General features: G+C 46.1%; 1 protein-coding gene and 2 long non-coding RNA genes across 3 annotated transcripts; 2 read left to right on the plus strand and 1 right to left on the minus strand.

Moving 5' to 3' along the window:
• Positions 1 to 3,331: 3,331 nt before the first annotated feature.
• LOC129385307 (uncharacterized) lies at positions 3,332 to 16,802 on the plus strand. Its single transcript, XR_008612886.1, has 4 exons — positions 3,332 to 3,414; positions 6,964 to 7,149; positions 7,227 to 7,427; positions 7,503 to 16,802. It is a non-coding gene; the product is annotated as an uncharacterized lncRNA (long non-coding RNA).
• Positions 16,803 to 47,635: 30,833 nt separating this feature from the next.
• LOC126533319 (uncharacterized) lies at positions 47,636 to 52,487 on the minus strand. The gene is made up of 4 exons (XR_008612821.2): positions 52,323 to 52,487; positions 48,558 to 48,753; positions 48,280 to 48,480; positions 47,636 to 48,201 (listed from the first exon to the last, which is right to left on the minus strand). It is a non-coding gene; the product is annotated as an uncharacterized lncRNA (long non-coding RNA).
• A 17,320-nt stretch (positions 52,488 to 69,807) lies between these two features.
• LOC126533318 (uncharacterized) lies at positions 69,808 to 70,815 on the plus strand. The gene has a single exon (XM_055071618.2). It carries the CDS (start codon positions 69,808 to 69,810, stop codon positions 70,813 to 70,815), a length of 1,008 nt encoding a protein of 335 aa, XP_054927593.2.
• The last annotated feature ends 1,274 nt before the right edge of the window (positions 70,816 to 72,089 follow it).

Genomic DNA, 72,089 nt, shown 5'->3' on the forward strand with positions numbered 1-72,089 from the left:
CTTCAGAATAGGTAGGCGTTTGGACGATAACTTTTGTTCTTACTCAGTGTATTGAAATATCAAAAGCAGAAAGCAGACCGTTGTATGTGGCCTTTTTAGACATTGCAGGAGCCTACGACAACGTAGACCGCAACATTTTATGGGATATTCTGGAAGGGAAAGGCTTAGGTAACGATTGTATACAGCTTTTGAGAGATTTACCTAGAAAATACCGTTTGCGTTGAATAGGAAGGGATGAGGAGCGCGGAGAAAGTTCATATCAACAAGGGACTGAGGCAAGGGTGCCCTTTATCCCCGCTGCTGTTTATGATGTACATGGCGAGGATGGAGAGGGCGCTGGAAGGAAGTAATAGCGGGTTTAATCTCTCATACAAACAGGCAGGTACAGTAATAGAGCAGCAACTCCCAGGTTTATTTTATGCGGACGACATTGTGTTGCTCGCTAACAAGCAAAGCGATTTGCAACGTCTGGCTGATATCTGTGGACAGGAAGGCAACAATTTAGGTTTGAAATTTAGTGTTAGAAAATCAGGTGTTATGGTATTCAATGAAAACAGTGAACAGACAGTGGAGATACAGGGCCAAGAAATACCTCGGGTAACAGAATATAAATACCTTGGTATATGGATAAACGAAGGCAATGGATATATGGAAACACAGGAAAAAACCATATACAGTCAAGGGGAAGAGAAATGCAGCCATAATGAAGCACAGAGCGCTATGGGGATACAATAGGTACGAGGTCCTCCGAGGTATGTGGAAAGGGGTAATGGTTCCAGTACTTACTTTTGGAAATGCTGTTGTTTGCTTTAAATCAGGGGTACAATCAGGACCCGACGGGAACCAAAGGTCAGTGGGTCGCCTCGCATTGGGCGCTCACGGGAAGACTACAAATGAAGCTGTGCAGGGCGATATGGGCTGGACTAGTTTTGAAGTGAGGGAAGCTCGCAGTAAAATTGAGTATGAAGAACGGCTGAGGAATATGGAGGAAAGTGATTGGGCTGGGAGAGTATTCAGGTATCTGTACAGGCAAAACATTGATTCACAGTGGAGGAAAAGAACTAGGAAGCTTACCAGCAAGTATGCGGCCTGTGGGGTGGGCAACACAGCAACAAAGAAGGTCAAGCGGAAAGTCAGAGAGGCTGAATTAATCTCATGGGTGGCGGCAATGGAAAAGAAACCTGCCATGAGTAACTACTTAAGAGGGAAAAACGAAATCGGGAAAGAAACCATTTATGATAACTCAAAGGGAAGCTCATTACTTTTCGAAGCGAGATCGGGATGCCTTAGAACACGCACCTATAAAGCGAGATATAAGGAAGAAGCATGTACTTGCTGCGGTAAAGCTAGTGAAACGACGGAGCATATTTTATTAGAATGTGAAGACGTCTACCCAGCGGTCGATTTAGGCACCACTGGCCTCCTTGAAGCCCTTGGGTTCAGTGGGAGCAGTGGTAAAGCAAACAGGTCCACAATAGACATTAGTAAGAGGCGATTGGAGAATTGGTGGAAGAAAAGTAGGGAAACGACAAAAGACTGAGACGTACAAAGCACAATTCGCAATAGGGGATCAGAAAGATTGGACGCGGTAGTTCATAGTGTTTTTTTTTTCTTTTTTCATTGGTTAACCTAGGTAGGATATGAGGCAGCATAGTAGCAAGAGCTTGGTGGCGTAACCCACCGCCCCGTTCCAAAGGGGACGCTCATAACATCCATCCATCCGGAGTTGTCTCCTCGCCCTGCACTACTACTGGTAAGTGCCGTTTACACAGGACTCTTATTAAGGCTGTGTCCTCCATTGTTTAACAAATGCGCACTGTGTCGTTACAGGTTCTGCAATCCTGTTTTCAACTGCGGTCCTTAAGCGTGCCCAGCTTGCACCTGCACTACTCTACGACCTGCGCTCCAAAAGATTACTTCGGGCTAGAGCATCACCTGTTCCAGGAGCGACTGCTACTGCTTCTACATTCTCTCGCCAGTGGCGTCCTACTGGTAGACTGGACTTGTCTCCTCGCCCTGCACTACTACCGGTAAGTTTCGTTTACACGGGACTCATATTACGGCTGTGTCCTCCACTGTTTCACAAATACGCACTGTGTCGTTACAGGTTCTGCAATCCTGTTTTCAACTGCGGTCCTCAAGCGTGCCCAGCTTGCACCTGCACTACTCTACGACCTGCGCTCCAAAAGATTACTTCGGGCTAGAGCATCACCTGTTCCAGGAGCGACTGCTACTGCTTCTACATTCTCTCGCCAGTGGCGTCCTACTGGTAGACTGGACTTGTCTCCTCGCCCTGCACTACTACTGGTAAGTGTCGTTTACACGGGACTCGTATTACGGCTGTGTCCTCCACTGTTTCACAAATACGCACTGTGTCGTTACAGGTTCTGCAATCCTGTTTTCAACTGCGGTCCTTAAGCGTGCCCAGCTTGCACCTTCACTACTCTACGACCTGCGCTCCAAAAGATTACTTCGGGCTAGAGCATCACCTGTTCCAGGAGCGACTGCTACTGCTTCTACATTCTCTCGCCAGTGGCGTCCTACTGGTAGACTGGACTTGTCTCCTCGCCCTGCACTACTACTGGTAAGTGTCGTTTACACGGGACTCGTATTACGGCTGTGTCCTCCACTGTTTCACAAATACGCACTGTGTCGTTACAGGTTCTGCAATCCTGTTTTCAACTGCGGTCCTTAAGCGTGCCCAGCTTGCACCTTCACTACTCTACGACCTGCGCTCCAAAAGATTACTTCGGGCTAGAGCATCACCTGTTCCAGGAGCGACTGCTACTGCTTCTACATTCTCTTGCCAGTGGCGTCCTACTGGTAGACTGGACTTGTCTCCTCGCCCTGCACTACTACTGGTAAGTGTCGTTTACACGGGACTCGTATTACGGCTGTGTCCTCCACTGTTTCACAAATACGCACTGTGTCGTTACAGGTTCTGCAATCCTGTTTTCAACTGCGGTCCTTAAGCGTGCCCAGCTTGCACCTTCACTACTCTACGACCTGCGCTCCAAAAGATTACTTCGGGCTAGAGCATCACCTGTTCTAGGAGCGACTGCTACTGCTTCTACATTCTCTCGCCAGTGGCGTCCTACTGGTAGACTGGACTTGTCTCCTCGCCCTGCACTACTACTGGTAAGTGTCGTTTACACGGGACTCGTATTACGGCTGTGTCCTCCACTGTTTCACAAATACGCACTGTGTTGTTACAGGTTCTGCAATCCTGTTTTCAACTGCGGTCCTCAAGCGTGCCCAGCTTGCACCTGCACTACTCTACGGTCCGCACTCCAAAAGATAACTTCGGGCTAGAGCATCACCTGTTCCAGGAGCGACTACTACTGCTTCTACATTCCCTCATTAGAGGCGGCCGTGCTGGAAGACTGGTTGCTTCCTCGCCCTGCACTACTACTGGTAAATGTCGTTTGCTTGGGACTCGTACTACGGCTGTGTCAAGTCGGAATTTATTGCGACAAGTTGGGCTACATTACAAGCATTTATTATGCCGGAGGAGTTCCCATAGTCAGACTTTATCGGGACCTTCTGTACAAGAACACTTACGGTAGTTCAGATCTCAAAGTAACAGTAGCATATAATGTAGTATACGAGCAACAGGAAATGAACATTAGCAGAGCAAACATAGAGAATTGATTACAAATAAAAGGGTTTAGCTTATTTCATGGTGGCAAGAATGGTATCGGAATAAAATACCGGTACTTTATCTACAAAAACAAAAGAAAAAACAGAACGGACAAAGAACGGTTGCAGTAAATTTTCTCATTAGTCTGTCAATAATAGGTGCATCTTTAGTTCCTATTTGAATTAGTGTAAAGATCTTTTGCTTTTCATAATGAGAGGGAGTGTTCCATGCTCATATGGAAGAATTCCACCGTTCGTTTACTGTAGTTAATGTGGATTCTGGGTGAAAGAAAATCGTTCTTCAACGTGAATCTGGTGGTACTATGAATTGTCAGGTTAGGTGGTGAAAATGTGATCGATGGTAGCTCATTATGTAGAAATCTGTAGAAAAAATACCTAGCTTGTATTTAGTGAGCCCATAAATTGTAAGAATGTTATTCTCGTGTAGTAAGGAAGTGGCATTAGAAAAGCGTGAACTACAAGTAATTATAAAGGCTCGGTTCTGAACTCTCTGTAGAGATGGAATACGAGCATTATAGGTGATTCCCCAACATAATATACCATAAGTAATGAGTGGACGAAATAGTGGTAAAGTGAGAGCGATGTGGTACGTGTGAAGTAAGCGCGTGCTTTAATCAAGATGCGCATACCTTAAGCTATTTTTTTGTGAGCAGTATGAGTGATATTTCAGATCACAATCAAGTAGATTGCCAAGGAAAGATGAACTAGGATGAAGGCAGTAGGGACCGAAACTGATAGGTGGAATGGAAGCTATTTCGCTGATGTGAAGAGAATGCAACAAATTTAGTCTGTTGCATTATTAGATAACGTGTTAACATTACACTACCTTAGAATGTTTTCTAAGTCAGCATTTAGCTTATTAACGAGAGATAACATCTTCATGAAGTTAATATTGAGGTATCATCAGCGTACAGAATGCATTATGTCGAAGAAAGACAATTGGGTAAATTATTAATATAAACTATAAGCAGAATTGGCCCTACGATGGAGGCCTGGGGCACACTGATGTTAGTAGTTCGCTGTCGAGAAGCACTGGAAACAACTTGAACCCGGTTATATAAGTAGCTTTTTAGTAGCGAAAGGTCAGGACCGCAAATGCCAATTGTTTCGAGCTTAGAGAATTGGATATTATGATTTATGTAATCAAATGCTTGCGTTAGATCGATGAAAACTGAGGCGGCGGGAAATCCGTGTAGATAAATTTTTTAGTTGGTCCGAAAGATGAACAAGTGCCAGCTCTGTGGAATACCCATAGCGAAAACTGAACTGGCATGCAGGGACAATATTGAATTTAGATATTTCGTTAACCACATTTCAATTGGTTTCTCAATAAATATCCCAAATAATGGCAGAATGCAAATAGGTCTGCAATTGTGCAATAATGAGCTATCGCCTTTTTTTGAAAACTCTGATAACTTTTCCACGCTTCAGTTCAGAATAATCCAATCTTGATTAACAATAAATGAAAGTGTCTGAAATTAGGCGCGCAATTAGTGTTAGCAGGGTGAACCTCAATCCCAGCGCTTGTCACTTTTAGGTAATTTAGAACAGCAGCTATTTCTTCTGACGTAGTAGGAAATAAAAACAATGAAGTAGACGGCTCATGTTGATCTGTGCAGGAGTAGGTGGATTGTTAGGAAAGAAACAAAATACTAAAAGCCTCAGCAGAGGAATCGAGCTCTACTCCATCCTTTAAAATTCTGGGTGCCTGGTTTAGACGTGTCTATTTAAAAAGGTGTTGACAATCGCCAATTTCTATTTAGTGTTATTAGCCGCGTGTAAAATTCTTTGCTCGAAATACAATCGTTTAGCTCATTTTAATTTAGTTGAGTGTTACAGAAGCTTTTATATCGGGCACGTAGGTTCATGTTAAAGGGTTGCCCTTTTAGTTTTCTCATATAAATTATCCCGTTTGCGCATTTCTGCTAATAACTGCTGTGAGAGCCATGGATTGAGAAAATGACGCAGTATTCTTGAATTTCTTTTCGGAGGTAAATTTTCAGACGTATGATGTCATCAGTGAAAAAAATTTGGAAAAGGCTTCCTGTGGGTCATTTAGTGATTTAATTTCAGACCAATTTGTACTTGCAACAGTAGTTATGAAGCCATCGTTGTCGAGAACATCTTTAGTGTGAGAAAGCGGGTAAAGTCGCACATTGGCGTTGAAACGTAAAAGCAGGGGCTAATGATCACTGATCTCGATGTGCAAAACTTTTGCCTCTGGCGAATGAATCAGGTTAGAAAATGCATAATCAATAAGTGTGCCTGTACCATAAGAGACCATAACTTTGACTGTACCATAACGTTAAGCCATCATATTCGTAGCTATGGAATGAACTAGTGTAGTTAATACAATTAGCTGATGTTTCGAGTAATTTAATGTTTATCACACTATTATAACAGTTTTGATTTCTACTGATACAGTATGGAAAATATGATCGAGATTTTGACAGGATTCGTTGACTGACGATGAGGGAGAACGGTAGATGCAGCCAAATTTGAAATTCTTGCTATCTTGAGCAAGAAAGCAGTACTGAACTCATTCCAAACAGATTCGCACTTAGTAACCGTTAAGGGCAGATCATGTCTTCTTCGATAAGCAATATTAGAAGGAACATATTTGGCAGCACCACCGCGATTACTCGCCTGTCTGTTGCAGTATTCGACTTTATAGTTAGGGAAGCAATACAAATTTTTTCATCCTCTGAGGACCAGGTTTCAATAGTGGCAATTAACGAAAACGGACTAGTTCGCGATGCGAGAATTTTATCGATAGCGTCGAAGTGTTGACTCCTAGCAATATAATGAATGATGGAATGAAATCCGTGTAAAAATTCAATCGATTGGATTTCAGTATAGAAGCTACGTTCGTTAATTGGTTAAATAATTATGCCTAGTCTAATTTAATTAGGTCGAATTCGTAACGAATACGCAGAACCTTGCTGTTGGTAGTCTTCCTAGCCTTAATTTGGCAGTTGACCGTCTAAAGGAACATCCAGTTTATTTCTTGAGAGCTAGAGCCTTGGAAAAGAGCCTTGTTAGATGGGGTCAGATGCTCATTTACAAAAATGGAAGTGTTGGAAGACCCGGAAAATCTAATGTCTATAACAGTTTTGCTTTACGCGCTTTACTAACAAACTCGGCTTTCTTCGTTCTAGAATGGAAACGAGCGGTGATATTTTTTTGTCATTAGATCTGGTGGGAACGCGATGAACAATGTCCAGATCACTAGGCCATACGGGACGGCCAATTCTGTCCCCTACCTCCTCCAGTGTTTAACAAATAAGCACTGTCTCGTTACAGGTTCTGCACTCGTTTTCAACTGCGTACCCAGCGTGCCCCTGTACTACTCTACGATCTGCGCTCCAAAAGATTACTTCGGCCACGAGCATCACCTGTTACAGGAGCGGCTAATACTGCTTCTACATTCCCTGCCAGTGGCGTCCAGCTTGTAGACTGGACTTGTCTCCTCGCCCTGCACTACCGCTGGTAAGTGTCGTTTACGCGGGACTCTCATTATGGCTGTGTGCTCCGGTGTTCAACAAATAAGCACTGTGTTGTTACAGGTGCTGCACTCCAGTTTTCGTCTGCGGTGGCTACCTACCACGCTCCTGCACATCGACTCCCCGTTCTGCGTTCCAAAAGAGATTACTTCGGGCACCAGCATCACCTGTTCCATGAGCGACTGCTATTGCTTCTACGTTCTCTCGCGGACGGCGTCCTGCTGACAGACTGGACTTAGCCTGGCGCCCTTGCCCTTAATTCTGGTAAATATCGCGTACACACGACTGTACTCACCTGCGTGTTTTCGAATGACCAACAAACAGGGCTTGTCGTTTCAGGTTCCCAGCGTTTGCCGTCGGTTGTGGTGCAAGAGAAGTGTTCCAGCACGCTCATTTCAAAGAACATCCCTGGTCTTTCCTCACGAGCAACCATCTCACGCACGGTCGTCCTGCCGCGTCCTCTATGCAACAAGCAAGCTTCCTCATACTCGTGAGCGCGTCGCACGTCTCCGCCATGGCGGTGTCCTGCACTGTGTTGACGGCGTGTTCAGGCTCTGAAGGACTGCGTGTCGTCACCATCCCGCGAGAGTCCATCGGATGTGCTCCTACAGTTCGCTGTTGCCTTTTTCCACAGGCATATTCAACAAGTTTAGCGTAGTAAGGGGGGGCTTTTCTGCTTTGGAATAAGGGTACGTTGCTCTGCTAATCGACGGAGCTTCTAGGAATCGGGTTAATATGAAACAGAACAGTAAGAAAAAGTTCTCGTTACGTGGACACCACTGTCCCTAAGGGATGTCAATGTTTTCATGAGCCGATCTGTAAATCTTTGGTGGCGAGAGTAATGGACGCTCGTTGACATTGTGCACTTTTATAGTGGCAACTTGGTGTGTGTGTGTGCGTGTGTGTTGGTCTTCGTACACGTGTCGCCCACTCAGTGCTCCATTTTTTTTTCGATCGAGAACGCATGATACTTGCTCCACTGCTTGCTGGCGCAAATATTTCTTTATGTTGGTATCATTTCCAGCGTCACAGTTCCTTCTTTTCCCGGTTTATTCCTGTTGAGAGGTTCCTGGTTTGATGGTTTACTGTCGTCTATGGACATCCGCTTTTGGATTGGTCAAACCGCTGGTTTCTTTGACTTTGATCCTTAGGTTAACCTCTGTGCTCGTTTCAGCATTCAGCGCATTCACGGTCGTTCCTGGAGGTTCCTGGTTTGATGGTTTACTATCGTCTATGGACATCCACTTTTGGACTGGTCGAACCGCTGGTTTCTTTGGCTTTGATCCTTGCGTTGACCTCTGTGCTCGTTTCAGCATTCAGCGCATGCACGGTCGTTCTTGGAGGTTCCTGGTTTGATGGTTTACTATCGTCTATGGATATCCGCTTTTTGGTTAGTCGAACCGCTGTTTCTTTGGCTTTTATCCTTGAATTGACCTCTGTGCTCGTTTCAGCATTCAGCGCATGCACGGTCGTTCCTGAAGGTTCCTGGTTTGATGGTTTACTATTTTCTAAAGACATCCGCTTTTTGGTTGATCGAACCGCTGGTTTCTTTGGCTGTGGTCCATGGGTTGACCTCTGTGCTCGTTTCAGCATTCAGCGCATGCACGGTTGTTCCTGGAGGTTCCTGGTTTGATTGTTTACTATCGTCTATGGACATCCGCTTTTGGACTGGTCGAGCCGCTGGTTTCTTTGGCTGTGGTCCTTGGGTTGACCTCTGTGCTCGTTTCAGCATTCAGCGCATGCACGGTTGTTCCTGGAGGTTCTTGGTTTTGATGGTTTACTATCGTCTATGGAGATCCGCTTTTTGGTTGGTCGAACCGCTGCTTTCTTTGGCTTTGATCCTTGGGTTGACCTCTGTGCTCGTTTCAGCATTCAGCGCATGCACGGCCGTTCCTGCAGGTTCCTAGTTTCATGGTTTAATGTCTATGGACATCCGCTTTTGGCCTGGTCGAACCGCTGGTTTCTTTGGCTTTGATCCTTGGGTTGACATCTGTGCTCGTTTGAGCATTCAGCGCATGCACGGTCGTTCCTGGAGGTTCCTGGTTTGATGGTCTACTATCGTCTATGGATATCCGCTTTTTGGTTAGTCGAACCGCTGGTTTCTTTGGGTTTTATCCTTGGGTTGACCTCTGTGCTCGTTTCAGCATTTAGCGCATGCACGGGCGTTCCTGGAGGTTCCTGGTTTGGTGGTTTACTATCGTCTATGGACATCCGCGTTTGGATTGGTCGAACCGCTGGCTTCTTTGGCTTTGATCCTTGGATTGACCTCTGTGCTCGTTTCAGCATTCAGCGCATGAACGGTTGTTCCTGGAGGTTCCTGGTTTGATGGTTTACTATCGTCTATGGATATCCGCTTTTTGGTAAGTCGAACCGCTGGTTTCTTTGGCTTTTATCCTTGGGTCTACCTCTGTGCTCGTTTCAACATTCAGCGCATGCACGGTCGTTCTTGGAGGTTCCTGGTTTGATGGTTTACTATCTTCTATGGCTATCCGCTTTTTGGTTTGTCGAACCGCTATTTCTTTGGCTTTGATCCTTGGGTTGACCTCTGTGCTCGTTTCAGCATTCAGCGCACGCACGGTCGTTCCTGGAGGTTCCTTGTTTGATGGTTTACTATTGTCTAAAGACATCCGCTTTTTGGTTGATCGAACCGCTGGTTTCTTTGGCTGTGGTCCTTGGGTTGACCTCAGTGCTCGTTTCAGCATTCAGCGCATGCACGGTTGTTCCTGGAGGTTCCTGGTTTGATGGTTTACTATCGTCTATGGACATCCGCTTTTGGACTGGTCGAGCCGCTGGTTTCTTTGGCTGTGGTCCTTGGGTTGACCTCCGTGCTCGTTTCAGCATTCAGCTCATGCACGGTCGTTCTTGGAGGTTCCTGGTTTGATGGCTTACTATCGTCTATGGATATCCGCTTTTTGGTTAGTCGAACAGCTGTTTCTTTGGCTTTTATCCTTGAGTTGACCGCTGTGCTCGTTTCAGCATTCAGCGCATGCACGGTCGTTCCTGAAGGTTCCTGGTTTGATGGTTTACTATTGTCTAAAGACATCCGCTTTTTGGTTGATCGAACCGCTGGTTTATTTGGCTGTGGTCCTTGGGTTGACCTCTGTGCTCGTTTCAGCATTCAGCTCATGCACGGGTGTTCCTGGAAGTTCCTGGTTTGATGGTTGACTATTGCCTAAAGACATACGCTTTTTCGTTGATCGAACCGCCGGTTTCTTTGGCTGTGGTCCTTGGGTTGACCTCTGTGCTCGTTTCAGCATTCAGCGCATGCACGGTCGTTCCTGGTTTGATGGTTTACTATCGTCTATGGACATCCGCTTTTGGATTGGTCGAACCGCTGGTTTCTTTGGCTTTGATCCTTGGGTTGACCTCTGTGCTCGTTTCAGCATTCAGCGCATGCACGGTCGTTCCTGGAGGTTCCTGGTTTGATGGTTTACTGTCGTCTATGGACATCCGCTTTTGGCCTGGTCGAACCGCTGGTTTCTGTGGCTTTGATCCTTCGGTTGACATCTGTGCTCGTTTCAGCATTCAGCGCATGCACGGTCGTTCCTGGAGGTTCCTGGTTTGATGGTTTACTATCGTCTATGGATATCCGCTTTTGGATTGGTCGAACCGCTGGTTTCTTTGGCTTTGATCCTTGGGTTGACCTCTGTGCTCGTTTCAGCATTCAGCGCATGCACGGTCGCTCCTGGAGGTTCCTGGTTTGATGGTTTACTATCGTCTATGGACATCAGCTTTTGGAGTGGTCGAACCGCTGGTTTCTTTGGCTTCGATCCTTGGGTTGACCTCTGTGCTCGTTTCAGCGTTCAGCGCATGCACGGTCGTTCCTGGAGGTTCCTGGTTTGATGGTTTACTATCGTCTATAGATATCCGCTTTTTGGTTAGTGGAACCGCTGGTTTCTTTGGGTTTTATCCTTGGGTTGACCTCTGTGCTCGTTTCAGCATTCAGCGCATGCACGGTCGCTCCTGGAGGTTCCTGGTTTGATGGTTTACTATTGTCTAAAGTTATCCGCTTTTTGGTTGATCGAACCACTGGTTTCTTTGGCTTTGATCCTTGGGTGTACCTCTGTGCTCGTTTCAGCATTCAGCGCATGCACAGTCGTTCCTGGAGGTTCCTGGTTTGATGGTTTACTATCGTCTATGGACATCCGCTTTTGGACTGGTCGAGCCGCTGGTTTATTTGGCTTTCATCCGTGGGTTGACTTTTGTGCTCGTTTCAGTATTCAGCGCATGCACGGTCGCCCCTGGAGTTTCCTGGTTTGATGGTTTACTATCGTCTAGACATCCGTTTTTGGTTGGTCGAACCGCTGGTTTCTTTGGCTGTGGTCCTTGGGTTGACCTCTGTGCTCGTTTCAGCATTCAGCGCATGCACGGTCGCTCCTGGAGGTTCCTGGTTTGATGGTTTACTATCGTCTATGGACATCAGCTTTTGGAGTGGTCGAACCGCTGGTTTCTTTCGCTTTGATCCTTGGGTTGACCGCTGTGCTAGTTTCAGCATTCAGCGCACGAACGGTCATTCCTAAGGTTCCTGGTTTGATTGTTTACTATCGTCTATGGAGATCCGCTGTTTGGTTGATCGAACCGCTGGTTTCCTTGGCTGTGGTCCTTGGGTTGACCTCTGTGCTCGTTTCAGCATTCAGCGCATGCACGGTTGTTCCTGAAGGTTCCTGGTTTGATGGTTTACTATCCTCTCTGGACATCCACTTTCGGACTGGTCGAACCGCTGGTTTCTTTGGCTTTGATCCTTGGGTTGACCTCTGTGCTCGTTTCAGCATTCAGCGCATGCACGGTCGTTCTTGGAGGTTCCTGGTTTGATGGCTTACTATCGTCTATGGATATCCGCTTTTTGGTTAGTCGAACAGCTGTTTCTTTGGCTTTTATCCTTGAGTTGACCTCTGTGCTCGTTTCAGCATTCAGCGCATGCACGGTCGTTCCTGAAGGTTGCTGGTTTGATGGTTTACTATTGTCTAAAGACATCCGCTTTTTGGTTGATCGAACCGCTGGTTTCTTTGGCTGTGGTCCTTGGGTTGACCTCTGTGCTCGTTTCAGCATTCAGCGCATGCATGGTTGCTCCTGGAGGTTCCTGGTTTGATGGTTTACTATCGTCTATGGACATCCGCTTTTGGACTGGTCGAGCCGCTGGTTTCTTTGGCTGTGGTCCTTGGGTTGACCTCTCTGCTCGTTTCAGCATTCAGCGCATGCGCGGTTGTTCCTGGAGGTTCTTGGTTTGATGGTTTACTATCGTCTATGGAAATCTGCTTTTTGGTTGGTCGAACCGCTGCTTTCTTTGGCTTTGATCCTTGGGTTGACCTCTGTGCTCGTTTCAGCATTCAGCGCATGCACGGCCGTTCCTGCAGGTTCGTAGTTTTATTGTTTACTGTCTATGGACATCCGCTTTTGGCCTGGCCGAACCGCTGGTTTCTTTGGCTTTGACCCTTGGGTTGACCTCTGTGCTCGTTTCAGCATTCAGCGCATGCACGGTCGTTCTTGGAGGTTCCTGGTTTGATGGCTTACTATCGTCTATGGATATCCGCTTTTTGGTTAGTCGAACAGCTGTTTCTTTGGCTTTTATCCTTGAGTTGACCGCTGTGCTCGTTTCAGCATTCAGCGCATGCACGGTCGTTCCTGAAGGTTCCTGGTTTGATGGTTTACTATTGTCTAAAGACATCCGCTTTTTGGTTGATCGAACCGCTGGTTTATTTGGCTGTGGTCCTTGGGTTGACCTCTGTGCTCGTTTCAGCATTCAGCGCATGCACGGTCGTTCTTGGAGGTTCCTGGTTTGATGGCTTACTATCGTTTATGGATATCCGCTTTTTGGTTAGTCGAACAGCTGTTTCTTTGGCTTTGATCCTTGGGTTGACATCTGTGCTCGTTTGAGCATACAGCGCATGCACGGTCGTTCCTGGAGGTTCCTGGTTTGATGGTCTACTATCGTCTATGGACATCCGCTGTTGGATTGGTCGAACCGCTGGTTTCTTTGGCTTTGATCCTTAGGTTGACCTGTGTGCTCGTCTTAGCATTCAGCGCATGCACGGTCGTTCCTGGAGGTTCCTGGTTTGATGGTTTACTATCGTCTATGGACATCCGCTTTTGGACTAGTCGAACCGCTGGTTTCTTTGGCTTTGATCCTTGGGTTGACGTCTGTGCTCGTTTCAGCATTCAGCGCATGCACGGTCGTTCCTAGAGGTTCCTGGTTTGATGGTTTACTCTCATCTATGGACATCCGCTTTTGGACTGGTCGAACCGCTGGTTTCTTTGGCTTTGATCCTTGGTTTGACCTCTGCTCGATTCAGCATTCTGCGCGTGCACGGTCGTTCTTGGAAGTTCCTGGTTTGATGGTTTACTATAGTCTATGGATATCCGCTTTTTGGTTAGTCGAAACGCTGTTTCTTGGGCTTTTATCCTTGGGTTGACATCTGTGCTCGTTTCAGCATTCAGCGCATGCGCGGTCGTTCCTGGAGGTTCCTGGTTTGATGGTTTACTATAATCTATGGACATTCGCTTTTGGATTGGTCGAACCGCTGGTTTCTTTGGCTTTGTTCCTTGGGTTGACCTTTGTGCTCGTTTCAGCATTCAGCGCATGCACGGTCGTTTCTGGAGGTTCCTGGTTTGATGGTTTACTATCGTCTATGGACATCCGCTTTTTGGTTGGTCGAACCGCTGGTTTCTTTGGCATTGGTCCTTGGGTTGATCTGTGCTCGTTTCAGCATTCAACGGATTTGTTCAGGCGTCTTTCTCGTGCCAGGAACGGTCTTCACACATACTCGGTTCTTCCACGTCGCTCATCACTGACTCGAAAAGAATAACACACCACTACAAAAGGACACAATGTCAATGAACGGGAAAGGGGAGGGTATTCTCGCCAACTGAAATTTCCTTATTTGCTCATGGTGATAATGACGTCCATCTTTAAGACTGGTTGGTGGTAAGTGCCACCAGGCTCGCTGTTTAGTTTTTTTGGTGTCCTTGACTCACCAAACGCTTTTGTGGATCTACATGGTCGAAGTTATGTAGTACCTGTCGTTTGTTTATCGGACAGTGCTACCCGCTGTCGTCGCTTGTTCAACACATATACTGCGCCGTAGTTTGATATGTGTCCACAACTATCGCGTACTCTGCAAGATCGGTAGGAATGAAGGACCATGGCGCCCTTCACGCGGCTGTGACGTCATTGCCTGCCGACTGTATTTCAGATTACGAATACCTATGCAATTTCATGATTAAAGTGCACCGCGTGAGCCATTGTCAAACAGCTCTTTCGAAGGGGCTAAACGCCCTCCCATTTTGCGTGTCGTGTGTAAACACACCTAGACAAGTGACGTGCATGAGCACGCTCAAAGAAATCTTCATTCGAAAATGTCCGCTTTACTTGTACATTTTGTGTTGAAGTGAGTTAAGCTTACCAGAGTTTCCCCCCGTAATTTTTCTGTACGCTGTGTTGGTCTCCATTGCTCTTCGAATGCATCTCAATGCGTTTGCTGTGAATGTTTGAATTTGCACATGCTACAGCTATTATGCTAATCTCAATATAAGGAGGCACACTTGATTTATTACGGATTACTTTCATTGTTCTCAACCTGTAATAGCCTTACCTCTGCGTTGCTTCATAACGAAAATATGAGCACTGTCCTTGGTAAATGGTTACGTGTGCCGCATTACTCTGCCCATTTTTTTTTCGCTGCTTTCATCCATTGTGATTAAAAACTCGGGCAAGCACGCATGCGCGATTGTGGTCACTCAAATCCCTTTTTCTTAAAGGGACACTAAAGGCAGATCACTCGACGTGGACTGTTTAAACATTTTATATAAGCCTCGCAATGTGTGTTTCGTGCCAAGAAAAGACTTGGCTTACGAGAAAATTGCATCTGAAGGGCCTGGATACCTGTTTCGAAATTGAAGTTTCCCGCCACCGAGCCCGGGGAGTGCTGACGTTGCATACGCCATCGCCACCCTTTCCTGCCGTCGAGGAGTAAATTGGAGCCCGACAGACGGCGGATTCGCCGCTGCAGCTGCTTCTTGGTCAAATGGCGTGGACCGTTCGGGCATCGCGCGACATCACATGGAAGCTGAACTCTATGCTGCTAGCAGTTTGTGCGAGTATCGCGTTCCAGCAAAACCAGCGTAGCACTACGCGATAACTAATGAAACGCGAAGCCATGGGCGGCACGGAGTCGAGAGAAAACGAAACCTTTCGACCGACCGCGTCGGTGTCAGGGTTATGTGAATGAGCTTTCTTTTGTTTTGGGAAAGTGAAATAGAACCGGACAAGCAGGATTTTATTTCGTCTTGTAATACAATGCAAGGACATTTTGTGCAACGAGTGGTTTAGTACTAGTGACAGAATTTAACTGACGAGTGCGTTCGTCATCGGGCAACTATACTTGAGTCTTTAATCATGTCCGGCATTTACCTCAATTTCTCAAATAAGGCTCTGTTCGCGATAATATTGACGCCTTAGATAGTCCCGAACCCTAGCCTATCACTTTAGCTCGACTTGATATTTGCCTTTAGTGTCCCTTTAACCTCGAACATACACACAGCGCAATGTAGCCTTATTGTAGGAATTGTCTTTTCATTTGCCATCTTCAGTTGCATGAGTCCTGCAATTGCACCACGCGATGCTCGCAATCAGCTTACGATAGGACCAGTGTGGAGATTTGGACTTCTTGCTTTGCGTCCGCCGTGGTTGCTTAGTGGCTATGCTGTTGGGCTGCTAAGCACGAGGTCGCGCTATCGAATCCCGGCCACGGCGGCCGCATTTCAATGGGGCCGAAATGCGAAAACACCCGTGTACTGCGATTTAGGTGCACATTAAAGCAGCCCATGTCGTCCAAATTTCCGGAGTCTCCCACTGTGGCGTGCATCATCAGATCGTGGTTTTCGCTCGTAAAACCTCGCAATTTTTTGTTGGTATGTGTCATCTTGGAGGCTTTTCGTTTTTGTATTATGCAACTGGTACGTGGAAGCAAAGACACACCCACACAGCACTCAATAGTTCGCAATACGTCAGCGATGCACGAAATAACTGCACATTGAGGTCATAATATTGGAGAATGTGACGTGGTATATATAGATCGTCGTCTAGAAATGTGTTGTAGGCCCTTCTGTGCGTTTCGCATCTAAGTGGGAAAGTTCGCACACTTACGCTCTTTCTTCTTTACTCAAAACAAATGCCGGAAGCGTTTTTTTTTCACATCTCCCAGCGAAGGCGCTCTAAAACGCTTCCCCATTTCAGACAAATTTTACAGCTTGAAGCTATGTGACCATTAATGTATGCAAAGAAATCTGTAACTGCGCCTTGACTTGTGCTGTTATGTTCGGTTTATTGATGTAAGAAAACTGTTGTCCGTTTTACATTTATATATGTCGAAGTATATCGTGAAGCTGAGAAATTATCTGTGCTATGTAAATTTCGGTATGTATTTGACGTGTATTCCTGTACAAATGCATAAATTTATGTTAGTGCACTGTATATATGCGGCTGTTTGAAAAATCTGATTAAGTGCAGTTATGTAGCATTGATTCGCTTTTAATTCGCTTTACTCGACAGTCTTGTTTTGCGGTGGTTGTACTCAGCATGCATTGCATTAAACTGCACCTTGCAAATCATGTCAAAATAAAACTTTATTTTTGTTGCCCGTCTCACTGACTCCACCTAGTGCAGACTGTGCTGTGCCCGCCAACTGTAATGGCACATCCGCTGTCTGCAACTGCTCGAGCAACACCGATTGAGTGGGATCATCGCTGGGAGCCATTCAGAGTACAGGAAGGCTGGCTTTCTATGAACTCTTCGTTCTCCACCTTTCCATTGCGTTGCTACCAAAGACAGGACGCTGGCGTTTCAGGGAACTAACATCCGGAATTTAAACGAATGTAATGTGGCGCAAGTGATAGAGATCGAAACGTTGGTAATGCGTATGCCTTTAATGGACGGCAAAACCCGTGTCACTATAGCAATCCGAAGCAGTTAACCCGTCGCAGTAGAGGCTGTGGGCTTCCGCTGCTCAGCTCCAGGTCAAGGGTTCGGCCGCGGCGGTAACATGTCGATAACGGCCAAATTAAAAAAAAAACGCTCGTGTACTTGGTTTCAGCAGGTCCCTGTGAGCTGTATCTGAAATTAAGGCTTTCTGGTGGCTTTGTGTAGGCTTTTTTTACATGCCCGGGAACTGCAGTAAGTCCTGCTGTACTTGTACATCTAATACGATTAGAGCAGTATTCATATCTAAACCGAAATGCAGCTGGTAATTGGCCCTGTACAAAGTTTATGGCCCGGGGGCAGCCAGGTAGCGTGTTTCACGTATAGCAAATATAAATGCGTAATCTGCCAACATGCATCCCACCATAGCCTTGTTAATTTACACCCATAAGATTAGGGTGTAAAATAGGACTGGGGTGTTCCAAGGGTGTTCCCTTGTGGAACACGCTTTTCAGGAAGAAAAAGGGCGTTTCATGGGTGTTTACAACGGGGAAAAACCGAAGCACCCCTATTGCACTCATAAGGGTGTGAAACTTTTAAGATAATATAGTATCTTCGCATTTACTCGGGTTGGGGTGATAAGAACATGATCTACAAGAGAACTTTCCCGCCAAGAGACTTGCCATAATTTCAAGAACTTCGTGATGCCTTGTGTCTCAGAATTAGTTAATTTCCTCGCTATATTATGTCATAATACAGCCTATCTAATGTCACCACTCTAATAACAGCCTCTCAAATATTGCCGCTGTGACTTTCTAGTACGCAGCTCGCACAGGTAATATCTGTCACATGTATGTAAACATGTCTAAATACATGTAAAAGGAGAATTCGTTTTTCGCGGCAACCACTGCCCCAAATTTGACGGGGTTTGTTGCATTTAAAAGAAAACTTAACATCTAGTGACTTTTGTTTCGAATTTTTGATTTCGGTCGTCAATCTTCTATTAAAAATTGGCAAAAACGCAAATTTTCAGAAAACAGAACTATCAAGTTTACAACTCCGTAACTCAGGAAGAAAAAATCGCAATTCTGTGAAATGTATCTGATAGCACATCTAACGCTGACAAATTTAACATCTTACACATGAATACACATGAATCTCAAAATTTATTAATCTGTAATTACAACTTTCGCAGAACCCTCGTATACAACGTAAGAAATTCACGTAAGATGTAAAATGACATATGAAATTTGTCCACTTTATCTATTGGATGCCGTTTTCAGAACCGCGATATCTGTTATTGATGCAGAGCTAATAGTTTGTAAACTTCGCGCTTCTATTTTTTTCAACCTTCTGTATTTTTGAACACCTTTTTAACAAAATTCAAGCCCTAAATCGAAATTACGCTTCCAACAGTCACTAGAACTTAACTTCCTCTTTCGAATGCAAGAAATTTCATTAAAATCGATGCAGGGGTTATCTCAGAAAAACGTTTTTGCGTTTTTACATGTATTTGAATAGGCCGCGTCAAAGTTGGGCCCGAGCTAAAGCTTCCTCTTAAGACCAAGAACTGTATAACGCCTTGCAAACACGCAGAGATGCGCAGTCTCCTGGCGTGCCTATTTACCCCCGAAGTATTTTTCACTGTCAACGTGCCGTGGCTTTGCGCATGCAAAGTCATGTCTTGTGCGTCTGACGTCATTTGTCTGGCGCCTACAATGCACATGCGCCGAGCTCCTTTCAAGACACCCACTAATATTTCTAAGCAATTGAAGAACTTCTCCCGACGCATCGCCACGCTTACGCAGACGACGCAGGCTATGTTATAGCGTCGTCCGTCAGGCGTCTTCCCACAGGCTGTCCTCCCACTATTTTGCATATCACTATCGCGATACGCGCGAGGTGACCCGGGACGGATATTTCAGCAACGCACTCTCGCAGCCGCTTCTTATTCGCTTGCCCACGACACCCGCGAAGGAGAGCAAATGGCAAGAGAGCCGAAACGTCCACTTCATCAATGTGAGCCACAGCGCGAGCTAATGCGCGCGTGGGCTTGTTCACGCGTGGTGCGGTTAAGGAAATTGAGATGCCACCATAGAGTAGGCGAGATTAAGACAATCGCGAAGGAGTTAATATTCAGACCGCCCTGGTACGATATTTTGAAATTACTTGTTCGCATCAATCCAGTCCTCAGAAACTGCTGTAGCCGTACACAATGAGCTGAGCTACTCTAGCTAACACTTCGTGTATTTCTTTCTTTCTTTCTTTATTCTGCCAGAAATGCCCCTTTCTTTGAGTATTACTTGATGGGTGGGCTTTTAGAAACAGTGGATGATTTCTTCGATGTATTTCTTGAAATCATCGGGGCTGGAGTGGTGCACAGCGTCGGCGGGTAAGTGCTTCCAGTCGATTGCTGTTATGACAAGGACTTTGCGAGCGCTGCAGTGCGCGCAGGTGGGAGATGCACTGCTTCGAGTTGAATTTCATACAACTTGGGAGATAATGCGGCTGGCGAAATTTACGAACGGTGACTGGCATGTCGCTCGAAGTGCCATTTCGTGGTCTACGGGGGAATTTAGAGAGGAGTAATTATTTGGGATACGTTCTCAACCCCCCGTCAGCAGCGAGACTGACTGGACAGCCTGGCTCAGTTCCGGGGACGTCGACCAACAGCTTGAACTGGTGGACTGGGCGGAGAAGGCCAAGCAGGCCCAGGGCCTTACTTGCGCCCGATCCCTCAGCCACGTCCCCCTTTACCCTTCCCCCTTTCAATAAAGTTTACCACCACCACCATCGGCAAACGACACTTCCGTGCTACTAGAAAGGTCAGTATGCCTCTCGTGTCTACGTTAGGTGACGTTTCTAAGTTAGTGCATGTGAAAGTGCGTTATAGACTCACGTTTTCTCTCTCTCTCATTCACTCCCCATTCCCCTCGAGCTTCTCCTAAACCGCCCCACAGTCCCTGAACGCCCCCCACGGGGCTCCACGAATAAACGCCAATATACGAGGAAATCAAACTCCATCTGTGGGATGGCAGACCCATACCCGTGGTCCCTAGCATCCGCGTTCTTGGTATGACCATAGAACCCAACGGAGCTAACTCAACGGCTATCTAAGATCCTTCGACAGACCGCTAATACATCCAGACTGCTGAAACGGGTAACCAACCGACGAGGGGGTATGAAGGAAGAAAGCCTCATCCGCCTTGTCCAATCTTTTATCATCTGTCACGTTACTTACGTTGCGCCCTTTCTCAACTGGTACTAAGCTGAAAAACCAAACTGGACATCATCATCAGAGGAGCCTCTAAGCAGGCCTTAGGACTACCCAACCACACGAGCAAGGAACTTCTACTACAATTAGGTATCCACAACACGCTAGACGATTTAATCGAAGCGCAACGTCGATCCCATCTAGAGCGGCTTACCCTCACGGAAACGGGCCGCAGCATTCTAACCAACCTTGATATCACCTACCACCATCAACGTGGAGACAAACACCCAATACCACGCGACATTCAGCAATAGATACACGCCGATCCTATTCCCAAGAACATGCACCCAGACCACAACAAAGAACGCAGGAAGGCACGAGCTACCTCCCTCATCAAAGCTTATGCCAACACCGCGGGCGTCATATTCGTCGACGCAGCTGAGTACCAAGATGGACGGCGCTTTGCGGCGGTTACCACAGCACGCGGCTTGCTTCGAGATTCTGCCAGCATCGTTACCCAAAATGCCGAGACGGCCGAGGAAGTGCCAATCGCCCTGGCCACTCTTGACCCAGCCTGTCACACCATACTGAGCGATTCTCGCGCAGCAACCAACAATTACTTCAAGGGTCGTATTTCTCAGCAATCACTCCGTATCTTACAAGCCCCGCATTAGTCCGAAAATCAAATCACCTTCGTCTGGATCCCAACACACGCCGGCGTTGTCCACTGGCACCTCACCAGCCTCAGCGAGGTTACACACTCCGTAGCACGAGGACTAGTCAACCGTGCCGGAGACGGTGCAGGTGCACCCGCCAGGACGCCAACGCCTCACAAGATGCAACGACCTGGTGAAGTCATTTTACCTCGCAAGAAGAACCTTCCCCACCCCTCACCGCAAGTTAAACAGAGCACAGGCAACTACCCTTCGCCTGTTACAGACCAATACATACCCCTCCCTCACACGCTATCACATCATATACCCCGACATCTACCCGAGCCAGACGTGTAAAATCTGTAAAACTCAATCAGCAACACTCCCCCCACATGCTATGGGAGTGCAAACATCAATACCCAGACCTTAATCACGTGACCCTCTCGTCGAGATGGCACGCCGCCCTGCGCAGTTCCCATCTCGACGACCTACTCTGGGCGACCCAGCAGGCCTACGAAGCGGCGAAGAGGCAAGACCTCGACGTCCCATCGTGGGAGGCCTAGGCCCAGCCGACTAAACTGCTGGTGCTTATTGAAGTTCTCTCTCTCTCTCTCTTTCTCTCTCTTAAATTTATTCTTGGAAAATCTGTACACCTGCATCCCTGCCTTATCTAAACGTGAACAATTTGTCAGGCTCCCAAGCACAATACTGAGTGTTTGAAACGCTGTCTGAAGATATGAAGCGGTATGTTTTACATCTTATATTAGGTAGTGTACAGTATATATAGGATGATTTTTGTCACTAGGCGCCCGTTTCTTTTCATAAGTCCCGAACTGCTACAGTGCGCCAGGAATTGACGTAAAGGGGCTTTCCGACATTTTGGAACATTCCGAGTTCACAAACTCGTCGGGCGCCTGCCTGCATCGGCCACAAGAAACACGCAATATGCATGTGTCAATATTTCCAGCTGCAAAATGTTCCGATCATCATGTATTAAGTGAGCAGTCACTCTATGTAACAGCACAGGGATTCGAGATGCCACATTTCTCCAAGCCCCTCAATGATCCAAGTAATCTCGGGTCATGTGGCGACACTTTGAGCGGCGCCGTACACGACCCCGGAGCATTAAAAAAAACATGTAGCACGGTTAGATGGTGATGATGCACGCTTGAGATAAGTTAACAAGGTAATTGAACGGACAGGCGCCGTCCCAAAGTTCAGCCTGCAAACGTTTCCCACGCCGCGCAACAGTCACCGCGCGGAGTGTCTCAATCGTTCGATGCCCCACCCCGAAGATGCGACGCAAATGACACTAATCGTCGTCGTGTAGTCTCTCGCTGGAGAGCTGGAGAGCTCGTGTCGTTAGCAATTAACGTGCCAGCCCTGTGTTGGAAGACGCTGGAATAACGCTGCTGTCTCACGTTCACGCAGAAGTGGCTTTATCGGCCGCGTGCCAAAGCGGCAGGTCCGGAGAGGCAGGCGCGAAATGCTTGATAGAGTTTCTAATGGCGTCTGTATGCATTCGTCGTTCTCGCGTCGTGTGGAGCCGAGGAACCTGCTGGTTCCTCTGTGGTTGGTGTCCTTTCACGAGAGGCCGAACGCGTGGTGCTTAGGCCCTGTCTTACGCCTCGTTCCTAACCGTAATACTCTGCTAGAAGACGGAAAACGCAGATTGAATATGCACTGTGAAATGTATACGCTTGCTTTTGCTTCGAATATGAATATCTGATGTCTAGCGGCACCCAACATTCCACAGTAAAAATACGGTTGTGGTAGTCACCGTAGTTGAGGATTATTGAAATTGCTGCATTATTTGAAAAAAAGAACAAGCTTCCCATTAAAATTTTGATGAGCGCTCCACGTTTGCGATCGGACTAGCTGGTGCTGCTGTTGGTATGCAGTGCTAAAAAATTGAAACGGGAAAAGCAACAAACAGCAACGAACGCCTTCTACGCGTAATTACATGGAAGTACAATTCGCACTCGTTCTGTGACCGGTTACTGAGCATGGAGTATGAAGGGAGCGTTTTGGAGTCGGAATGAAGCACCTGCTAGAGTTTCAGATGAGCCTAGACACTAAGCAACGCATTGAAGCAGTTTTATTGTTGTTCACATTTGAATTTCTTTTTTTTTTTTAGTAATGTGCCTCATGGTTCCGCTAAAATAAGACACGTCGATGATAACCCCGGCCGTAATTAGGGCGCACTTGTCACCATTTATTGCTCAAAAACACGTGTCTCGATCTCGTGGGTGAACAGAATTGACATTTCAAAAGAAAATAATTATGGGCCTTCACGTGCCGAAACCACTTTCTGATTATGAGGCACGTCGTAGTGGGGGACTCCGGAAACTTCAACCACCCGGGGTTCTTTAACGTGCACCTATAAATCTAAGTACACGGGCGTTTTCGCCCCCATCGAAATGCGGTCGCCGTGGCCGGGATTCGATCCCGCGACCTCGTGCTCATCAGCCTAACACCATCGCCACTGAGCAACCACGGCGGGTTTGACATTTCAGATATCAAGTTTCCGTAACTGTCAAGGTCAGTGACGCCTGTGTTCAGCTGTCAGAAGCTAACAACCTTTTACGAAGTTGCGCTGTTTGTAGGATTCTATGCAAGCGAACCATCCAAAGCACTCTGAGGGCAGCAAAATAAGGTATCCCCGATTCAAGGGGCCTTCATCCGAAGGTATCTGCCATATACGGCGAAGTAGAGATAATATCATATATTTTCTGTTTTTATAATGTGTACTATTAAGTAGAGAAAAATTTTATATTTCACGAAATCACGGTTAACTGCCACTGAACGCCACTCCGTATCAGAAATGCCGTATTATTTTATATTGTACTTCCCCTCCCTTCCCTTTTGCGCGCGCTTGAGCACGTGACCTACAACTATTGGACTTCAGGGCACCATCCTCTGCTCCGCCTCTCATGCTCTCCCTCGCACCCGCAGTATATACAGCGCGCGGGGCGCGATAGGTTCTCATCGCGCATGAACTTACACGGCACATCATGGTGAGGACGACGGTGGCGGCCAAAATTCGCCTGGAGTGCCCCTATATCGCAACGAAATTACGAGAACCGAGGGGCTCGTGTTATTGTATAGTGACAACCACTTCAAACCAACAGACAGCGAAGTTAAGCAAAACAATGAAAATGAAGCGTGCTTTCAATTGAAACCTAGGATGCTAATGAAGAGCGAAATTCAAGTAAATGGAAGGATAACTTTTCCCTCGTAAGTCCTGCTGTCCGTACACAAGCGCTCAAAATGAAATGCTCCCACAGTATCCTTGTGCCTACAATTGATCATCAACCCTTGTTGGCGGGAGCGGCTGTCCGCGGAGAAAGGCGAGCCGTCTTGAAGCAGACCGACCTCATTTGCAAGCTGTTCGCCGGTCAAGCGCTCACCCACACGCTGTCTTCTCCGGTTCCCGTGTCCACTCAATCGCTTTAGCGTAAAACGAATCCGACCTAAATTAGAAAGGCGAAGTGCCGGCGTCTTGGCACCGGTTATGACAAATTTGCTGACCCGCCGGACGCCCTGCGATCTGCACCATGATACACGGCTCCGTCGCTGTTCTGACAGCCTAACATCTTACCCCCTGCACGAACGTCCTTTCCCGTGGCGTGCTCTTATCCGCTGCCCAGCGCGCCAGCCTTTGTTTTCCCGAACGAAGCGCTTTTAAGTAACCCCGTTTTCCTCCCTGCTGTGGTTCATGCGCTGTAAAAGCCCGCATATATAGTCTGAAAGCTGCGGGGGGTCAAGACACGAACGAACGCCCTTTCTTTTTTTTCTTTCTGCTCGTGTTTTTACTGTTACTTCTTAGCTAGGAGGCGATGACAGATGGCGCCGCAGGTGCCGGGCAAGCATCATGCCTCTTCCGCTAAGTAGCGGCCCACTCGAAAACACTGCCGTCGTAATAGAAAGAAATGGAAGAGAAACAAACGATGGCCGCCGAAAATAACTAGGACAACACTGCGGCGGCACCGATGTTGGATCCTGGTGTCATCTAGAACTAGGCAGTGGTGCTAAAACAGCCGTGTTGCCGGAGCTCTAGTGGAAGGTCGGGTCAAGGCAGCAAACCCACATAAAAAAAAAAGAAAGAACAGGTGAGAGCGCAACTCGGAGTGGTTCAGTGCTTGTTTTCGTTTGCACAGTGGGTATTTTCCAGTGCTTATCCTTTTCGCGTTTTGTATTGTTAACAGTCTAGAGGGAGACCCATGGACTGTCTTTATGTTCTTGTGTCTCAACGGCGTTTCGCCGGCCAGTCAGTCTGCGCTAAACGCCTCTGATTCAATTACATGGGCAAACGCTTCGTTTGGCTCCTTTGAAGCGAGGTCTTGCCGTCATGAACATTGAAAAAAAGAAAAGTAGTGCTCCCACACCTCCATGGCGCCAGCGCGAGCAATGGAGCCGGAAGATGTGCGCGCTCCACTGCCGCGTTTCTTTTTCGTGGCGCCACATCCGGTATACAGAAGAGCAGCGGTCAACCGCACGTGAATCCCTAATCACGCTCCCGCGGCGCTGACGCAGCTTTGGCGCTTCGACTGTCCGGTTTCGACTGCGCTTCGGTGAGGGCGCCGCCGACCGCCATTACGGGCCACGGGGGTTAAGCGAAACCGCGGGGCTTCTTTTCGAGTCGTCTTCTAGATGCGCCCGTCTCCCTCACTCTTGCTCGGTCATTCTGGCGTGATACATTTCTTTCTTTCCTTCTTTCTTTCTTTCTTTCTTTCGTTCTTTCTTTCTTTCTTTCCTTTACAAGTTCCGTGATACAAAACGTGAAATACACCCCGCTGGTCATGCGTATCCAGAGAGTACGTTATAACGGGGATGGAGTTAAAACGTCTATAAGTATAGTCAATAAGCTCATGTTCGAATCCACATTAACATAGGAAACCAATATTCACCACACAGTTCTACACCTAGACATAATTACCGCAAATGCAACAAAGTTTGAATCAGTGAAGTAATGCAGAAACGTGAAGCTATAAACAATAACGCGAGAGTACCGTGCAAATGTGAGTCAATCGACGGATTCATAAGTGTTTACTTTCGACTTATACGTGCAATACAACCTAGGACTATCCTAGAAAGCCGCACCGCGCAGCTTCAATCGAGAGAGAAGAGAAAGAAGGCATGGAGGGTAACCAGACGCACGTCCAGTTTGCTACCCTGCACTGGGGGAAGGGGGTATGGGCATGAAGAGAGAGAGAGGTTTACAGAGAGTGCAGCGCCGTTGTCTGCGACTGTCCGTGTCGCAAGTAACGGTTGCTGACAAACACAACCCGTCGCAAGCGCCCCGGCACATTGCTCGCGGTACGTACTAGCGGGTCTGTCCACACAACTATCGGCACGAAGGGCAATAGAGCGCTACATCACGCCGCACATAACACGCGTGCATTGAATTAAGGTAGACTAAAGCGCTGTTGTGTGTTACGCATCAGGATTTCGTTTCTGTTTCAACGTCGCCTGTGTACCACAGTCGTGCCAGTCCATCTGGTTGTATACGCTGTTTCTGGCTGCTCACACAAGAAAACTGCGAATACTGCGCCATCGTTAAACAAAAGTGCGAACGCCTCCGAACACTCATACTTTAAGAGATAAGCCACATAGGCTGCGTTTATACATGGAAGGCTGGAAGCTCAAGAGAGAGATACGCAAGCGGCAGCCTAGCAGATAGTAGCTACTGTGTCTTGACTGTTTGCACGCGCAGGTTCTCTACGTCATATCGCCCCCACGCTCGGTTTTATATGCCAATGATAAACTCCCTATATGATGGTAGTGCAATGTGGTTTAGACAGCAAAATGTACATTAAAGGCATGGATATAGCAAAGATACAGTAAAAAAGCTGTGAGCTAGCCATTTTTATGACGAGAATTTTCATCGCAAAGGTCTGTTTTTCTCCGCTTTCTTCTGGCGAAGTACTCATTAACAGTGTGTTGACCGCACACGTGCAATGTCATGTGTATTGTGCAAGCGCTTGATTGGCGTAATTTGCCTTTTTATTGTTTATATATATATATATATATATATATATATATATATATATATATATATATATATATACATATATATATATATATATATTATGCACGACATGGCTCTGCCACTCGGGCGGTGATCCGTGTGATGCCTCCATACATCGCAAAATGAAAACACGTATATAGAGCTGCGCTCAAATTTAGCATTAGGGGTATCGTAATCGTCGGTGAATCACTTCGCTTAAGAAAGTTATGTTCTAGCTAAATATGGCACATTCGTTAGTACAGAAGCCTAATCGTAATAGCAGAGACGCGGCGGCTTCTGCAACAGAGGTGGAGGAAGAAAAACAGATAAAAGATTTAAGCGGATCTTCATAGAAATAGTCCACTGAATTCCTTTAACGTGCAACTAATTATCAGTAAACAACCAATGTTTCTTGTACAGGGCCCCCATGACGTTGTGTAGAAGCCACTAGCCACTGTGCTGCCTCGGGCGATGATGATGAAGATCGTGGTGGCGATGATGACGAAGGTTATATGAGCGTGCCGCTGTTCCGTTTGAAACGGTGCCTCAGTTTAAATTTATTTGCTTACTTATATACTTATTTATTTACTTCTTATTAATTTATTTATTTATTTATTTATTTATTTATTTATTTACTTATTTATTTATTTATTTATTTATTCATTTATTTATTTATTTATTTATTTATTTATTTATTTATAAAGTACAGCTAGCCTCCAGATGAGACTGTAAGCAGGAATGGGTGACAAAAAAACAGAACAAAGTTTTCATGCATAAAAGAGATCAAGACACAACAAGCATGTTACACAATCCAACAGGAAGTTGGTTTGTGTAACAAACCAAACACTCATGAAAGAAAAGAAAGAACTACTGCTACAACGCTTTGTCAAGAAAGAAAAAAAAAGAATAAGAACAAGTAAAGTAGACGGGCAGCGTTTGAAGCACTGGAGTGCCTTACGCTTAGCACAGTTTTGCCAGCAAGTAGTATGTATCTCCATCGTCCTGAAGCCTCCCCACCCCCTTCTTCCTTCATTTCCTTGCGCAGTCACTATATAGCGTGTTCGTAAAGTCGATTGACCTCTACTACACCGCGCCCATCGCAGAAACAAAAACAATATCAATAAATTTAACCAGAGACTCTGAGAGAGAGAGAGAGAGAGAGAGAGAGAGAGAAGGAAACCGAATGTTACGCTTCCCACAGGGAACCCAAAATCAATCGGGCCGACTATGGTGTTCGGTGCAAGACGTAGTTTTACTACCCGTTCGGCTAAATTAACAAGGTTCACGTGTGTAAACCTTGCCCACCTTCGTCGACGTAAAAGAGAGCCGCACACATTCGAGGTAGCTGTCGCTTTCCAGTTTGCCCTTGCAATTAACCTTCAATAAGAGACGCACAAGTTAGGTGGAATGTTTCGGAATCGATGCACGTGTTTTCTCGCTGCATCCCATGGATTGGTTAAGCTGGGAACCTTCATCACCTGCCTTCTCTGTGTGGTTAAGTAGTAAGGTGACGAAATGGGATCTTCACAACACGGCGAAAACAGCCCGCCGAGAGGGTTCGAAAATTTGTCGGAGGTTGTTAACAGTTCGCCACTGTAACAGATGCTGCTGCGTAAGGTTTATCGACTCGTTGTTCTGCTAACAACTGCCCCCCTTGGAGCTGCCTCCATCTTGTTTCTTATTCTTTCTTTCTTTATGTGCGCGAAATACCACGGGATTTGCATCACCCTCGTGTGCGTGCGTTTATTTATGAAAAACCTTGTAGGTTCTTCTTGCTTTCAGTTGTGGTAATGAATTGACTCTATTTCGCTCAAACGAAACCCTCCGGAGCATGTGTACTTGGGCTCTGGCAACATGTTATCGGGGTGGCAGTTTGTAGTTCGGTAATCAGAACACGTGTTCCTTGGTGAATTGGCTGTTCACAATTTGATCCTAAGACTGAGTTAGCCCAAACATAACAAATTCTACCTTTCTTTCTTCTTTTTCTATGCCGTATTCGCCCGTGTTTAAAACTCCGATTGTATTTTGCGTGTGTGTACGTACAGACCAATTTCGTATTTACATGAATTGCGTTAGGTAAATACTTGTGGATATTTGAATGTTACTGGCAAGTCATTTCTGCGGAATCCTGCCAAGTGAAGGAAGCTTCGCGAAAGGAACAAAATTTTCATCCGCCCGATTGTGGCACGAAGCTACAATCCAGGACCAGGACAAATTTTTTCCCGAACTGCAAAGCTTTTTTTCCGAGAAATCCCTATGGGCTTCATTTGCAGCGTCGTGCTACAGTCGGGTGGATCACAGTTGTTACGTTCTTGAATGTTACTGTTACTGTTCATAGTGATATTTTACAGCATTCAATGTGATCTGTTCTAATGTATTTTGCATGTGTGTATGTAGACTGTTTTACTGTTCACACGAATTGCGCTGCGTAAATAGCTGCAGGGTACTGCCATGTAAGATCTTTTGAGGCCACAATCAAGCTATTTGGGTAGCTCTCTAGCCCGAAATGACCATTCACTGCTATTACTGAAATACCAAATGTTTTATTTTATTTAGAATATTTACCATGTCCGTTGTAACCCTAGCTTTCGAGAGTCTCCGAAGAGGTTCTTACAAATTTAAAGCAGATGCTGAGAGTACAAAGAGAAAGGGAAAGGATAATTAAACATGAAATGAAGAGGGTTTAAACAGAACGAGTGTTCGGTATCTGCACTGAAGGAAGGGGAGAGGGCATACAAAATATGAGCAACAAAGCATATGAAATAAGAACTCACAAGGTCTCTTCTGTTACCCCTAAGACGAAGGCGAAGCCCAAGTGCCGATCCTATAAAGACGGACACGTGACGCACACATCCCCCTTAATTCGCTTAGTCTACTTCGCTTAGTCATCCCTCTCAATTCCACAGGCCGAAGGTTTGATTCCGACCAAGGGTCGGGGGTTCCAGTGCCTTAACCCTATCTTAATTAACTGTGCCTGAATTAACGTCGCCTTTTCTTAACATCAAAGGTCGTGGGTTCGAGTCCCACCGAACTTTGTTGGTTCGAGTACATTAATTAACCATATCTTAATTAACTTCGCCTTCATTAACAGCAATGGTCGTGGGTTCGACTCTCACGAAAGATGGAGGGTTCGTAGCCTTTGTGTACTTTTCATGTCGTCTACGCGTTTTCGCTCAAGGTCGACTGACTAATGAGATATAATAATGCTTTCGCCTTAAAAGAAGAATACCTGCACACAAGCTCGAGCAAGGCACCCGACAACGAGTGCAGACCTTCATACAGTCCCTGTGCCTTTTAAGCAATACAACAGCACTTTTAAAGCAACTTGGGCTAACGTCGGCTGGTAAGAAGGCCCAAGCATTCTACCTTCCGCAAAGGAACCCTTGTCAAATCTGTCGAGTGCTCCACAGAGTGCCACTATTCTTACTACGCTGAACCAAGGACAGCCATAAAGAAAACGTGCAATTGTCTCTTTGCGCCGGCAAACTTCACATTCGTGACTTCTGGTCATACTTTGGTCAAGGAGCCGACAATGTAAATACTACTCCAAGTCATAGACGGCCCATGAGACGGCGTAAGCCCCACCGCAGTAAGCCATATGCCGAAATGGCAGCTTTGTAGCCAGTTAAAGAAGGTGCTGGTATTTCCCTTACCCATTGTGATCAATTTCAATGCAGCAGCTTTGACAGCACATCTCTGCTATCTCAAACGCATTCTACATCGGCGACGGCCATGCACCCAAAGTCCACTCAAATCATGATCCATGAAACTTTATACAATTTGCTACTACCGGAATTCAGCCTCCGCGGCTTTGGATCGAATCCCAGTCATCGTGCCTGGGTAAGAGAACGTCACAGTAGTGGGAGTTAGTGTTGACTGTAGCCTAAATATTCCATGAACTCCGAGCTTCAAGAGAGCATAAGGGGCCCAGCTTTCTCAGCATGACCCACGAGCACGTCCACTGGTGCATTCCAGAAGCTCCGACGAAAGGACAAAAATAAGAAAAACAATGAAATTGGAACGAACAACCATACACACAAGGAAAAAAGTACCTCGGATGTTGGCAGGCGTAATGCGTTACTATGTTTAGCTTCTTAACAGGGCGTCTTCTATTTGTTCACGAGAAAGCTTACGTCAGTTAGTTGCGGCTTGCTCGAGCACACGTTCAATTAGATCAACATCGAGGTTGTAGAAAACCGACACACCGTCGTCACCTGTACTTCCGAAAAGAAAGACCCATCGACGCGGCCACTTTTACGTTGCCTGTCCAATAGCGCGCATCAGCCGGTTTTCTTCTAGCAATGAAACTAAGACTTCACGCACCATGATTTTGTAGAAACGCAAACCACCACGAACTTTAAACATCCTCGCGCAAGAGAGTGCGAAGGCGTAAGCTGTACACAGAATGGTTTTCTCTGAGAAAATCGATCCCTAGGATACAGTAAATCAAAAGCGACAAGCCAATAGCGCAATTTAAATGGCAGTACAACGCTTAAACCCGTTTTCCTTCGACACAGCTTCGCGGACACTGTGTGTGTTCCAAGGGACGAATCGATGGCCGCCGTCTTTCGACGTTTAACAAACGCTCCACCTTTGACCGAACCTAGAATTGCCTCATCACAGCAATCTATACTCGTATGCGCCTATAGGCTTCTCGAGGCCCACACAGTGATCTCGAAAACCAGTGCGTCTATATACTTACGTAACTTGCAATAGGACCCCCGTGTTTGCTGTCATTTAATTTAAAGACATATAGGGCTTCGAGGAACCGAAATTACAGCCACCCAGCGAGAGCCACCTCTCTCAAGGAGGAGATGAGAAGAAAGTATCGATACGATGAGAATTCCTTCTCTTGAAGCTTAAGCCTAAGTATACGCTAGTAAACAGCGAAACGAAATAAAGAAGACGACCATGGGGTGCCGCTCGGATAAGTTAGCACCGCGAAGGGTGCTACAAGTTTACGCAACACTTGACCGCCCCCCCCCCCCTTCTCCGGTTACAATAAATGAAAGCATGTAGACGTCGTCTATTGAGTACTGCTTAAGTTCCTGGTTCTCATTAAATCCAAGAGAACGACCAACAAAAGAAGCAACTAAGAGGTGAGTCAGGGTCGTGGAAGGTGTTCGACCGTTACGGCTAAGGCAGGCGTGCATAAGAAAAGCGGGAGGAACAGCTACCCGACAGGGTATCGGTTACAGCGGGGAAATCATCCCCGTTGGCAACACATTGCTCGCGTTTGTTTCACCCGTAAATGTTCGCGCCGCGGGGTTCTACTCAACTTGACGCACAAGGCCACACCCCATGTGACGTTTAGAAATTTAACAAACGCTGGCGCCATCATTCTCCAAGTGAAGAAAGAACCAGACGAAACAAGAAAACATAAATAAAAGCGCGGTCCTTCTTTTACCGTCTAGTATCCCGCGCAAGCCTGCGAAGCGGCCAAGTTCTCACGAAAGGTTAATTGGGAGGGCAAGTTGAGTGGTGGCCGGTGAATTAGGCACAGCAGGTGGATAGGGGGCAAACAAGCACTTGAAGGCACGTAAAGCGACAAGCAGGCGAAAAATAATAAAGACTAAGATGGCGGATACGAGCGCGGAAAGAAATGTGGGGATATTAGGACTGTGACTTACGTATTAGTACTATGAAATGAGTGCCAAGGGAAAGAAATCGCAGTGGAGGACGGCAGAACATTATGCGGGGCGGTTGAAATTAGAAAATTTTCAAAGCGCGAGTTTGAGTTGGCTAGCGCAGTACAGGGATAAAATTGGAGATCGTTTGGAAAGAACAGGCCTTCGTTCTGCAGTGGACATATATATAGAATGATGATGATGATGATGATGATGATGATGATGATGATGATGATGATTATGTAAATTGTAAAGAGCGAGAACACTGAGCCTATGTGCAGATGTGATTGACGTGTAGCTGGTAATTCATCCGCACTGCTTAAGAAATGCTTTATGGGAACGTGACAGGCAGAAATCTTAAACTAGAGCTTCAAACTAGAGCTATTATTTTATTAACTAACGGAAGTTATCCGTGTCACGGGAACGCCCATGGCCGTTTTATTATAATTCACCATCACAGTGGGAAAATTGTGATCGTGCGATAATATATCGCTAGGATAGAACTGGGCACAATGCATTTCAATCCTCATTTCATCCTATTGTTGAGCTGTGGCTTCTGAGAAACAAATATCACATGGCGCTGACACCTCTATAGGAGTTTAGATTTAACTAGTAGGCATGCGGTGTTTGAACCGGCGTACGCGTGAGGAGCGTTACAGTGCGCGTATACACAGTGCGGATGATGTGGGTTCGGTTCCCACCTGCGGCAAGTTATCTTTTATGGCCATAGCAATTATATGGACATTCCAAACGCATTTTCGCCGTCTCCGTCGGCCTCGCCGTGACGTTCCGTATATATAAAATCCGAAGGCGATAACACCGTCGCCGCGCGTCTTATGCTGTATGTGCGAGCGAAAGCACGCGAGGGAAGCCGACGAACGCGGCTCAATCTGGCGCTCGCCAAGGATGAAAGCGGAGAGCAAACGCGCCGTCTTGCGTCGCGCGAAAGGGCGGGGGGGAGGTTATGTCTACAGCGAGGACGCCCTTCCTTACGGACATTAATCCTCGCATCTTCGATTTGACTCAACACGAGAGACTCAGGTGGCACAGACGCACCTTGGCGGCTGGGCCTGTTTAGGTTACCAGGCACAGCCAAAGACACAAGCAAGATTGTGTGATACTGAATACGAATAGGTCGCGCTGGGTAAGGGCTTCGGAATCGAAATCACAGTTGTTTTGGTTAGGTTAGGTTATGTTGACTAAGAGGGAGGCCGTGAAGAGTCTTTTTGATTGTTTAGGCTTCGTCGAGCGCACAATGTCGCTGTCCTCTGAGCTTTCACAGTTCGTATATTCGTCACTCGGAGGACAAGAGCGGAAACGGGAGTGCGCGCTTGTGAAGGAGAGAGCGTGAACACGGGCAGTGTTATGCGCAGATAACTAGCAGAACCCGGATTCAGAAGCAAGTTCTCACGCCAAAAGTGTTCGCAGGAGCAGCCACTGCCAGATCAAGATGTTGGGCATAATATATAAGCGAGGGTGGGCGGCCCATTGCAAGCAGCTATTAGTGACAAATCGCTTGTGAATTCGGCCGTAGTGTTACGAAAAGAAGCAACTTGTGCCTCTCTTCTTCCACCCTATGCTTCGAAATGCCTGTGTAAAGAAAAAACACAACGTCTTCGTTATAAGCCGCATAACTATATACACTCCTTCGGCGCCACGGAATACATTTAGGCCATATTGCATGCAGTCTTGACACATAGAGGTCTATCGAGGGGAAACGCCACGGATGGTGAGTATGTATTTTAAATACTGGAAAGCCCTTTAAGGAGCATGTTTTCATATTCTAAATTCGGGAAATAACGAACATATTTTATATTAACTTCGGCCGCTAAAGCAGGGAGGAGGAGAAAAGCACAAGGCAGGAAGGTTAGCCAGAATAACGTCCGATTGGCTACCCTACACCGGGGAATGGGAAAGGGGAAAGCAATTATGACAGAGAGAGAGGAGGGAAGGAAAGAAGGAAAGAAATTCGCGGTGAGTTCGCTGACTCGTGTGGGCTAATAGTAATTGCACTAATGTTCACAGACGTTCACGCAAGCCCGTCGTCCTCAAGAAGCACAAAAGCGCCTTCACCAGTTTATGGGCCGACGAGCGATGAGGGCGGTGTTCTAGCAGCACCTGCACGGAAAGCGGCCGATTGTCCAGCTTTTGGAGAAAGTTGGCAAGTTCTTGTCTTTCTGGGGCATATCGTGGACAGAGGCACAGCAGGGGGTCAATATTCTCTTCGGTGCCGCAGACCTCACATGCTGCACTGTCGGTCACTCCAATTAATACCTTTGTGAAGGCAACTCCTGAAGCAGGGGCTCGTGTTGTTCTGATGAGCGCTTAATGATGCATGCAGCGGATTGGTGTAAGCCCGTTAGAGCGTTTTCTTGGCGAACGTAGTAAGTCACGTCAGCCATACTATGATGCAGCGATTGTCCGCAACAATGTAATAATGATTGTTTTTAATGGGTGTCCGCAGTAAGAATACGATACCGTACTTGTACAGTTGCTATGGGCTTCTGTCACAGAGCACCAGCGCAAGGTTTCTATCCCCAATCGTAAAATCGGCATGGAAAACGTTTGATTAACAAGCGTTATCTGCACCTAAAGAACCCCATGAGGCGAAAATAAATCGACGACCCCCCCCCCCCCCCCACCTCCGCCTCCAGCGAATAGCAAGTCCGACTACCCCCCCTCCCTTTTTTTTCTGTTTATCTCTCGACAAGGGCATCTATACGAGATTTTCAGGGCTGTGGCTCGCAAAACGTAGTTATACCTGTAATTGAACTATTTAACTAAAAGTATACTTATGGTTAATGGGTAAATGTACCAACAAGGACGAGGCTGAACTTGACTGTATGAACTTGTAATGCGTTCATAATTAATTACCGATGGTAGCGACATTGTGCAAAGTTGGGTGCTGCCGGTTTTGCAGAGGTTCTCTCTTTAGGTCGAGGTGCGTGGTTGAAGTGAAGGGAAGCAAGAAAGCATGTTTGGCCATAATCCAAAGGACCCCACAAAACATTTACATCGAGTGAAATGATGTAACTATACAATTTGACTTGACGGAGAATTAGGCGTGTCTAATTACTGCCAATTAGACACCCCACTGCAAACACCACTAGTCTTCGGAGGAGAGGGGCGTTTGACGGCCATGCACGTTTGATGAATGAATGCCATAGGCTTGGATGGACCACCTACGGCGCTGACTTGTTTGTTCTACCTGTGACCCGAAAATACATGCAGCGAACGGTGGTTATGCATTGAACGGTGAGCGTCCACGCGCAAACATGCGCGCGCACACACACAAACACACACGCACACAAATTGATAATATTAACACAGTTAACGAGGAAGGGTAGTGGAAGATCCCTTGCGCCTCAGTATTTCCGGGCTTGAACCGCTCTCTCACAAAGAGTGCAAAGTGCAGCGCCCGCCGCGCGCATCACGGTTCTCCTCCGAATCGTGAAATGCGTCCTCCCGTGAACAAGCCTGACCTTTCTGGCGCAGGACACAAACGGCAGTGAAAGCCAGCAAATAAATACATCACGTCTATACGGCACCCCGCGTCTGCACAATGCAAGCAAAGCAACAGCAACGTCCCGCCGGACTTGGGACGAGTTACGACCAGTGCGCGAGCCATAACTCGATCGAGCTCGCAGGAACGGTCGCACCATTCCTTTCTAGGTCGAGTCAGGCAGCCAGTCAGCCAGCCACGCGCCAGGTGCTTGCGCTCCTCGAAACAAGTGTGCACCTGCCGACGCAGCACTGCTTTCGACTATACCTTCGATTACTTTGTCCGCAGTGCGCCCGCTTCGGCACGAGCGAAGTGCCTTGTGACGTCACGCACGTGCATGCATGTTTTCTCGACTTGTGCTTGTGGATAACTTGGTGCATGGGGGCGGCGAGGGCGAATCTACCAGGGAGGTCTTCAGGCAGGTGCCGCGGCGAACGAGTTCATCTTCGAAGAGTGAGTCACCTTTACGCGTTCGTTTGCATCGCTTTCTCGTGCCGGAGAGGTGATATATCGATTGAGCTGAGCAAATGATGTTTGGCAGCGGCCTGCTGTGTACAGCGCATGCAGTGCATATTTCAGTTCTCTTTTGGTTAAGTCATCAGCCGTGCAAAGAACGGTTCAGTCAGCCGTACTTGCAAGCGTCCCGCCACTATATCTATGGGGCCCATGGTTGCGTACATCAGGCAGGCCTTTATAGATGACCCGTTGGCGTGCGCCCGCTGAGGGCCTGCAATGGTTGAATTCTCGTCAAATATACTTTAAACTTGTGAAATCCAACCTTTCGCTGTGACCAAGCCAGAGTCGCTGGACCCAGTTTGTGTTTATTTCGTTATTTTGCCGCCGCTGCGTGGTTCCCCAAAGCGTTAATGATACCCACTAAGGATTTGCATCTACATTTACCAACAGAAGCGTTTCGGGCTTACACCTTGTTACAGTTACGGGAAAGATAGGCAATAGGGATATGCTTGTGTCACGGTGTTTTCGGGACGATTCAGGGACGCGCATAGTGTATTTAGCCCAGTTGCACAGTAATAAAGAAGGAAAGACGCAGCATACAGAGACATACACTTACGTCAACTCGCTCGACTACAAGATGGGGCCCAGCTTGCATATGAACATTTCAGATAAAGTTTACAGCGCCAAACCTAATGTGCCAGCAGTTATCGGTTGACAGCTCTCAGTATTTGTGCCAGTAGGCCCTCAGTCTAAAGACATTATGAAGTAACGGAGAGAAGAAAAGCTGCCTATCGTGGAGTCCCGGACCCCCTATTTTCCCAACATGGAAGCAAGGAGAAGCAGATGCTTTCGTTAGTCGCGTTTTTTTTTTCCTTTTTGTTGATAAAAGTTTAATTCTTCTCCTCCTCTACAAAAATCCATGTATTTGTCAAGACAGGCAAGTCTCGAACTTCCCAAAAATGTTTACGGCTTGGAGCTGAGGCTCGAAATGGTTTGAAGCTGAGAATTTTCAGCTTTAGCCTCTCCATTTTGCTATATAGTCTTTCTACTGTCACGTGTCTGAGGACGTTGTACGAAAATACTTGCTGCAATGGTGAATTTATATACGCAGACTAGGTAATAAAGTAGACTGCGACGTAGAATTTATAGCAGAAGATAAGTAGATCACGAACGAGTGTGATGCCGACAAAGTTTGACATCGATCAGTTTCATCATCACCATCACCATGGGTAACCCACATCATGCTTTGCATGTCGGCCTGCTTGGGTTTCCAGAAAATAAACATGGACAACGATGACGGCATAGTGTGCGGCTGGCGGTGCGTGTGCGGCGGCCAACATGACGCTGCAGTGACGATGATAACGACGGCCAACGGAGGACGTGCACCCTTAGAGAGGTTAAAAAAATAATGAAGCCAACTGGTGATGACACGAGCCTGCGTTAATGATACCCACTAAGGATTTGCATCTACATCTACCCAAAGAAGCGTTTCGGGCTTACACCTTGTTACAGTTGCGGGAAAGATAGGCAAAATATTTCTTCCGCCACTACCAGCAGGGATAGCGATGTCATTTTTGTTACAAGCGTTATAAAATAGATACAAACAAACGAAATCAAACAGGAAAGGTATCACTGACTTCTTTTTTGTGAGTGCTTTGAGTGTGCATGGGTGAGAGAGAGAGAGAGAGAGAGAGAACACAAGATGTGCAGTAGTACGAATGTTCCTGTGAATAAGGCCTTAGATTTGTGAGGCACAGTAAGTAACGACTCCTCTTTTGAAAGATAACGCTGTGCGTCGTAACCACTGTACAAACTATCCCGGTCTGTACTAGCTGGCTACAGAAATGGCATTTTCTTGCTCATTAGAACAGCAGTGTTGCCGCAATGCGAAGGAATGAAAGTTAAGACAATGTGCGATAATTTTCGCCTCACGAAAAGCTGAAACAAGGTAGGATGCCAAAGTGCTCAGCGGCAAACAAGTCCAGTCTAGGTCGGGCACAGCACACGTACGACTGGGAAAAGGACGAAGACAAGGGACATGGAGCAGTGGTCTCATAACTGCACTGCGAAGGAAAACAGCACACACAAGTAGCGTGTGCTGATATCTATGCGAAGTACGACTGTTACATATCTTGTTGATCAGCTGAATGCTTTCAAATCTGTCGATGATTCCGTATGCACAAGACATTCCCGCGCCAGTTGTCTGGCTCCGGAGAACGCAATCATTTGCGTGAATGTGGAACTCTTTGATATTCACGGCAACATATCTTCGCCACTTCTTATGTTTTATTGCAGAAAATTGGTTCAGTTGGCGCTTAACTCTGACACCTGCACATTGACGGTCGTCATTCTTAACTGAGGCAGGCTTCAGCGGTGATACATGAAGAAGCCTTTCCTTAAGAGGCGGAGACTCCTGAACGCCAGTAAACAAGTTTTTCCGTTTTGTAAAGTTAATTTTACGGTATTCAGTAAAGCAGCACGACATGGCACCTAAGACGTGCCTCTTACTTGCGCGTAGGTGAAAACACCACCACCCGGTTGACCTTTGGTACGAGCCGGGCAGCTGAGTCAAGAAGTAGAATTCTAAGCGTCCACTTTATGGGCAACCAATCTTTAGTCTTTATCGAAATACAGAGATCGACGAACGGACGAAACAAATAATCAATATCAAAATGTTTTTTTTTTTAATTTGGGCAGGAATGGTGCGAAAATTAATCCAATGTTACAAAGGAAAGAATGCCCTAAAGGAAGAAAACTTTGTTCCAGTGGGTCCAGCGTCTTCCGGAAGGCCCTAAAGATGCCAAGGGCGATCGAAGATCAAAGCATCACTTGACCTCGTGCGAAGTTGAAAACATCGATCCGGTGCAATTTCTTTTGTGCTCAATGACAGCCGAATGGCTGTAGGAATGTTATCAGAAGCACTTGGTTTGGAAAATGCGTCCGTTCACCGGATTTTCGCGAAGATTTGGATCCGAAAATGGTTTGTTCCATTATCGTGCCGAAACTGCTGATTCCTGAGCAGAAGTTGTGACGACAAAAAATGTTGCATTGATTGTAAAACTTTGCACGACAGATCCCTTTTTGGTGTTCCTTTAAAACCGGTTCCTAAAAAACGCAGAACTACCGTAAAAAGCGAGAGAAAGAAAGACAGAGGGAGAGAAACGTTTAGTAATAATTAAGTATCCTGTAACAAGCGAGAGTATATATAATTGGCGACAAAGTTTTTTTATTTACCACATTTGCAAGCAGCCGTTCACTCTGAAGTGGTGCAGACACCAATTCATCGACACGCCATTACGCCTCTAGCGAAAGAATTCCCGCCCCTACGGAACAGCCGCTGTCTCTATCGGCGCCGACTTACGTTAAAAGCAAGAACAAACACTACTAGAAGCGATTAGAATGTCTCTGTGCATTTCGATTTGCCTTTTAGACCTGGCGACGCCGCACTCTGACATTCGGTTACTACAAGTGTATTGCTGCTTGCGCGCCAGCCAAGAGCATTTCCGCCGGTCTGTTCGGTCAGCGTACAAGCACGCTGATTGCGAGCGACACGAGCTTTCTCTACCCGGTGATAGAAACGCGTTGAGGCAATTCGACAAAACACCTATTAAACACGACTACGACGATTAGTGTCATTTGCGTCGAATCTCAGGGGCGTGTTTATACGCCACGATTAAGACATCAAAAGCGCCGGCATGCAGCATGCATCGGGTAGGAACGCTCGCCAGGTTAAATGGAAAGCAAGTCGTCTTTAATTCACGGGCGATTACGTTGCTATTTTATCTACTCCTTGGATCTTCGTCCACTGTCCTCGCCGTGTCCGCGTGCTCTTGCACCGTTGCGGAGAACGCCGTCTGCTCAAAGTGTCGCGAGATGACCTCGAGCGTTACCAGGAGTTGCCGAGAAGGGATTGACAAAACGTGGGTCTGGAATAACTGTGTCTTTATGAGCGGTAGCTGTCAAGAGTACTTCAGGCTTGCAATGTTTCAGTGCGTATGCGCTGCGCCAAAGAAAAAGCAACAAAATAAAAGGAGATAGAAAAACCATCACGACCCTGTCGTCATGGCAATAATGATCATCATCATCATTTATTTTCCTTAAGGACCCCTGTCGGGGTATCACATAAGGGGGGGTTACAGAAGATAAGGATAGAAACAAAGATATGGTTACAATTTCTTACAAGACTCAGCCTGTGGATTCGCATTAAAACAAACAAACAACAACAGCAAAAAAGCCAAGAGGCACACTGAATAGAATGCAAGAGCAAATCAGCAAAACAGTCACAATGCGAGACGGCAATCGCAAAAGAATGAAGGCACAGTACGGTCATTATAAGGTTAGGGTTTAAGGTGATCAGTAAGCAGCTGCTTGAAGATAATGGGGTTGCGCTCATTGACAACTCTATCTGGTTGTCACGCACAAATGTCTATATGAGAGAGACAAGGAGGAATCACATCTACCGGGCTTCCTTTACACTCTAACATTCTCTCTCCCTTAGGGTGCAGTCTTCATAGCAGCACGATTAGTATATATACCTACGCTCCGCCCCCCTGCTTAAGCAAACAAAGCTGTCCCATTTCGTCGTCCTGGCTACTCTTGCCGTTTCCGACTTGTCGCGTGCTTCTTACAAGAATCGCAAAGGGTGCTGTTACCTCATCAGTTCCCACAGGCTGACCAACGCACGTACGCGGGTTGTCCGATGGCACCCCGCCGCAGTGCTCCATGCTTATGCATACAGTGACACCCACCGTGTTATGAGACTCGGTTCTCGTGACAGGACATGCACGACAGGTTGTCGGCTGCGGAAAGCCCTGTAATTTCGGGGCCGCTTTGTTTGCTTAAGCAGGGGGCAGGGCGTAGTGCTGACCCTCAACACAGGAGAATGTGTGTTTGTATGAAAACAGAGACGGACGATGACAGGACACTCTATTTCTTTGCCCGCAGCCGAATAGATGGAGGTTCCAGTATGGAGTGGTCGAATGGACGCCGCTAGATAAGGTTTAAAAAAAGGGGAAAGGGGGATGAATCGCATTGCCCTCACATAGTCAATGACGTTATTAGGTCATTGCCAGATAGATTATTTGTAGTTCTTAATTGGAAGTCAAGAAGTGATCCCACCTCAGGTCAGTTGTTTTTTCAACCACTTTCATTTTCATTTATTCATCATTTTTTTACTAAATTCAATTAGGAACCACAAATAATTTCCCCTGTGCTGTCCTTCGTGTCATTGTTTGTTGGCTTCTTATGATCGGATTTTTAAAAATCTGGCCTCTCAGATTCCTTTCTTCTCGTTCATTACGTAGCGAAGCTCCGATGCCTTCAGAAGCTTTGATGCCTTCAGGTAGCATGCGTGGGTTTATTGACCAGTTGCCCTCACCCAAAAATCTATTTCACGTACTAGGTGATGTCTGCGATAGATACGATGTTCTACATCTACTGACATGGCCATCAGTAGTGGTGCTGGCTAACATTCCAAGGGTTAATTCTAGCAAGCGAACCTAAATACCTCAGAAAGTTGATGGGAAAACGGCGCCGCAGTAGCTTAATTACAGCATCGCACGCGTAATGCGAAGAGGTAGGCTCGTATCCCACCTGTGGCCAGTTGTTTTATTAACCCCCTTCAATTTTCATTATTTTCTCATTTCTTTACTTCAATTGAGAACTACAAACAGTCAAGGGTAAAACGGACGCCAACCAAAAACATGAGCACTCCCGACTAGAATTATTCGTCGAACTCTTGGTTTCAGGAACGACAAGTAGTTTCCCTGTGCTCTCCTTCGTGTCATTGTTAAATATTTATGACTGGACTAATAAAAATCGCGCACCTCGGTTTCCTTTCTTCTGAAGAACACTTTGGAATGAGGTGAACGCGCGTTGAACCACGAATCCGGCACCTCAAAAAGGTGCAACATCATGCTGACGCATTTGCCGCGAACTCTCCAATTATTTTCTGATTGTGCCGGCTGCCGGTACGACCGGTACGCCACTTTCCGTTTTCCTAAATGGGCACGTTATATGCTGCGTTGCAAACGCTCTGTCAGACATTCAAGCACAGCAGGCAACTGAATTTCCTCAAGCGGATTCATTCCTAAAGCCTTGAAGGCTTTCTGAGACGCCGCTCGGGCTTGGTGAAGAAGAACATAAACCGCGGATAGCACGCTGCTGTGACCATCTCAGCCAATTCTCTATCGTCTTCCCTTCCTTAATTTTTCGCACTGTTAGATAAAAACCAAAATTAACTTCCTGCGAACGAGAAGAGCGTTTGATTTGGCTTTGCAGTCAAGGCTGCGGGTCACCACATAATACTTGCGTCTGCGGTTAAGTAAATTTGACGTTAGGAGATTGGACTAAAATCAGAATGGAATATATGTTATATAGCGCACTCTGAACACAGACCACTAACTACCGAAGTTAGATGTTCGTTGCTTCATGATATTATTAATCATGCAAAGGAAGCTGTTATTGGAATGGTGACATTAGAGAGGTTGTTTTATGACACAGAATAAGTTCCATTTCCTCGCTATATTACGAGACAAGGCATCACGAGGTCATGACAAGTCTCTTGGCGGAAAAGTTATCTTGTATATTATGTTCTTATCACGCTAACACGAGTAAATGCGAAGATACTGTCTGCACTCTTAAAATATTCACACCCTTATGACTAATAGGGGTGTTCGGTTTTTTCCCCTCTGTAAACACCCATGAAGCGCCCTTTTTCTTCCAGAAAAGCATGTTCCACAAGGGAACACCCTTGGAACACCCCAGTCGTACTTCACGCCCTAATTTTATGGGTGTAAGTTAACAAGGCTATGGTGTGATAAATGAATGCTAGCAGGTTACGCATTTAGGTTTGAAGGTTTGAAGGTTTATTTCCGCAACTGGTGTTGCGAGGACAGCCAGGGAAAAAGCTGTATAGACAGCTTGAGAGGTCCTGGCTTCCTCTTACAGTGCAGCATCGACGGCGGCGGAGTACAACAACAGACAAAACGTTATTTATATTGGCTATACGCGATATGCACGCTACCTGGCTGCCCCCGGGCCATAAACTTTGTACGGCGCCAATTACCAGCTGCAATTGCTTTTTGGGATGAATACTACTCTAATCGTATTAGGTATAAAAGTTTCAGTAGGACTTACCGCAGTTCCCGGGCATCAAAAAAAAAAAAAACCTGCATAAAGCCATCAGAAAGCCTTAGTTTCAGCAGGTACCCGAGCTGCATCTGAAACTAAGTACACGAGCACCATTTTCTTTCATTTCGGCCGTTATCGAGATGCTAACGCCGCGGCCGAGGTCCAACTTTTGACCTTGAGCTAAGCAGCGGAAGCCCACAGCCACTCGGCTACTGCGACGGGTTAACTGCTTCGGATTGCTATAGTAACACGGGTTTCGCCGTCCAGTAAAGGCATACGCATTACCAACGTTTCGATCGCTATCACTTGCGCCACAATACATTTTTTTTTTAAACTTCCGGATGTTAGTGCCCTGAAACACCAGCATCCCGTCTTTGGTAGCAACGCAACGGAAAGGTGGAGAACGAAGAGAGTTCATAGAAAGCCAGTCTTCCTATACTCTGAATGGCTCCCAGTGATGCTCCCATCCAGACGGTGTCGCTCGAGCAGTTGCAGACAGCGGATGTGCCATTACAGTTGGCGGGCACAGCACAGTATTTGCACTAGATGGAGTCAGTGAGACGGGCAACAAGAATACAGTTTTATTTTGACAGATGATTTGCAAGGTGCAGTTTAATGCAATGCATGCTGAGTACAACCAGCGCAAAGCAAGACTTAAGTAAACCGAAATAAAAGCGATTCAATGCTGCTTGACTGCAGTTAATCCCAGATGCTGCAAACAGCAGCATATATACAACACATTAACATACATTCATGCATTTGTACAGGAATAAATGTCTAATACATACCGAAATTTACGCAGAACAGAATTTCTCAGCTTCACGATACTTCGACGTATAGAAATGTGAAACGGACGACAGTTTTCTTACATCAATAAACCGAAGAAAGCACAAGTCAAGGTGCAGTAACAGACTTCTTTGCATACATTCAAGTTCACATAGCTTCAAGCTGTAAAATTTGTCTGAGATGGGTAAGCGATGTAGAGAGCCTTCGCTGGGAGATGTAAAAACGCTTCCGGTATTTGTTTTCAGTAAACAAGACAGCGCGCAAGTATGCGAACTTTCCCAGTTAGATGGGAAACGTACAGAAGGGACTACAACACATTTCTAGAAATGTATATATATCACGTCACATTCTCCAATATCATGACCTCAATGTGCAGTTATTTCGTGCATCGCTGTCATATTGAGAACTATTGAGTGCTGTGTGGGTGTGTTTTTTCTCTGCTTCCAAGTACCAGTTGCATTATACAAAAACAACGAAAAGCCTCCAGTATGACTCATACCAACAAAAATTACGAGGTTTTACGTGCGAAAACCACGATCTGATGATGCACGCCACAGTGGGAGACTCCGGAAATTTGGACCACCTGGGCTGCTTTAATGTGCACCTAAATCGCAGTACACGGGTGTTTTCGCATTTCGGCCCCATCGAAATGCGGCCGCCGTGGCCGCGATTCGATAGCGCGACCTCGTGCTTAGCAGCTTAACACCATAGCCACTAAGCAACCCCGACGGACGCATATCAAGAAGTCAAAATCTCCACACTGGTCCTATCGTAAACTGATTGCGATTATCATGTGGCGCAATTGCAGGACGGTCGTGTGACTGAAGATGGAAAATGAAAAGACAATTCCTACAGTAAGGCTCCATTGCGCTGTGTGTATGTTCGAGGTTAAAGGGACACTAAAGGCAAATATGAAGTCGAGCTAAAGGGATAGATTAGGGTTCGGGAATGTCCAAGGCGTCAATATTATCGCGAATAGAGCCTTAGTTGAGAAATTGAGGTAAATGCCGGACATGATTAGAGACAAGTATAGTTGCCCGATGACGAAAGCACTCCTCAGTTAAATTCGGTCACTAGTACTCAACTACTCGTTGCACAATATGTCCTTGCGTCGTATTACAAGACTAAATATCCTGTTTGTCCAGTTCTATTTCACTTAAAAAAAAACTCCTCATTGACATAACCCTGACACTGACGCGGTCGGTCCAAAGACTTGGTTTTCGCTCGACTCCGTGCCGCCCATGGCTTCGCGTTTCATTAGTTATCGCGTAGTGCTGCGCTGGTTTTGCTGGAACGCGATACTCGCACAAACTGCAGGTAGCTTAGAATTCAGCTTCCATGTGATGTCGCGGGATGCCCGAATGGTCTACGCCACTTGAAGCAGCTGCAGCGGCGAATCCGCCGATCTGTCTTGGCTCGGTACCGCCGTCTGTCGGGCGCCGTTTTACTCCCCGACGGCAGGAAAGGGTGGCGATGGCGTATGCAACGTCACCACTTCGCGGGTTCGGTGGTGGGAGACTCGAGTTTCGAAACAGGCATTCAGGCCCTTCAGATGCAATTTTCTCGTAAACTAAGTCTTTTCTTGGCACGAAACAAGCGTTGTGAGGCTTATATAATGATGTTTAAACAGTTCACGCCGACTTATCTGCCTTTAGTGTCCCTTTAAGAAAAATGCATTCGAGTGAGCACAATCGCGCATGCATGGTTTCCCGATTTCTTTTTAATCCCAGCGGATGAAAGCAGCGAAAAAAAAAGTCAGTAATGCGGCACACGTAACCATTTACCAAGGACAGTGCTCATTTTTGTTATGAAGCAATGCAGAAGTAAGGTTATTACAGGTTGAGAACAATGAAATTCGTAATAAATCAAGTGTGCTTCCTTATATCGAGATTAGGAAAAGAGCTGTAGCATGTGCAAATTCAAATACTATTCACAGCAAACTCATTGAGATGCATTCGAAGAGCAATGGAGACTAACAGCGTACAGAAGTGAATTACGTGGCAAAACTCGGGTAAACTTAATTCACTTCAACACTAAAATATCAAGTAAAGCGGACATATTATGCAGATTTCTTTGAGCGTGCTCATGCACGTCTGTTTAGACGTGTTCACACACGACTTGGCGTAAGGGGAGTACATGTAGCTCCTTCGAAGCAGCTGTGACAATGGCTCACGCGGTGTAATCTCGGGATTAAAGTACACAAGTGTGCGTAATCTGAACTACAGTCAGCAGGCAACGACGGCACAGCCGCCCGAAGGGTGTCATGGCACTTCAGTATGCCTACCGATCTTGCAGAGTATGCGATTGTTGTGGACACAAAATATCGTACTACGGCGCAGTATATATGGTGAACAAGCGGTGACAGCGGGTAGCACTGTCCGATAAACAAACGACAGGTAATACACAAGTTGGACCATGTAGATCCATAACAGCATTTGATGAGTCAAGGACAAAACGAAAACTAGAAACAGCGAGCCCGGTGACATTTACCACCAATCAGTCTTAAAGATGGACGTCATTATCATGAACAAATCAGGAAATTTTTGTTGGCGAGAGTAACCCCTCCCCTTTCCCATTCATTGACATTGCGTCCTTTTGCAGTGGCATGTTGACCTTTTCGAGCCAGTGATGAGCGACGTGGAAGAACCGAGAATGTGTGAAGACCTCGTTTCTGACACGAGAAAGACGCCTGAACAAATCCGCTGAATGCTGAAACGAGCACAGAGGTCAACCCAAGGACCAAAGCCAAAGAAACCAGCGGTTCGACCAATCCAAAAGCGGATGTCAATAGACGACAGTAAACCATCAAACCAGGAACCTTTCAACAGGAATGAACCAATAAATGTGAAGCAACTGTGACGCTGGAAATTCTACCACCAAAAACATGAAAAATTCGAAATGCGCCAGGTAGCAGTGGAGCTCATGTCATACGTTCTCGACTGAAACAAAAATGAAGCACAGAGTAGTTACACGTGCACGCAGACCAGCACGCGCAAACACACACACACACACGCGCGCAAACACACACACGCACACACGCGCAAACACACACACACACACACGCGCGCGCAAACACACACACACACACACACACACACACACACACACACACACACACACACACACGCGCGCGCGCAAACACACACACACACGCGCAAACACACGCGCAAACACACGCGCAAACACACACACACACACACACACACACACACCAACGTGCTACTACAATAGTGCACAATGTCAATGAATGTCCATTACTCTCGCCACCAAAAATTTACAGATCGGCTCATGAAAACATTGAGTCCTTATTAAGGACCGAGTGGTGTCCACGTACCCAGACCTTTATGTTCTGCTTCGTATTAAACAGATTCCTAGAATCGGCATCCATTCGTCGAGCAACGTACCACTCTTCCAAAGCATAAACGCTTGCTACAATGACCTTATTAAATATGCTTGCGGAAAAAGGCAACAGCGAACTGTAGGAGCACATCCGATGGACGGTCGCGGGATGGTGACGACACGAAGTCCTTCAGAGAATGAACACGCCGTCAACACAGTGCAGGACACCGCCAAGACAGAGGCGTGCGACGCGTTCACGAGTTCATTAGGAAGCTTGTTGTATAGAGCACGCGGTAGGACGATCGGGCTGAAGATGGTTGCTCGTGAGGCAAAGCCAGGAATATTCTTGTAAATGAGCGTGCTGGAATATTTCTCTTGCGCCACAAGCGACAGCAGAAACTGGGAACCTGAAATGAACAAGCCCTGTTTGTTGGTCATTCGCAAAACACGCAGGCGCAGTACAGTCGTGTGTACGCGATACTTACCACAATTAGGTGCAAGGGCGCCAGGCTAAGTCCAGTCTGCCAGCAGGAGGCCGTCGGCGAGAGAACGTAGAAGCAATAGCAGTCGCTCATGGAACGGGTGATGCTGGTGCCCGAAGTAATCTCTTTCTGAGTGCAGAACGGAGAGTCGATGTGCAGGAGCGTGCTAGGCACCCACCGGAGTCGAAAACAGGAGTGCAGAACCTGTAACGACACAGTGCTTTTTTGTTAAACACTAGATGACACAGTCGTAATACGAGTCCCGTGTAAAGGACACTTACCAGTAGTAGTGCAGGGCGATGAGAAGTCCAGTCTGCCAGCAGGACGCCATTGGCGAAAATGTAGAAGCCTTAGTAGTCACTCCTGGAACAGGTGATGCTCGTGGCCGAAGTAATCCTTTGCAGCGCAGGCCGTAGAGTCGTGCAAGAGCACGCTGGGCCCGCTTGTGGACAGCAGTTGAATACATGAGTGCAGAACCTGTAATGACGGTGCTTATTTGTTAAACACTGGAGGAGATAGGGGTCAGAATTGGCTGTCCCGTATCGCCTAGCAATCTGGACATTGTTCATCGCGTTCCCACCAGATCTAATGACACGAATAAGAACATCGCTCGTTTCCATCCCAGAAAGAAGAAAGGCGACTTTGTTAAAAAGCGCGTAAAGCCATTCGTTGTCTTAAGGACATTGGATTTTCCGGCTCTTCCAACGCTCCCGTTTTTGTGAATGAGCAGTTGACCCCATCTAACAAGGCTCTCTTTTTCAAGGCTATAATCTTGAAGAAATAAAGAAACTGGATGTTCCTTTGGACGGGCAACTGCCAAATTAAGGCTAGGAAGACAACTAAAAGCAAAGTTCTGCGTATTCGTGACGAATACGACCTAACCAAACTAGACTAGGCATAATTGTTTAACCAACTGACACAACAAAAATTGCTTCTATACTGAAATGAAATCAATTCTTAGACTGATTTCATTCCATCATTCATTTTAATGCTAAGAGTCTTCATAAACACTTTGACGCTATCGATAATTTGCTGGCATCACTAACTAGTCCGTTTTCACTAATTGCCATTGCTGAAACCTGGTTATTTGACGACAAATTTATATTGCTTCCCTAACTATAAAGTGGAATACTGCAACTGATTGGCGACTAATCACGGTGGTGCTGCCATATATGTTTCTTCTAATATTGCTTATTGAAAACATGATCCATCCTTAACCGTTAGTAAGTGCAAATCTGTTTGGATTGAATTCAGTAACTGCTTTCTTGCTCAATATAGCAAGAATTTCATATTTGGGTGCATTTACCGTTCTCCCTCATCGTCAGTCAATGAATTCTGTAACAATCTCGATCATATTTTACACATTGTATCACTAGAAAATAAATAATGTTAGAATAGGTGATATAAACATTAATACAAATTGGTGTTGTTTCGAGTAAATTGAATACAGTAGTGTATTCCGTAGTTACGAATACGATTGCTTAACGTACCCACACGCGAAGTCTCTTATGGTACAAGCGCACTTATTGATCATGCATTTTCTAACCTGATTCATTCACCAGAGGCAAAAGTATTGCACATCGACATCAGTGATCATTACCCCCTGCTTTTACGTTTCAATTCTAATGTGCGAACTTACCCACTTTCACACACTAAAGATGTTCTTGACAAAGATGGCTTCATAACTGCTTTTGCTAGTACAAATCGGTCTGAAATTAAATCACTAAACGACCCAAAGAAAGCATTTTCGAAAATTTTTTTCACTACTTACATCATACTTCCGAAAGTTCCCATCCAAAAAGAAATGAAAAAATAATGTCATTTTCTCACAATCCATGGCTCTCACAGCAATTCTTAGCAGAAATACGCAAACGGGATAATTTATATAGGAAAACTAATAGGCAACCATTTAACACGAACCTACGTGCCCGACATAAAATCTCCTGTAACACTCTTAATTGTAAAATAAGATCAGCTAAACGATTGTATTTCAACCAAGGGATTTTACAGGCGGCTAATAACATTAAATATAATTGGGGGTTGTCAAGTCCTTTTTAAATAGACACAGGACGGACTAAACCAGGTGTCCAGTATCGAGTAGAGCTCGATTCCCCTGTTGAGGCTTTTACTAGTTTCTTATCATTCCACCTACTCCTGCACGGATCAACATGAACCGTCTACCTCATTCATTTTTATTTCCTACAACGCCAGAAGAAATAGCTGCTGTTATAAATCACCTAAAAGTGACAAGCGCTGGAATTTATGAGGTCCACCCTGCTAACATTAATTGCGCACCTAATTTCAGACATACTTTCATTTATTGATAATTTGTTATTCAAGACTGGTATATTTGCTTCTGAACTGAATCGTGGCAATGTTATCCACGTTTTTTTTTTAAAGGCGATAGCTCATTATTGCACAACTACAGACCTATTTGCATTTTGCCGTTCTTTGGGATAGTTATTGAGAAACTAATTGAAATGCAGCTAACGAAATATCTAAATTTAATATCCTCCGCATGCCAGTTCGGCTTTCACCATGGGTATTCCACAGAGCTGGCACTTTTCATCTTACGGACAACTAAAAAATTATCGACGAGGAATTTCACGCCGCCTCAGTTTTCATCGATCTAACGCAAGCATTTGATAGCATGAATCAAAATTTCCTATTCTCTAAGCTCGAAACTACTGGCATTTACGGTCCTGCCCTTTCACTACTAAAATGCTACTTATATAACCTGGTTCAAGTTGTTCCTGTTTCCAGCGCTTATTCTCGACAGCGATCTATTAACATCGGTGTGCCCCAGGGCTCCATCCTGGGGCCACTTCTGTTTTTAGTGTATTAATGATTTACCCAATTGTCTTTCTTCGACAAAATGCATTCTGTACGCTGATGATACCACCAGAGTCACTTCATAAAGGTATATCTCGTTAATAAGCTAAATGCTGACTTAGAAAACATTCTAAGGTGGTGTAATGCTAACATGTTATCTACTAATACAACTAAGACTAAATTTGTTGCATTCCCATCACATCAGGAAAACAGCTTCCATTGCACCTATTAGTTTTGGTCCCCACTGCCTTCATTCAAGTTCATCTTCATCTTTCCTTGGCATTCTACTTTATTGTAATCTGAAATATTACAATCGTACTGCTCACAAAAAAGAAAATAGCCTACGGTATACGCATCTTGATTAAAGCACGCGCTTACTTCACACGCACCACATTGCTCTCACTTTACCACTCTTTCGTCCACTCTCATATTACTTATGGTGTAATATGTAGGGGAACCACCTATATTACTCATATTACGTCTCTAAAGACAGTTGAGATCCGAGCCATCATAATTACTTGTAGTTCACGCTTTTCTAATGCCACTTCCTTACTACACGAGAACAACATCCTATTTCTGGGCTCACTAAATACAACCTAGGCATCTTTTCTAGAGATTTCTACATAATGAGCTACCATCGATCACATTTTCGCCACCTAACCTGACATTTCATAGTACCAGCAGATTCGCGTTAAACAACCTTTCTTTCACGAAGAATCCGCACTAACTACGGCAAACAAACCGTGGAATTCTTCCATATGGGTATGGAACACTTACTATTATTATGAAAAGCACAAGATCGTTACACTAATTCAAAAAGGAACTAAAAATGCATTTATTATTATAGACAGACTAATGAGAAAACTTACTGTAACCGTTCTTGTCCGTTCTTTCTTCTTTTGTTTTTGTAGATAAACTACCGGTATTTTATTCCCATACCATTCTTGCTACCATCAGATAAGCTAAACCTTGTTATTTGTAATTCTGTATTTTTCCTCTGTTAATGTTCATTTCCTGTTGCTTCTTATTACATTATATGCTACTGTTGCTTTGAGATCTCAACTATCGTAATTGTTCTTGTACAGAAGGTCCAGATACAGTTTGACTATGGGACCTCCTCCTGCATACTAAATACTTGTTATGTATGCCCAACTTGTAACAATAAATTCTGATTGACACAGCTATAGTACGAGTCCCGAGCAAACGACATTTACCAGTAGTAGTGCTGGGCTAAGAGACAAGTCCAGTCTACCAGCAGGACGCCACTGGCAAGAGAATGTACAAGCAGTAGCAGTCGCTCCTGGAACAGGTGATGCTCGTGGCCGAAGTAATCTTTTGAAGTGCAGACCGTAGAGTGGTGCAGGTACACACTGGGCACGCTTGAGCACCAAAGTTGAAAACAGGAATGCGCAACCTGTAACGACACAGTGCGTATTTGTTAAACAGTGGAGGACACAGCCGTAATACGAGTCCCGAGTAACCGACACTTACCAGTAGTAGTGCAGGGCGAGGAGACAAGTCCAGTCTACCAGCAGGACGCCACTGGCAAGAGAATGTAGAAGCAGTAGCAGTCGCTCCTGGAACAGGTGATGCTCGTGGCCGAAGTAATATTTTGGAGCGCAGACCGTAGAGTGGTGCAGGTGCACGCTAGGCACGCTTGAGGATCGAAGTTTAAAACAGGAATGCACAACCTGTAACGACACAGTGCGCATTTGTTAAACAGTGGAGGACTAAGCCGTAATACGAGTCCCGAGTAAACGACACTTACCAGTAGTAGTGCAGGGCGAGGAGACAAGTCCAGTCTACCAGCAGGACGCCACTGGCAAGAGAATGTAGAAGCAGTAGCAGTCGCTCCTAGAACAGGTGATGCTCGTCGCCGAAGTAATCTTTTCGAGCGCAGACCGTAGAGTGGTGCAGGTGCACGCTGGGCACGCTTGAGGATCGAAGTTGAAAACAGGAATGCACAACCTGTAACGACACAGTGCATATTTGTTAAACAGTGGAGGACACAGCCGTAATACGAGTCCCGAGTAAACGACACTTACCAGTAGTAGTGCAGGGCGAGGAGACAAGTCCAGTCTACCAGCAGGACGCCACTGGCAAGAGAATGTAGAAGCAGTAGCAGTCGCTCCTAGAACAGGTGATGCTCGTCGCCGAAGTAATCTTTTGGAGCGCAGACCGTAGAGTGGTGCAGGTGCACGCTGGGCACGCTTGAGGATCGAAGTTGAAAACAGGAATGCACAACCTGTAACGACACAGTGCATATTTGTTAAACAGTGGAGGACACAGCCGTAATACGAGTCCCGAGTAAACGACACTTACCAGTAGTAGTGCAGGGCGAGGAGACAAGTCCAGTCTACCAGCAGGACGCCACTGGCAAGAGAATGTAGAAGCAGTAGCAGTCGCTCCTGGAACAGGTGATGCTCGTGGCCGAAGTAATATTTTGGAGCGCAGACCGTAGAGTGGTGCAGGTGCACGCTAGGCACGCTTGAGGATCGAAGTTGAAAACAGGAATGCACAACCTGTAACGACACAGTGCATATTTGTTAAACAGTGGAGGACACAGCCGTAATACGAGTCCCGAGTAAACGACACTTACCAGTAGTAGTGCAGGGCGAGGAGACAAGTCCAGTCTACCAGCAGGACGCCACTGGCAAGAGAATGTAGAAGCAGTAGCAGTCGCTCCTAGAACAGGTGATGCTCGTCGCCGAAGTAATCTTTTGGAGCGCAGACCGTAGAGTGGTGCAGGTGCACGCTGGGCACGCTTGAGGATCGAAGTTTAAAACAGGAATGCACAACCTGTAACGACACAGTGCGTATTTGTTAAACAGTGGATGAAACAGCTGTAATACGAGTCCCGTGTAAACGACACTTACCAGTAGTAGTGCAGGGCGAGGGGACAAGTCCAGTCTACCAGCAGGACGCCACTGGCAAGAGAATGTAGAAGCAGTAGCAGTCGCTCCTAGAACAGGTGATGCTCGTCGCCGAAGTAATCTTTTGGAGCGCAAACCGTAGAGTGGTGCAGGTGCACGCTGGGCACGCTTGAGGACCGAAGTTGAAAACAGGAATGCGCAACCTGTAACGACACAGGGCGTATTTGTTAAACAGTGGAGGACACAGCCGTAATACGAGTCCCGAGCAAACGACATTTACCAGTAGCAGTGCTGGGCTAAGAGACAAGTCCAGTCTACCAGCAGGACGCCACTGGCAAGAGAATGTACAAGCAGTAGCAGTCGCTCCTGGAACAGGTGATGCTCGTGGCCGAAGTAATCTTTTGAAGCGCAGACCGTAGAGTGGTGCAGGTGCACGCTAGGCACGCTTGAGGATCGAAGTTGAAAACAGGAATGCACAACCTGTAACGACACAGTGCATATTTGTTAAACAGTGGAGGACACAGCCGTAATACGAGTCCCGAGTAAACGACACTTACCAGTAGTAGTGCAGGGCGAGGAGACAAGTCCAGTCTACCAGCAGGACGCCACTGGCAAGAGAATGTAGAAGCAGTAGCAGTCGCTCCTAGAACAGGTGATGCTCGTCGCCGAAGTAATCTTTTCGAGCGCAGACCGTAGAGTGGTGCAGGTGCACGCTAGGCACGCTTGAGGATCGAAGTTGAAAACAGGAATGCACAACCTGTGACGACACAGTGCATATTTGTTAAACAGTGGATGAAACAGCTGTAATACGAGTCCCGTGTAAACGACACTTACCAGTAGTAGTGCAGGGCGAGGGGAGAAGTCCAGTGGAAAGATGAAACGAAGATACAATGGAAAATAGAAAATTCCCGACTGGATTCTGCCTGACCCATGTTGTGTAGAAGAAAACTGCGAAACGCGAAACTTGCCACGATTCTTGACGCTGCAGACACTGACGACTTCCATTTTGAACTTTTTGATGGCGGAATATACTGGATTAGCTCCTCAGAAAGAAACGGTGCATGAAGTGGGCTATGTAGTCACACTGACTGTTCAGAAGGATGGAGGGAGCAAGTTAACGTGGAAATCAACGAAGTAGCAATCGGAAGACGATCTCGAAGACGCCAGAGAAATTCAGTACAGAGATAAAACTGACTGTTCAATGCGAGATATTTCACGCTTGGAATAGAAGAACGAGCGTGCTCCGAAGAATCTGAACAATAACTACCATATCGCGCCATCAAGCAATTCGAAAAGACCAACTTGCATGGAAATTAAGCGTAGTACTTGACGCCTCATGGTTAAGATGGGAATGTTCTGAATGATCTTCAGAAAGGAGGAAATTTGAATGCAGATGTACCAACAGTGTTAATGAATTTTCGAAGAAATTCTTGTAATGACAGCAAACATAAATGAGTTTGCGTTGATGAAGTTACGCTTGGAAATCATAAGAAACCAGGCTAACGACGTGTACATAGAAGCAAAAATATTTGCAAGCAATGAATCTTTGGAAAGGGACATCAAACAGTTAAGAAATGAGAATTTAAAAGCGCTTCAAGGTGCCGTTCTTACTTGATCAAGCCAAACCCGTATTTTAGGAATGAACTGTGACATGGCCGACGGTATTCTATCATATCGATGTGAAGACGCGAGTGAAGTGCTCAGGAATCGAAGAGTACTTCAAGCCAGGGTAAAAATATTACGTCGGCTGGAATTTCTAACGTCCTACACTGTAACAGCTAATATCGGTATTCAATGACGGGAAAGAAACCGGAATCTTGGGACAACCGTCTCCCAGACGAAGTGAAGTGACCTATGGAGAAATATACCGAGGAAGATGAAAGACTAAATGACTCAAGCGGGGTATTCAAATGCAGCATTCATGGTACTGTTGTATCAGAGCGGAGACAGTGCTGGTCCTGGCAATGAACACCGTAGCTCTAATGAACACCGTCGTCAGTCTCGCAAATTAGAACTTGGAGGCAACAGTAAAGTATAGGACCACTTGTACAATCGTGCTGCATTGGAGAAATAAAATGCATGAAGCACCAGTTGAACACAGACTACAAGAAAAAAAGAATTACTCAGTAGGAGAACAATGGGGATACGTCAATAGCAGTGAAAAGTTGAGCAGATATAACCAGGAGTGACCGTAGAAAAGATGTAGTGAACAATTTCGTGGAAGGGATCCCAGTTGCTACAGACTAAATAACCGTTACAAAATTCCGTATAATAATGAACGGAAAGGAGATTATTCTCGTGTCAGATATACGTCGCAGATGATCTCAAGAAGATGCATTGAAGTTGACAAGTTCGGCAGTTACTTGAATATTTGGAGAGCAACAACGTGAATGTTTCGTTCCGTGAATAATATTAGAAGACAACTTCTACGGTCCACTAAAAATAGAAGAAATAAATACCGCCGAAACCTGCCTCATTTGGCTAGAACAAAGTGTGTATATTGAAAAATTGCAGAAATTCAGCAAGCAAGCGAATGTGCAGACAGGAGGTGAATGCCAGATATATTAAGATAAAGACCCAATGAGACTTCAAGGGCGCTTTCAGTAGGGCCCGTATCACAAGACGAGCAGCACCCGATCACATGTGAATGGAAGAAATCCGTTGACTATTAGTGCGACACGTATATGGACAAACTTCACGGTGGGGTACGCAGTACACTGGCGCGTATACGTGTAAGAAATAATACGACAGTGCGTTGTGTGGCGAAGATACAATTCCAGATCCTTGTAAGAAGTACCTCCTCTTGAGGATAGAGTAACGAAGACCACATTGTCTGAAATAGCTGGTCTACGTTTCAACGGTGCGCTGGGACGAACTACAAGAAAAGTACGGAGGCATAGCCAAAGTTGGTGTAGCAACTTTCACAAGTGCCGTTACAAGAGGTGTACACTGCGGAACTGTTGGAGGCGCTTCACATCGGTTTTCTACACTATTTTCGGCGTTTCTCAGCTCGAACATAAATGTGCTCAGCAACAATGCAAGACTTTCAGGAGAACGAATAAGGAATTGAATGCGGTCACAGCAACATTATGTGCAGAAACAACTGAACAATTTATGACCTGTCACCAAGTGGAAATTTCCTCCACAAAACACCGTGTGGGGGCGGTTTCTATGAAAGGCTCATTCGTAGTTTTCAAGTCTACCGCGGAAAGCGATCGGTGGATGTGTACTGCATAATGGAGAACTATACACCCGAGTATACGAAGTAGGTTGTATCATTGGGAAACAATCGTTCACACAAGTTCACGATGGACCTGGAGAACCTATTCTGCGAACCCAGTTTTCCTCCCAGTTTTTGCGGAGAAAACTGGGAGGGGCGGGGGGGGGGGGGGGGGCTATTGAAGAATAGGGTGGCAACCTTCGACAAAAGACTACGTAGAGTTACCAAAGCATTGTGAAAAATGTGGCACTCCGAATAGGCGAAATAAATTACGGGTGAGGAAATGAAATCAGCTAAGAAATATAACCAGGAACAGAAGAAATTCAACGTCGTCTTACTGGGAGAGCGGCATAGAAAAGCCTTTCAGAAATTCTGTGGCAAAGTTTTCCGAAGCATAAACCTAACCTCGAAGGTCTGCATAGTAAATACATTCGACAGCAAATTTCATCGGAAGCCCACAAAGTTTGTGTACTTGTGGAGCCGGCAAGATGTAGCAACAGGATTAAGACAAGGAGCACAGAGAACACTAACCATAGCCGTCAGAGGAAAACACGGCTTCATTCAAAAGCAGACGTTCGGAACCTTAAATGCCACAGGGCTTATCCGCCACACGAGAAAACAACCGTAGTACCATTGGAGTGTATAGCTGGTACATGTCAGAAGTAGTGCAGGGAATTTAACGAATCTGCGTCTCCCAGCTGAAATCCACTAGCGAGAAAAATGCAGGCGTAACACGGCCGGAAAATAGATGTGCAGAATCGCCCGGTGGATATGCTTGTGAATAGCCGCAATGGAAAGAAGACCGTAGGAACGAATGAAGGAAAAGTGGAGAAGGAAGGCAGGGAGGTTAACCAGTTTAGCTTAACCGGTTTGCTACCCTACACATGGGAGCGGGATGGAGGGGATGAAAGATGGGGAGGAGATAGAGAGCACATAACACGGCACACACATACTTACAGTCTCACTTTGGCGCGGTACGTGACATCACTGTCACAGCCGCTTGTCCAAGCCCGTCTCCTTCATAAACCGAAGTAATCCCTTCGTCACTTTCAGCTGCGATGTCTTCTGTCGGCTATATGTGAAAATAGTTGCAATGACAATAGTCTATTCTCAAGGTGCGCTAGAACAGACGCCAGGGACTGTCTCTGAATATTATATTCAGGACAGTCGCACAGAATGTGTTCCAGCGTCTCCTCGCAAAGACAGGCATAGCAGAGAGCGTTGTCGGCCATTCCAATTCGAAACGAGTAAGATTTGGTGAAGGCCACCCCCAGCCATAAGCGATAAAGCAGGGTGGCCTCACTTCGGCGGAGCCCAGTTGGCATACAGAGATGCATCAAAGAGGGCAGGTCGTGTTGTCGATTGCTCCCGTTGGTTTGGCTGCTTGGTGTGCACCATAGAGAGCGTGATCTCGGTGCAAGCACTCGAAGTCTGCTGGCTGCGTCGGACCGTGAAAGTGGTATGGCCTCGTCCTGTGTGTTCAAGAGCTGTCCGAGCGGCTTTATCGGCGTCATTTCCGATGACGCCGCAGTGACTTGGCAGCCACTGAAACGTCGCGTGCTGTCCTTTCTCATGTGATGTATGGAGTAGGCATCTAATATCGAGCACGAGCTGTTCGAATGGCCCGCGACGCAGGGCTGATAGCACAGATTGTAGGGCTGCCTTTGAGTCACTGAAAATTGACCATTCTGGAGATGGTTCCCGATTGACGAAACAAAGTGCAGCGCGAAAAGCAGTTAGTTCCGCAGATGATGTCGTTGGGTTGTCAGTCCTAAAGCTGATGGTCATACCTCTTGCTTGGACGACCACAGCACTGGTAGAACATTGGATGTGTGTGGAACCATCAGTATAAATATGTGTACTGTCCGCGTACCTCTCGTGCAGAAGAAGCAGAGACAGTTGTTTCAGCACAGGCAACGACAGCTCAGACTTTTTCCCGATTCCTGGTACGCTGAGATGGACTGTGGGGCTGACAAGACACCAAGGGTGTATCGATGGTTTAGATGCAGCGGTGAAGCCCGAGGGAAGTTTGTCGTTGTACTTGACGATAGTTTTAGAGAAGGATGATTGGTGCCTGTCTGAAGGTAGTGTTGCAAGGTGGTGATAGGGGGCACGTGCAAAATGTCTGATGTGCGTTCTCAGGGCTTCCACCGTGATGCGAGTTACCATTGGATGGTCCCGAGCAATCGCAATAGCCTCTGTTGACGTGCATCTGGGCAAACCAAGGCAAACTGAGTGCTTGAGCTTGTGCTGCCTGTAGATATGTCATGCAGGTGTTGTTCACTACAGGTATAGACTATCTTAAAAAACCGAGAAAGAGCTCTGCAGAGTCATCATTGCGTCAACTGACATCCCCCACGTCTTTCCTATCAAGTAGTTAAACAACTGGGAGGTTGCTGTCAGGCGCCGTTTCATGTAAGCCACGTGCGGGCTCCAACAGAGGTCTCGGTCGATAATTACGCCAAGAAATCTGAGCTCCGATATAGGAAATGGTCCGCCCATTGATTGAGTTAACATAAGGCGTCATTGGTTTGCGAGTAAATGCCACTAGGGCGCATTTTTCTGGTGATATGCTGAGACCTTGTTCACACAAGTAGCTCGCTGTCAAAGTAGCCGCTCTTTGAAGCCGTGCACGTATCTGAGGACGTGTGACTGCCGAAGTCCAGACAGATATCTGCGTATATTGAAATGTTGGTGGTAGTTGGCAAGTATTAAGCAAGCCCAATAAGAGCGAGGTTGAATAGCGTCGGGCTGAGAGCACCGCCTTGAGGAACGCCCCTGCTGGTATAGCGTCGCGCCGTTGGGCCATCGTCAGTTAACACATGATCTTGCAGATAAGTAACTTGCAATCCACAAATGCTCGACCAACTAGGCCAACCGTCACAAGAGCGTCGAGAATGGCCTGATGTGCAAGGGGCATACGATAACGTATTACATCTAAAGATAAAGTTGCAGATAAACGTTTTCGGGACCTTTCGTGCTGGACATATGAAACGAGATCAACTACATTGCCGATGGAAGAGCGGTCACGTCGGAAACCAGCCATGGAATTCGGATAAATCTTGTATTCAAGGTACCATTCCAGGCGGTCAAGGATCATCCGTTCCATTATCTTTCCTACACAGCTGGCCAACGCTATTGGGCGGTAAGAGGTGAGCTCTAGCGGGGATTTGCCCTGCTTCAAGATTGCACCAGGCGGCTGACTTTCCATTCGTCAGGAACATTTCCCTCTTGCCATGAGGTGTTGTAGAGACTCCATGCTATCCGTGCGGATTCTCCGACATAGCACAAGGCTCGGTAGGATATACCATCTGGTCCAGGAGATGAGCACCTGCAGAGAGCTAGTGCCGCCTCGAGTTCCTCCATTGTAAAAGGAAGGTCCATGCGGAAATCACGGGAATGGGGGACGTCATCTCGGGCTGGAGGATCTGGACCTGTCGCTTGGTCTGCCATCTGCGCACAAAAGTCCTCTGCGACATCGATGTCTTGCCGCCCTTGGAAAAGCGCGAGCGCCTTGAATGGAAAACGCTTTTACGGAAGGCAACGCAGACCTTGCACCGTTTTCCAAATGTGAGACAGTGGCTTGCGGGGGTCGAGTGTCTGGCAAAACGTTGCCCAACATTCCGACGCTAATCTATCCATTCGACGCTGGATCTTCTTTTGAATCCTCCTGGCTGCCCTAAGGTCATGGATTGGTTTTGTACGCCGATATCGACGTTCCGCGCGGCGACGAAGTGCTCGAAGTCGCTCTAATTCTATGTCGAAGTCGTTTCGCGTGTAAGAGATCGTCAGCACGCGAGTGGCGTTTTGCATGGTATTTTTAATTGTTTGCTGTAACCCAGAGGGTAGGCCCTCGCGGCAGGCATCTTCCATATCAGATTTGAAGTTTGCCCATTGAATCGTCCGAATGGTATTCCGTGGGCCAGATCAAGACGACAAGCCTTTGATGTTCAGATAGGTGGGAATGTGATCACTCCCATGTGTCTCGATATCTGGAAACCACTTCACATATCTGGCGAGAGAGTTGGAGACGAAAGTAAGGTCGAGGCAGCTGTCGTATTTCACGCCTCGAAGAAAGGCGAGGCGTGAAAGAGAGCAAGGCCATAATTGTAGGCGATGCTTGCTAATCTTCATCCTCTTGCATTTGTCTTTGTACTTCCCCATGCTGGATGGTGTGCATTGAAATCTATGATGACCCATGGGGTGGGACAAACACTCAAGATATCCGCTAATATTCTAGTATCGAAATTGCTGCAAGGCGATATATACACGCCTATGAGAGTAAACAAGAGTTTGTTCTTTAACTGTGATGCATATATATTGTCGTCGTGGGGCGCAATTGGTTGCAAAACATAGGCGAATTCACGACGAAAAATAAACCGATGATTTTGCTGCATGCGCTATTTGTTGATGACATGATACATTCGTATCCCGACAGTCTGATTGGTTTTGACAAGTTGGGCTCACAAATGATGAGTAGAAACGCATTGGTGTACACATACTGACTGAAATCTGAAATTCGTGATTTTAGCCCTCTGGCGTTCCACTGGATGACGGACGCTGCCTTGACTTCTTTTCGGAAGGATGGGGTATGGGTAGCCATCTTTCTAGTTGAGGGATTCAAGCACTGGGCTTAAGGCGTCCAGCACTTTAATTGCGCTTCGAGCAGGCGGTGTCCCCATGTATACTAAAATCGTTCAGATGGCCTCCATGAGGGAACCTAGCACCGAGATGACTTGACGATCTGTCTTAGGTGACTCATCAATGGCCGGAGAAGGCTCCGGTGGGGCCGCGACCTTCTGAGGTGCCTTAGCAAGGGAGCGGCTCGGTAGCGTAGGCAATTCCTCTAAAGAAAGTCTTATCTGATTCCCTCGTGGAAGTGCTGGGCCCTTTCGCGGCGCGACTAAGTGGTACCGTAGTGGAGCGGGTACTATCGCTTCGCGCATGCGCCTTCTTTGAAGACGTACGATGGAGTCGAAGTCGACGCCGGACTACTTCGGCTGCCTCCCCCTGGGCCGTATTGTCTCTGGCCATTTGCTTCAGAACAGCGCGCTCCCTCTTCATGCGGGGACAGTCTTTCGACGAGGCTACGTGAGGGCCGCTACAGTTGGCGCACTTCAGAAGCAGACGGTAGGAACCTGAAATCAGGCAGGGCTTGTTAAACACTCGAGAGCACAGCCATACTACGATTCTAGTGTTCATAGTACTTGCCAGGAGTAGTGCCGGGCGAGGAACAAAGCCCAGTCCACCAGCAACACTTCCCCGCCGAGGGAATGCAAGAGTCAAGACGGTCGGTGACGGCACGAGCGGTGATCAAGGTCATCATCTGCGACGCAAGGACGAAAGTAAATAACCAGAAAAGAACAGCGGGAACCGCAAAGAAATGAACCACTCACCGTAGCTGCTGCACGGCCGGGCTCCGCTCCAGACCGTGGGCGACGTAAGGTCGCCGCAATAGCTAAAAGCTGGCGAGGCAATTTCAGAATGGCGTTTGCTTCCGTGATTCCACATTTCGCTCGATAGCACTGACGCGCCCGGGCTACCTTGTCACGAAATAGTGGGGTCGGGTCGCAAGGCCATTCGGAAGGGTCCATGTCCCTGACGCACTCGTAGAGGACGGCTATCAGCTGTAGCCTGCGCAGTATGAGCTAAGCCTTATATCCGTTAAAACCTGAAGCTATACGCCGCCACCCCGCAATACGTGGCCCGTCCTCTTCGATTCCGGCAGGGAGAAGACCCATGTGGCCGCAAGCCAGGCCCACGAAACCTCGGGCTTACAGCTAAACAATTTTGTAATGTAGTTATACATTACAAAATTACAAAACAGTTAACTTCCCTAAGGCGTGCGCCACCCTCGCCAGCTAGACCATCTGCAATATGCACAAAGACCACCTGATGAGCGTTTAGGACGCTTGATGCGAAGCTCGCAGAGACGACGCTCGCCGTGACGAGGGGTTGCTGCGCAGGTCCTGGGGTTAGTGGCCACGCTCAGACTTGGATGTCCAGTTTCCGGCCGATGTGCAAACGGCCACAGCCGTGGAAGGATTGTTGCTCAGAAGCATCTGATCTGGAACGTAGGCAAGAAAATACTTGGAATTTTGAGCAGAAACCAGTGCTGCCTAATTGTGACGTGTAATATTGTCACATATGTGGGCGAAAATTTTCCACACGCCAGGACCAAACTTATTCACAAAAGCATCTATACGCTGTGAGGTAGCGGCTTGCTGAGAACCTGTGGCCAAATTCACTGCAGCTGACTGAACTAAAACCCATTCGACAAGGAAACGCTAAACAAGCATGATGGAGTCCAAGATATATGCATCTGAGTGGCCGGCAGTAAAAAAAAAAAAAGGGGGGGGGGGAGAGAGTTTGAAAACCAGGTACAGCGCCTTGATAAAATGCCTTTCAGACCTCGGACACCGAGTTCTAGTGGCAGCTATTCACGCGTTCAAGCAATATATATCAATCAAGAAAGCTACCTGTAAAAAAGAAGCTACACTACCCGCTGCTCATCGGCATGTTTCAAGCGTCATACTTGGCTTAGAAAGCAAGAATTACGCGATGTTCAGTTTGTTATACATGGCAACGTTTTGTCTGGACATATGACCCAAAACATGAAACTGGTGGTCATAGCCCCGTAGCGGAGCAATTCAGCGCCTTAACGAAAGATCTAACCCGCTTTGCTGAAACTGCTTCGAAAGTGTAGTCTTACTCGCACGGGAGACTCAAAAAGTGGCCGGGCTCGGTTACGCGAGCCTTTGGTAATGCGTGTCATTGAAACTTGCAGTCAGCCGCAGAAAGCGCAACAGAAGCTGGCCATCCGTAAGATGACATTCAGGAATCTCACAAAATAGCGTCCGTGTATTAATTCAGACATGTCGCATTGACTTCAGTTGTCTTCTAATATAAGCAACTACTATTGCCCATATTTGTACACTGCATTTTTTAGGCTTCTAGCGCAGCTCAGAAAGAGCAAAAAGGGAGGTGCAAGGGATAGTGAAAGGGAACGGAGAACAGAGTGAACGTTCCTTTTCATTACCACTTCCATCTTTCTTTTTGCTCCCTGAGCTGCGCTACAAGCGTAAAAACGTCATGACACACCAACTCGCCCAAACTGCCACGCTTTTGTATACTGCGGCATATTAAAGTGAAAAAGCACACCTCACGTCAAAAAATTTAACACGTTTTTCACTGCCAGAATAATATTTCCCCCGAGATCTCGGACATACTGTCCACAATATGTAAAATTTCCCACCTTTTGGCAAAACTGCCTCGGACGTTTTCCTCGCTCGCCGCCATCCAAAACGGTCATCTGCATAACGAGAACAGCAACGGGCTTATTGACCACTCGAGGAGAGAGCGAAAGTACGAGACGTCAGTACGCGATACTCACCAGTAGTGGCGGGTGAGGAGCAAGGTTCCGACTGCCAGCAGGACGCCATGGGTGTGGGAATGTAATTTAACAAGCACGGTGGGCCTGAGTACGAGTGATTCTCTAGGCCATCTCCCGAAGGGGACGTTGGGAGGATGACAAACGGGGAGCAGCCCACTGGATAACTTATGGGCTTCAATCGAACGCAGACGTCGGGATCCTGAAAAGACAAGATTACGTACTGAGCATTTCCGCTAAAACATCCCAAAGCGTTTCGCACAGAAAAGATTTCTCGGTTTCTTGAAAAAGCACGAAAGTGGTCTCGCGACACCAGTGGAGTTTTGAGGGGGACAAGTTAACTGAGCTACCAATGTTGCAAACAAAGGAAGCAATAATAAAATATTGAACGGTAGCTATAATGCAGTATGAATATTTCTAAATTTAAGATGGGCCTTTGATGAAGCCAAATAATAAGCACTCTTCAGGGAGTTTTCTTACAGAATTAGTGGGTGGGGGCTTAATTAGAAGCTACCTCCGAAATTGTAGCAATGTGTTTCACAGGTGCATCTATCTCCAAGCTAATGTCAGTGAATAAAGGTGTATCCCAAGGGCATTTTAGGGCAGCTTTTATTTTTGCTTTATAGGTGAATAATAACGCTACCATTCCACCAATAGAAAAAAAAGTTTTGTACTCGGATGATATGAAACCTCATGCTAACCTTCAATCTTCATCAGATCGTTTTATGCCCCACCCGCTCACAGGGAAATACTCAGAACATACTAGATCTAATCTTTTTCAGTAACCACTTCGACATAAATCGCATAAAAACTGATGTAATTCATGGTATATCAGACCACGACGTACCAGTGTGCATCGTGCCTCTTGGTGGCAGCATAACCACTCATTCTTCTGTATCTGTAGTAACAGACTTCGAAAACGCTGACGATAACAGCATACTAATGCACCTCACTCATGAATTCCAGCATTCTTCAGAAATTGGCTCCGATACTTCAGTAGATGTAAATTCCCTTTGGTTTCACTTCAAATCGGTTGTACTTTACTGCATTACACACTACGTACCTACAAAAACAAAGTGTCCTCTAAAAAATAATCCATGGATCACGCGAGAAGTTATACAAGCAAAGCGACGGTTGAAAAGATTACGTAGGGCAATAAAAACAAAAGGCGGGAGAATCCAGAATTCAGAAATTGCCGTACGCCATCGCGGAATTCAAGCTTAAAGCTAAATGTGCTAAAGAGCACTACTTTGATGTAACACTGCCCAACTTTCTTGTTGATAACCCTCAGAGGTTCTGGAATTACTTTCATACTAATAAAAATGCTACATCACATTCTCTTTCCGAAGAAAAAACTGCTAAGGCTAACGCATATAACGATTTTTTTCGGTCAGTGTTTACTATAGATGATAACATTATTCCCCCACTTGCAACGCAACATCACGCGAAAATCGCTAAACTAGACATGACGGCTGCCGGTATTTTCAATCTACTGCTTAAACTTGACCCTAAGAAAGGTAGTGGCCCTGACGACGTACCTAATACTTTCCTCAAAAGATATGCAGAGTGGCGTAGTAAATATCTTTGCCTAGTTTTCCGGAAATCACTTAACACTTCACAACTACCTCATGATTGGAAAATTGCAAAGGTAATCCCGATCCACAAGGGAGGTGACAACATTACCTTCAAATTTCAGACCCATTTCACTAACTAGCACGTCATGTAAACTTCTAAAACACAATTTTGAAGCACATGACCGTATTCCTAGAGCGCATTAATTTTTTCTCACCCAACCAACACTTTTCGCAGTGGTCTATCGACAATAACCCAACTAACGGAACTAGTCCACGATCTTGCTGTTACAGTTAATAACCGTGGTCAAACTGACTTGATTCTAGTCGATTTGTCCAAGGCTTTCGACTATGTATGTCACAGCAAATTAATAGCTAAAGTTGAAAAGGTTTTTGGTATAGGATAACTTTCTGCTTGGATAAAAGGTTTATTAAATAACCGCTCGCAATTTGTGGTTTACGAAACAACGCTTTCGAACACAGTCGCAGTAACATCCGGAGTCCCCCAAAGGTCTGTGCTTGGACCACTACTTTTCTTACTCTATATTAACGATATCACAGCTAACATCGATTGCAATATAAAGCTATTCGCAGACGACTGCGTCATATACAGAGAAATTAATTACAATGATCATATTAATTTAAATGATTATGTAGCTAACATAGCTGATCGGTGCTCCAAATGGCAGATGCAAATAAACATACAAAAGTCCGCGACCATGATTAACCAGGAAAATGGTATGAATTTTTGTTTACGCAATTAACGGCACTCCACTTAACAAAGTTGAAGAACACAAATATCTAGGCGTTACATTAACCTCGGAGCTCAAATGGGACAAACATTAGTAATATAATCTCAAAGGCGCTGCGCAAACTATTTTTCTTAACAAGAAGCCTGGCGCTCGCAACCAAGTCAACGAAGCCGCTAGCCTACACATCATTTGTAAGGCCTGTTCTCGAATACGCTAACACAGTCTGGTTCCTGCGTACACTGACTAACATAAGTAAGCTAGAATCAATACAAAGGAAAGCTGTGAGGTCCATCCATAACAAATATAGACGTACAGACTCACCAACACATCTTTTAACCCAGTCCGGTTTGCAAACGATATCCACAAGAGCGAAACACGCTCACTCAGAATTCTTGTTTCAACTACTAAAAAAGTAACTATAGAATAGATACCTCCCAATAAATTTCATTCTCCGAGGCTCGACCTACACGTAACAAGCATGCGCACACATTGACTGAATACGCATGCAAAAATGACACATTTAAGCATTCTTTTTTCCCGCTCGCGATAACAGAACGGAACCAACTTGATCCTACTATCACTAACATTGAATCATTATCCGGATTTATCTCACAAATAGAAAAAACTCAATAACAGTACCTATTATGCATGCAGGGACACCGGTACAGATTGCTTTATTCGTTAGGAAATTTTAATAAACACGCTAATTTTCGACAGCTTATTCGTTTGCCATAATGATTCCCAAACACTCGTTTATTTTAGTTACTTCTGTTTTATTACTTGCCCTTAGTAATATCTGTGCTATTTTTATAAAGCATCTTGCTCTTACATTTCTTTTTTTTATTTACTATTTCGTTTAATCTTAACATGGTTTACTTGTATAGTACTATGTATAACTTGCACTGTTTATGTCTTTTTTTGTACTTTTTGTATAATCTATACTTTGATTTCTTTGCATTATACAGCTGAATTATTGCACTACCCAACTGCCACGCTCTCGAAGGAGAGCAGCAGTATTGAAAAAAAAATTGATACATGATAAAATCAAACAGGCGGTTAAGGGAGTCGTCAAAGTTGCCAGATGTGACCGAGCTTCAATTGAAGCACATAAAGCAAAGCAACGTGAGCATTCTTTTAAAGGTTTCGAAGCACGGGAGTAAACCCTTTATGTCTAGCGGCATTGATCATATAGAGCGGACAAGCAGTATACTATTGAATGCTTTTCCTGACCACGTTGGAATGACCACGTTGGCAATTTAAACATGAAGCGATCTGGTAGAATAGGTGCTTTAGGAAGGACGAGACCAAATGCCACTGAGATGCAGGTCAAGACAGTCTTCGATACGATCACAGATGCAGTGTGTATTGTCATGTGGGGCACAACTTCTAGCACTAAAATTAAAAGGCGAACGACGAAATAAAGCATTTCCTTTCGCTTCAAAGCTGCCGAAGAACAGACCACTAGGGATTCCAGAGTTTGTTACAAATCCAACCACACACGTGCATACTGGCGACATTAATACTGAGGTTAAGGGATCTGCAAAAAACTTGAACCAAGGACAAATTACGGCAGACAGCCTTGACTTCTTGAACCCCGCTGCCGGGAATGGTTGCAATATCGAAACTGAAATTCAGCAAGCACAGTCCTAGAGAAGTTTCAGCAAGCTACCAATCCTTGTTTTTTCCGCTACGCTTAGGTGGTACAAAGTACTTTTTTTTTTTTTTGCTTTTTAGATGCCACGTTTTCCGGGGCTATCCAAGTTCACGCTACAAACGGTTAGTAGTGTTTTCCTCGCCTAAAAAAGTTTTGTATTGCCTTATCATTGTTAGAGACTTGTTCTTTCATCTTAACTCGCTAACGATGCATACTATTTTCGTACTCCTTTTTGCTAATTCCCTGTATCCTCCCCTCACGCAATACTCCTTCGGGAGCCTGTGAGGTAACTGAATCAATAATTGCTGACAGAACGTTAAGCTTTGTTTAGTCATGTGATGAATTATAATTACTACATAGTAAATGCATTTCATACTTGCTTATGAAATGGTAGTCCAGATAAGTGAATTTTGATGAAGTGCATAAAAATTTGCATTTCTTCCTATTTTAGTGACAATTTTTCGCTGGAATGCAAAATTTTGAGGACCGGGACTTAAGTCAGCTACCGACAAGCACTTGTATTCCCTGGTTTTCCTCATTCTATTTCCTTCGTCGTATATTTGTTTAAGTGATCAAACAACTTTATGTGACGAAAGGGAAGGTGAATCTGAAACGAACTGAAGCAATAAGGCTCATTTTTCGACCACACGTGGACACAGCCGTACTACGAGTGGTCTGTGCGTGGTACTTGCCCGTAGCAAAGAAGGGCGACGAGGGATCTCGTCTGCCGGCGAGAGCGCACCGGCGAAGGGGAACGGTCGGTCACGGTACGAGCGGTGCTCTAGGCCATCTCCTGAGGGGGGCGTTGGGAGGATGGCAAACGTGGAGCAGCGCGCTGGATATCCATCTTACACGTGGGCTGCAATCGAAAGCACAGGTCAAGATTCTGGAACAATAAGGCGTGGATGCAGTAAGGCTAAGTGCTGGGGAAGTTGGTGCATACCGAACAAGGAATTGGCACGGAAGCAGCATTTGGAGCACCATGGCTCATACAACGCACCTTTCCACTTTGCAGGTCTAAAAACTTTCCGCTTTATGCTAAGACCACTACTACTATCAAGCAAGGCCACAATCTACCAGCAGACCGGCAACTATCTCCACATCGACCCACTACAACTACTGCGCCCAGCCTTCTGCGCACCATCATCGTCAACCGTGTCGTCACATCGCAGTGGCAACTGACGCGGCTGTCCGAGCGTCAGTCCGTTTAGTTGGAATGGAAGCAGCATTTGGAGCACCATGGCTCATACAACGCACCTTTCCACTTCGCAGGTCTGTAAAAACTTTCCGCTTTATGCTAAGAAAAGTGACGACCCATTTTTGCTATTGCTTCTGTGCCAACAAGTGCTCTGTGAAATTGTCGCAGATTGTTTCTCCATGGCATTGCTGTTAATGTGCTCAGGTGACGTGGAAACTAATCCCGGTCCTACTACGCGTACTGAGGCATTACTCGAGCTGCAGAACTTGCCATCAAATCCTTCTGAGCAGACGGAAGTTCTTTTCCGGCTGTTAAAAGACTTTCAGGCTCGTTCTGTACAATCTGCTAAGGGTCAGACCGAGTTGGTTAACGACGTCAAGGCTATTAAGGTTGGTCAAAAGAACATCGAGACCAAAATGGAATGTATCCAGAAAAGATTAGACAACCTTGAAGAAAAAACGAATGTTTTAGACCATCTTCATGATGAAATGACTGGCATTCAGGCGTCGGCTCAAGCCCAAACAACTCGGCTTGACTCTTTACTAATGCGCGTCGACGAACTTGAGGACAGATCGCGACGCAACAACCTCATATTTCATGGCACCCGTGATTCTCGGGAATCGTGGGAACAGTCCGAATCACGCATTAGAGAAGCACTAACCGCTGTAATCGACAGCCTGCCTGACACGGCAATCGAACGTGCTCATCGCATTAGTCACTACACGCCTAATAAGTGTCGCCCAATTGTAGTTAAATTCACCAACACGAAAATAAACGACAAAGTACTTTCTATGCGCGCACAGCTGAAAGAAAAGGGTATTTCTACCTCCGAAGATTTTTCGCCCGCCACCCGTCACGTCCGTAAAAAACTAATTGAGTACGCTAAAAGCCAGCCCCAACCATGCCCTTTCCAGTTAAGGTACGCCAAACTAATAATTAATAAAAAACAGTTTGTCTATGACCCGGCAACAGACACCGTCAACGAGCATGCGCCATATGAACCACGAGATAACGGCGGGCATGCAAATTCCCAGCACGTGCCCAGTTAGGAAAACCTGAGGGGATGTGGACGAGAATCACGAGAATCACGCATCGTATCTGTTCTTTACAAATATTCGAAGCGTCATGAATAAGCGCACTTCCTTAGAATCTGCCTTGGAGACTTGCAACGCCGACATCTTTGTGCTTACCGAAACGTGGCTACATTCACAGATTCAAGATAACGAAATTCTTTAAACCGCACACCATTTATCACTGTATCGTTGTGACCGTACAATGCGTCAGGGAGGCGGCGTGCTCTTAGCCATTTCTAAAGATTTCCCATCTCAATGTATTCATGTCAATACTGACCTCGAAACGGCTTGGGCCATCATTGAAATAAATCGCCAGAAGATAATCATTGGTGTTTGTTACCGCCCCAAAACTTATTCATCTAACTTCGTAAATGAGATGCATGATATCATTAATATTGTTACATCTCGTCATCCTACATTACCTTTATTTTTGCTTGGCGATTTTAATCTACCGAACATAATATGGAATACTGAACCTCTAACTTTACACCCTTTTTCCTCATTAGCCAATGAGTTCTTAGACATGTGCTCTGTCTTCTCACTTTCAGAACTTGTTACTCAACCCACACGGACTACCGAATCCGTTGAGAACACACTTGACCTTCTATTAACATCGCGGCCTGACCTAGTTTCCGACATCACTTATTTACCCGGCTTGAGCGACCAATCAGCACTTTCGTTTGACAAATATTTTGCGGCCAAAAAACGGTAAAAAATTCAAATCTTACGCGAAAGGAAATTTTGAAGCAATCAACGCCGAATTATCTGCTTTTCTAGACGTATTTATAAACAACTTCGACAGCCGTACCGTTCAGACCAACTGGAATATGTTTGCTGCAAAAATTGCGGAACTAACAAACAAATACATCCCACTGGGCACCATTGCATGTAATCTAAACGCCCCATGGTACAAGATCAGTCTCAAGCGCCTGTCTAATAAAAAGAAACGCCTGCACAAATTAGCCAAACGTTCACCTAGCGTAAACCGCTGGACCAAATACAAACTGGCGGCAGATGAGTATGTAGCCGCACTTAAACAAGCCAAAGATCACTTTCTTGGCAATACCTTGCCTTTAATGCTTAAAACCGACACCAAGAAATTCTAGCGCGTCATTAACACCAAGGCGGACGACATGATAACCTTAATCGACAGCTCTGGAAATGTTATTCCAACTAATCAATGCGCGTCCGTGCTTAATGTTGTTTTCATGCACAACTTTTCATCACCTACACACATTACTCTTCCATCC

Source organism: Dermacentor andersoni, chromosome 7, assembly GCF_023375885.2.
Source record: "Dermacentor andersoni chromosome 7, qqDerAnde1_hic_scaffold, whole genome shotgun sequence".
Classification (NCBI taxonomy): Eukaryota; Metazoa; Arthropoda; class Arachnida; order Ixodida; family Ixodidae; genus Dermacentor; species Dermacentor andersoni.

What these genes read in the sequence shown, in the direction of transcription:
- LOC126533318 (XM_055071618.2), top strand. Translation starts at nt 69,808, where the DNA reads ATGGCTCATACAACGCACCTTTCCACTTCGCAGGTCTGTAAAAACTTT.